Source organism: Lissotriton vulgaris, chromosome 10 (assembly GCF_964263255.1).
Source record: "Lissotriton vulgaris chromosome 10, aLisVul1.2, whole genome shotgun sequence".
NCBI lineage: Eukaryota > Metazoa > Chordata > Amphibia > Caudata > Salamandridae > Lissotriton > Lissotriton vulgaris.
In genome coordinates this window covers 290,113,745-290,185,833 of record NC_141698.1, presented here as the reverse complement: position 1 = coordinate 290,185,833, position 72,089 = coordinate 290,113,745, and the positions used below count along the sequence as shown (strand labels likewise).

Genomic DNA, 72,089 nt, shown 5'->3' with positions numbered 1-72,089 from the left:
CATGTAATAATAACTATGACAATATGACATTTTTGAACAAGGAGGTATAGTTTTCCTACTTAACTAGCACATAATATCAGCCGATTGGTGGGCCTTATATGTGCTGATCGCTCATGCCCACTGGAGGGCTTAACTTTTGTTTAAAATTGTTTTAAATTGGTTAAAATCCTTGAATTAATTCGTACAAATGTATAGAATTGCGTGATAACAATTGGTATGGACACACTGGAATTTAGAAATGCCCACTGGAGGGCTTAACTTTTGTTTACAATTGTTTCAATTTGGTTAAAATCATTGAATTAATTCGTACAAATGTATAGAATTGCGTGAAAACAATTTGGCCATTGTAATTTAGAAATTATTACTAAAAACTACATGTCCCACAAAGCCTGTGTGAGAAACAGGAAGTGATGTAACTTCAGGAACAAAAAAATATTTTTTCACTTTATTTAAATGCAAAAACATGTCGACTCAGTTAACCTGTGAGCAAGGTCTCCGTAGAGACCGAAACGCGTAAGGTGTTGCTGGTTGCTGGATATAAAACTTACAATCGACTAAAAACCAGTGTGGTTTAATTTGAATGACACACGGGAGTGCACGAGGAACAAACGTGTCTGCAAGGAGAAAAGCTGAATTTATATATATATATATATATATATATATGAACAAGAAAAATCCTGCTTCACCAGAAACTTCCAACGAGGAAGGCACAGACACATCGCTGTTGGAATGAGGCATCTTTTAATGTTTCAGGTCACCCTCCATCCTGAACAACAAGAGACGCGTTTCAGCTTCACAGAAGCCTTTGTCAATCTGAAAGGCGCCAAAATGAGGTGAGTATAAATAGTCACTCCCCCTTAAGGCTTAGGTGAAGATAGAAAAAATACTACTATGCTCTTAAACACACTACTGCAAAGGACACATTCTGCAACATGTTCAAAATGCTTTCAACGGTACAGCATCTAACATTGTGTAATTGGCATAAAGCTTTTAAAATGCTTACATGCTATTTCGCAAAATCGAAAATGCATAAATGAGTAAACGTGCCCAGAAACGTGTGCATAACACCCATACAGCCTTAATGGGAACATACTATATATGAGCATATTGGAGTTCTGGACTTTTTTGGTTCCGTCCAGAGGTGTCAGGGTACAACACCCAAAGACCCCGGAGTCCCACCTGCCTTGGTGCACAAATGAACAGAAACACGGGCTTCTCGATGGTGGCGTCAAAGACCAAAGGTTTATTACTGCAGGGACACAGAAGTCATAGATACTACACACGGGCAGTAACCAGGAGCCTGTTCGATTTGTACAAAGTGGGTTGCTCCTTATATACCAAAAATTGTGCTCTAGGCAAATATTTCACATGTCGGTACATTCCCAAACCTTTTGTGTCTCTAAACAATAAATATTTGGCGTTACACAGGAACTGTCGATAATATCTGATACCAAACATCACGAAGAGGGGTTCCCACCAGTCCATCACAATCCCTTGTCAATATTGTATTCAAGAGCCGGACCGCCTCATCGTAAAGTTCGTTACCTCCCCCTAATAAAGGCCCAGAAGGAAAGGAGTAGAGCCAGGTGCAGGAGATAGAAAAGCGGGATAAGAGATGTTTGTGGGTTGTAAATGGGCAAGGCTACCGGCTTCGGCCGCCTAATCATGATCAGGTACAATGGACACGAAGACCAGTTTGGCAGGACTGGCCTCGGGCAGAGGAGGCAGCCTTTGTCGAGTCATGCAGCTACAGCATGATCTGGTTTAAGGTGCACGTGTCACGTAAGAGGTGAATCTCCGGCTAAGGCTACGTGTCCTTAATCAAAGTGGAGTGAATGAAGTGATCAGAGGCTATTGCATATGTGAGGGCAAGGAAACACAAAATGGCGGCCACGATCTAAGATGGATGCCGTGTGTATATCAGAAATGTGTCAGTGGAAGGAGTGCTCTTGCTCGTAGCGTAGCGAAAACACTAGGATATACTAAATGGATCATTTGCGGTTCACTGATACCATTTTTATGTATTTCCGACAAACTTGAAAACACGGGTTCAAGTCGTCACGGAACCTCAGACCCTCCTTTTGCCCTTACATAGGCAATTGCTCAATCTATGTCTGAATCTAGTTCTATGTTCATCAGGTCAGTGACATGTTGTTGTATCATCATCCTTTCTCGTGTCTTTTCTCCAAACGCAGGTGGTTTCCTAAAACAAGTTGCAGCAAAAAGACTACACAGAGCAGGACCACACTGGATAATCAGACAACATGAGAATAGGAATACTAAGATGACACCAATGACCATTAGAACCTTCCATCCCCACGCTGAGATCAGAGTCCAAACCCACTCCATGAAGGACCAGTTTCCCTTGTCTACATGTATGGAGTCCGAAATCTTGTGCAACTTAGAGATCGCCTCGTAAACTGTTGGAGCATTATTAGGAATAAAGACACAGCAGCTCGATTGGATCATTCTGCATACCCCACCTCGATCTGCAAGTATAACATCTAGAACCATACGGTTCTGCAATGTCATGAGCCTATCCGCCTGAAGCTCAGCTGTCAGATTGCTAAGGGCACCAGCAGTTTCGGTAATAGTAGATTCAACTACCCGTGTTAGCTGACGTATGTTTCTACTATTGGCCATAGGCCCCCAGAACGGAAGGAAGCCTTTGAAGAAGTCTCCAGCTTCCTGACCAGCGGTATCTTCCTTGCTGAAAACACCTCTTGCTACTCTTGTTCTGTGGTAATCCGGTGAAGCAGTGTATGTCGGAGGCAACAATCGAGCAATGTAACATGATCCTGAGAAGTCGGCAGGCAACCATGTATAAGCTCTGTCTCGACAAATGAAGTAGGTACCCCTAGCAGTGAGGAAGGCAGGGGAGGAGTTAGCCGGAAACACATAAGTCTCTACGCACTCACTTCTCCCTAGCTGAGCTCTCGGATTTCTCCCATTACCTTGCAGACAGACCTGACCTCGGTGAGGTACGACCCAGATTGGAGTTGAGCTTTTACGCTTGCTTTCTCCTAAACTAAGGCGATACTCTGAAGTATTCCAACTTAAATATACTCGCAATTCGTCTCTAGGGTAAGATGGAGTATTATTGACGTCCTTGACCATATCAATAATTCCCTGGACTAAAGCTTTGTTAGCAGAGTTATATTTAGTGGAACGTGGTGGACGTGGAGGATAGGTTTCAAGGGCATAAGCAAAGATGGTTTGGAAGGCCTGAAATGATCCATTATAGCTGTAAGGCAAAACCAAAATAGGGAATACCTTTATCCATAGTGTGAGGTATCAAGCCACACACCCAGCAGTCTGTAGTGTTAACTACCAGTTGGTGTTGATGCAAGAGCTGCACAAAAGTATTATTAATGAATTCTGAGCGTCGAGCTTGCTCATGTTCTGGAAATGAGTGAAAAGAGTGTATAGAAGAAACAGTAGAAATAGCTGGATCAAGGGGAGGCACTGTAGAAACTGGCACAAAAATCAAATTTATGCTAAAGACAATTCCACCCACCAATGTTGCTAAAACAATCAAAAATGTAATGGCACATTGCATCAAGAAACATTTGCTGTGAAGAATTCTATTAAGTCTGTTTCTGCGAACGTAGATCACATTTTCTCGTTGCAGCGCAGGAAGTTCCATCTTCTACAATCCGCTCGCGACCACTGATGATGTGTACGTAGATGAAAATGCCTCTGTCAGCCCTGGGGGTTCCCAAAACTAACAGAAAGATCGACCTTGTGTCAGACCCCTGCAAATTCAAACTAGGCACACAGCCACGACCCTACGGCTACCCAGACGGCAAGGCAATTAAAAAAACAAACAATAGCAAACTTCCTGGCTGAAGGCAAATGTTCAATATCAAATGTTCAATATATCAAAAATCACAGTATGCAGTTGCCTGCTTTATTTGTCCGTTTTACGTTTTCTCAAATTGTATTTCTGTTTCGCAGGTATCGTCTGATCGGAAAATAGTGTATCATTAGCAGCTGTTGTAGTGTTTAAGTTCGCAGATGGCAAAGTTTCTTTTGATGCTGGAGACAAATGTTTAGTGTTCAAAAGAGTCTTTTCAGGAGGAGAGTCAAGTTTCAAAGTGTCAGTAATCAAACCGGCATCGCTGAAAGGGACAAATTTCGGAGTTATTTCAGATTCGGAGGCACCAATTCCCTTCTTCACCCAGTCGTCGTAGGGCAGCGGCAGTGGAACACGCTTTACGTGAGAAGCGTGGATCCAGTGCTTGCGACCAGCAACACGTACAGCTGTCCTCGTCGCCAGCAGGACCTGGAAGGGGCCGATGTAGCGAGGCTGAAGATTCTTTGTCCTCGCGAAGTTCCGGACCACAATGAAGTCACCCGGTTTCAGTTGATGCCCTGGACTCTCCGGAGGCTTTGGCAAAGCATCAAAGACCTGTTGATGAATAAGACTTAATTTAGCAGTCAAGTCGTAAAGGTAGTCTATCAACATAGGATATTCAATGGAGCAAAATCTTTTAGGCCTTGGCACACCCCAGATATTTGCTGGGCGGCCAAACACAATCTCATATGGAGAAAGCCCTATTCTAGAATGCACTGTTGCTCTCGTTGATAACAAAGCCAAAGGAAGTGCGTCTGGCCAAGCCAAACCTGTGGATGCTTGTATTTTGGCTATTTTAAGCTTGAGGGTGCCATTGTAACCCTCCACTAGACCAGCTGACTGGGGATGGTTCGCACTATGAAATTTTTGTTTCAATCCTAGACCAGCACACACACTCTGCATAACTTTCCCTATAAACTCACTTCCGTTATCTGACCATACAATCCGTGGCATTCCGTACCTAGGGAAAAATTCTTTTAGAAGAATTTTGGCAGTAGATAGAGCAGTGTTGTCCTTTAGTGGGTATGCTTCTATCCACCTGGAAAAAGCACAAACTACCACCAGGACGTATTTTAAATTGTTGCAGCGTTCCATGTGAATGAAGTCTAATTGAATTACTTCAAAGGGACAGGAAGGAGGAGCAAAATGACCAGCTGGAGTTGGAGTTCCCTTGCCAGGATTATGCATCAAGCACACCATACAATTTTTCACCACTCTCTCTGCACACTTACTGATTCCCTCATTCTTCCAGACCGGAGCCAACATCTTACAGATTCCTTTAGAACTTATGTGCGCCACTCCATGCGCCATTGTCACTACTGCAAGCACATACGCATCAGGCAACATCCAACGCTGCTGTTCTGTCAAATCGATCCAACATCCATTCGAGTCCAATTTGCCCGTACTTTCTCTCCATACACGTTTCTCTTCCTCAGTCGCTTCTTTCTGAATCTCTTTCACACTTTCCATAGTGTCCTCACACATTCCAGACTCAGCAATCCATCTTGCAGACGTAGCAACATACATTCTACTCATCATGTCTCTAGCTGTTTGTTTAGCGGTTTCATCAGCAAAGGCACTTCCCCGACCAACATCATCCGTGATTGCTTTATGAGCACTGCACTTCACAATCGCAACTTCAGTCGGTAAGGTTAGAGATTCCAACAAGTCGTTAACTAGCTGACCATGTTGAATCTTAGTCCCATGGGACGTAATGAAACCCCTTTCTCTCCACAACCGGCCAAAACTATGGGCCACGCCAAATGCGTACTGGCTATCTGTAAACACATTCACTCTCTTTCCCTCAGCTAAAACACACGCTCTCGTAAGAGCTATTAATTCTGCTGCTTGGGCAGAATTCTGACTCACTCTTGCAGTCTCCACAATCGTCTTCAAAGTCGTTACCGCGTAGGCAGCAGTCACATCACCATTCTCTAATTTAAAACATGACCCGTCCACATACAGCGTACCATCCGGGTCGGATAGGGGAGTATCCCTCAAGTCGATGCGACCTTTTGTCTCTTCCTCCGTTTTGAAATAACAGTCATGTGGCTCAGAATCACTCGACTCTTGATCAGTCGGCAACAATGTTGCTGGATTCAATACATTGCATCTTTTGATCTGAATATGATTTGCTAATAACGTCAGCTCGTAACCAGATAATCTCGCACTAGTAAGGTGTTGTGTCTTCGTTCGGTTCATGAGTGTATCCACTGCATGAGGAACCATGACCACTAGCATATTGTTCATCACCAAACCAGCAGATTGTCGAATGGAAGCTGCAGCTGCCGCTGTAGCCCTCAAACAACTCGGCAATGCTCTAGCTACCGGATCTAATGTTGATGAGAAATACGCACAAGGGCGTTGTTTATCACCAAACTTCTGTGTCAGAACACTCAACGCGCAACCTTCTCTTTCGTGAACGTAGAGCGTGAATGGCTTGCTATAATCAGGTGTACCCAATACAGGAGCTGAACACAGTGCTTTTCGTAACTCAATAAAACTCTCTTGACATTCATCAGACCATGGCACCGGACTCGGAACATTTTTCCCAGTCAAAGCTACCAATGGCTTCGCTAAAAGTGAAAAATTTGGAATCCACTGCCTACAGTAGGAGGTAATACCTAGAAAGGCACGTACTTCCCTCTGTGTGCGTGGAACACTCATCTGCATAATTGCTTTTATTCTTTCTGGGGTCAACTTCCTTCCCTCCTTTGATAAGAGGTGACCTAGGTAGGTTACTTCTTGGCAGCAATATTGCATTTTGGAAGGTGACACCTTGTGATTCAAATTAGACAAATGATGCAATAGTGAAATTGTAGCTGCTTTGCAAGTTTCCTTGTCATCGGCAGCCACTAAAAGATCGTCGACGTACTGTACTAGGGCAGAGCCTGGAGGAAGGACAAAAGAATCTAGCTGACTTTTTAAAGCTTGACTGTAAATGGATGGACTTTCACAATAGCCTTGTGGAGCGCGTTTAAATCTGAAACTGCGACCTCCTAAACAGAAGCCGAAAATATCCCTACTTTCTTCAGCTATCGGAATGCTGAAAAAGGCATTCTTGAGATCTATAACTGAGAACCACGTAGCTGTAGCAGGAATCAATGTTAATAAGGCAGTAATGTCTGGCACTACAGGAAACTGCGGAATTACAATCTTATTAACTTCTCTAAGGTCTATGACAAACCTATAAACTGGAGGCTTTGTAGGATCAGTTCGCTTCAAGATCGGCAATACAGGACTGTTACAGACATTTCCTCGCGTTTCTTCAACCACATCTTTCTTAATCAAATCTTGCACAATCAATAAGAGTGCACGTTCACCTTCACTCGATATTTTATATTGAGGAATTCTTGGAAATTTTACATTCGCTTTCAAAGTTACTACATATGGTGGAATTTCTAGTAGACCTACATCGTTGGGACCAGTCGCCCAAAGAGAATCAGGGAGTGAACGTAGCTCCGGCGGGAGTGCGTCCATTGACAAGTACATCGGAGAGGTGAGTCTTTTACCCAAAGTAAGCTGTACTCCTTCCGGAGAACAGTACAATGTCGCATATAGTCGTTTTAACAAATCTAAACCAAGCAGATTTTCATTACAACCTGTAGTCAAAATCAGGGGTGCTTTCAAGTGACACGGTCCAACAGAAATAGACAAAGGACCAGATATCGGGTTGTACACAGGGGCGCCTGAAAAACCTACGGAAACATTTGTTGAGCCAGACAAAGGTGCGCCAGGGAGTTTCGCATGCATGATAGAACTTTTCGCGGCACCAGTATCCAACAGAAACGGTTCGACTACACCTGATGTTGCTACTGCGACATAAGGCCCACTCTGATCCACTGGAACTGATACTACTCCCTTTCTCTGTCCATGGCTGTCCTAGTACCCATTTTGTTGAGAATCTTCATCTACTTCACAATAGTCTTCAACAAGATATTGTTGAGATCTATTTTGCTGAGCAGATTGTCCATTTCGTTGATCAAAGTGATTGGAGGGACGATCATTCGTTTGTGGAGGCATAGCACCTCGTCCTCGTCCTCTAGAATTCTGCACAAAACCACCACGACCTCTCTGAGCTGCTGCTGCATTATTTTGCGCTAAGATCGGACATTCATTTTTATAGTGACCCTCTTTCTTACAGTACGCGCACTGATTCCACTGATATTGAGGCCTTGATGTACTATAATCTGTCCTTTGATATGAGTTTTGCTGTGTATTAGTCTGATTCGTACGAGGCGGATACGCCTGCTGCAAAAGAACTTTAGTTTTTAAATCTTTCGTTTTCTTCTCTGATTTCTCCTTTTCCTCTTTATCCCTATTTTCGTAGTACTGTGCAGTCGCAAGTATTTGCGCTGTCGTAGATACAGCCCACGCACTTTCTGAGTCTTTCAATTTATTGCATAATTCAGTTAACAAATTATGCACAAATTTATCGACAAAGAGTCTTTGTCCCCCTTCTGTGCTCATATCCTGACCACTATGATCCACAAAAGTCTCTTCGAACCTCGTGAAGAAGTCCGAGACACTTTCGTCTTTCTTCTGTTTACACGCTGACAACTTGTCCCAATTAACACGCAATGCTGGCATCAGAGTCTTCATTAAATCAATTATTCTACCTGGCAGATTAGCAATCAAAGGTTCGGGTTTCGCACCACCTATTTGTTGAGCATCTGCTGCAGTGATAGCTGCCCAATCACCACCTAAAGCAGCCTGATGATCCTCTCTACGAATTTTAGCCCACACTGGTTGCGGAACTACATTACCAAACAACATATCAATGTCGGCTAAGTTCATTATACAAGCCTCAACTGTCTGTGTCAATTCCTTGTAATATCCAGCTGGATTCTTACGTGGATCTGGCAAGGCCTGTTTCACGGCTAACACTTCTGCTCGCTTCCATGGAATATGTATCCATACTCTTTGGAACTGTGCTGGAGCAGCTGCAATACCTGCATTATCATCACGTTGTACTGCTTCGCGCCAAATTGGAGGAACCTCCCTCATAGGATATTGGCGACTTGGCTTCACTTTACCTTTCTCTAAATCTCTCGGTGAACGAAGAGATGGATCACTCCTAAAACTTAAAATGAGTTCCATCGCTTGCTTTATATTCTCACCCACTATCATTCCAGCAGCAAACTCCTTTTGAACTTTAATTAAATCTTCCAAATCTGATTCGACATCGTCTTCTTCTATCTCTTCACGTAACAACGAGCACATCTCATCAAAGACGTACCGTTGCGTTGGCTCTCCCCATTGCATAAATGTCTCTAACACATCTCTCGTACTATATCTTCTACCCTTCGAAATCCATCTGAGAGCCGTGGAGTCTAAAACTCCCCGTTCCTCAGTACTTGGAAGCTGACTCCGTCTCTGAACAGAGTCAGGAGTAGGAGTCTTAATCAAGGTTTTATATATAGGAGACAGCATATTAGTAACGGAATCAGTGATTCTTCGACGAACAGAAAGTGGAGTTAGTACACTCGCAGACATAGAGAATGCAGTAGAGGTAGGAATAGATGACGAAACAGTAGGAGTATTGAGGAAAATAGTTTGAGGACCAGTAGGTACAGTGGTAGGTATAGGAGCTGGCAGTGCGGGAAGAGGAGGAGCTGTAGGAACATTTACATTCACCACAGGAAGTATAGGAACTTGATTCTGAGGAACAGGAGCAGGAACACCAGGTTGTCCAGCAACCGGCAATTGAACATTCGGGATGAGTGGAGCCGTAGCACCTTGTGCATACGGTGGAGGTGACCGTAACAGATAAGATAGCAGAGGATCGTTTTCGGAATCCTCCAGTATCTTAGCCATTTTCGATGGCAAGGCAGGATAGCACTTGTCAATCGCTAAGTTATGCTCTCTAATGGCTACATCTATGGCCTTCTCACACTCGTTAGCCTGCAACTGTTTAGTCGCTTGCTCTAGAGTTAACTCTTCTTGTTCTTTTTGCTCTTTCTTCAACCTTTTCATTTCTCTCTGTTTGGATTCTTTCCGCCAATAACGAAAAGAGTCAAACATTGCCGGCCGGGCTTTCTTCCTAAACAATTTCGCTTCTAAGTTGTCGAGAATCTCTTGTTCAAAACTACCATGCAGTGGCCAACTAAGGACACCATCCTTCTTACAATAACGGACCCATATCTCATTATAAGTTATAGGACCCACACCATACTTACAATATAAATCATATAGGGGAGTCCCAATCGGAGGAACCAGACAAGAGTCCTCTAATTGTGAGTCACTGTTGCAACTAAAACAAGACAACATTTTCCGACTTACCATTTTCAGTCCGGAACACAAAACAAACAAACACGAAACAAATTTGTGCACTTGAACCAAGAACTTAGGCCTACCAAAAACGAACTGATGTATCGATACCCAAAACTAAACCAAATAGATTATCGTAATTAGATCAACCAATGATAATCTGGCAAAACCAAACCAAACCAAGAACCGATCAAGGATTTTTAACAATCCTCACAAAAGTAACCAGCTGGCTATCACTAAATACTTAACTGAGTCACTGAAGACGTCACCAAGGAGAAACCCGTCACGTTTCGCCGTACTAAGGACTGCACCACTTCGGGTCCAAGACAGGGCGACGGTCAAGGCAACGGCCCACTGCAGCCGTCCTGAACGGGAACCCTCGTGGAAGAGAACTTCAGGGCCACTTTTGCGATATGCCGGGATCGATGAAGTGGGGCGCCTCCCTCAGGAATCTTCACACGAAGCTTCTCGAACTCTTCAGGCTTTTGGACCGGTACCGAATGACGTCGCCCCACGTTGGGCGCCAATTGGAGTTCTGGACTTTTTTGGTTCCGTCCAGAGGTGTCAGGGTACAACACCCAAAGACCCCGGAGTCCCACCTGCCTTGGTGCACAAATGAACAGAAACACGGGCTTCTCGATGGTGGCGTCAAAGACCAAAGGTTTATTACTGCAGGGACACAGAAGTCATAGATACTACACACGGGCAGTAACCAGGAGCCTGTTCGATTTGTACAAAGTGGGTTGCTCCTTATATACCAAAAATTGTGCTCTAGGCAAATATTTCACATGTCGGTACATTCCCAAACCTTTTGTGTCTCTAAACAATAAATATTTGGCGTTACACAGGAACTGTCGATAATATCTGATACCAAACATCACGAAGAGGGGTTCCCACCAGTCCATCACAATCCCTTGTCAATATTGTATTCAAGAGCCGGACCGCCTCATCGTAAAGTTCGTTACCTCCCCCTAATAAAGGCCCAGAAGGAAAGGAGTAGAGCCAGGTGCAGGAGATAGAAAAGCGGGATAAGAGATGTTTGTGGGTTGTAAATGGGCAAGGCTACCGGCTTCGGCCGCCTAATCATGATCAGGTACAATGGACACGAAGACCAGTTTGGCAGGACTGGCCTCGGGCAGAGGAGGCAGCCTTTGTCGAGTCATGCAGCTACAGCATGATCTGGTTTAAGGTGCACGTGTCACGTAAGAGGTGAATCTCCGGCTAAGGCTACGTGTCCTTAATCAAAGTGGAGTGAATGAAGTGATCAGAGGCTATTGCATATGTGAGGGCAAGGAAACACAAAATGGCGGCCACGATCTAAGATGGATGCCGTGTGTATATCAGAAATGTGTCAGTGGAAGGAGTGCTCTTGCTCGTAGCGTAGCGAAAACACTAGGATATACTAAATGGATCATTTGCGGTTCACTGATACCATTTTTATGTATTTCCGACAAACTTGAAAACACGGGTTCAAGTCGTCACGGAACCTCAATATGACGTCCATCACTCGTTTGTTGTCGCTAATGAATAAAAACATATAATATGAACACTATTTAAAACACTCGACTTTGCTACATATCATGCAAATATTTGCTATTATGCAGCCTTCTGGATTGTAAAATATATATATATAATATATATATAAGCAAACTCCTCACAAGAAAGAGAAGAGAACAAGCAGGGAAGACAGTGGATGCCTCATTATTAGAAATCACCAACCACTCGGCGAATGCATTTCGGCATCTTCTTTCGCCTTCCTCAGCGCCAGTGGTATTTAACAGAATGAAGGCGCCATAATGGATTTAAATATCCTGCCCATCCTGATAGGTGTTCAGTAACTCCGCCCCCTGACGAAAGTTCGTACTACTGCATGTTCAAAAATGTAGGACGCCTGGTGCGTCATGACTACATGTCGCAGAGTACTTTGTGGTAAATTGCGGGGTAGTTCTAAATAATATGCGGGAAATATGTCACCTTATTTCTCCAACGCCGATGCCTCCTCAGTTCCCCAAACCGCATCAACCCCACGAGTCCTGGAAATTACATCAGCAGGGGCAAGTCTGGAAGTCCATCTCGCCCGGTGTGGAGCCGAATGATTCCAACACTGCCTTATCTCCTCCAGGCCCGGAGGTGGGCCCTGGTCCTCCCAGTCACCTGGAAACCACACAAACTGCAGCAAAGCAGAAACCAGCGTGACCCAGGCCAACTTGTAATGCGGGGGCCTCTTAAAGCGCGACTCTGGCATTCGCGCTGGAAATGTACAAGCAAATTCCTCACAAGAAAGAGAAGAGGCCCAGCAGGGGAGACAGTGGAGGCCTCTTCATTAGAAATCACCAACTACTCGGCAAATGCATTTCAGCATCTTCTTTAGCCGTCCTCAGCGCCAGTGGTGTTTAACAGGATGAAGGCGCCATAATGGATTTAAATATCCTGCCCATCCTGATAGGTATCCAGTAACTCCGCCCCCCTGAGGAAAGTTCGTACTACTGCATGTTCAAAAATGTAGGACGTCTGGTGCGTCATGACTACATGTCCCAGAGTACTTGGTGGTAAATTGCGGGGTAGTTCGAAATAATATGCGGGAAATGTGACATCTTATTTCTCCAACGCCGATGCCTCCTCAGCTCCTCAAACCGCATCAACCCACGAGTCCTGGAAATTACATCCGCAGGGGCAAGTCTGGAAGTCCATCTCGCCCGGCGTGGAGTCGAATGATTCCAACACTGCCTTATCTCCACCAGTCTGGAGGTGGACCCTGTCTTCCCAGTCACCTGGAAACCACACAAACTGCAGCAAAGCAGAAGCCAGCGTGACCCGGGCCAACTTGTAATGCGGGGGCGTCTTAAAGCGCAACTCTGGCACTCGCGCTGGAAATGTACAAGCAAACTCCTCACAAGAAAGAGAAGAGGCCCAGCTCTTTATTAGAAATCACCAACTACTCGGCGAATGCATTTCGGCATTTATATATATATATATATATATATTCACTGAAAAAAACATAGGTTTCAGGCCTTATATAGTTAGGAATTAGCATTTAAAAAACCATTGAAATTGCTCCTATATAGTTAGTTGTACTAACTATATTTCGCGCACCCGCAATCCACTGCTGATGATGTCACATATTACATCATTCATGACATGGTCAGTGACATCACTGATGACATCTCAAATGACATCAATGATGACATCACTGGGGGCGTGGCTAGCCGGGCAGCGAAATGGCCGCTCTGTGAGTGAGCTCCGCCGGCTGCATCATCTAATCCTGAATTAATCCTGCTCCGAGACCCTGAGGGCCCCTAATCTACCCGGGAGTCGACGATACACACTCTCGAGATCCTGCCACCGAAGTTTGAGACGCACAGCTTGCTGCGTTGCGGAGATATCGCTGTGAGACGATAGCCCAGAGCGCGCGCCTTTTGGGCCCCGCGGCTGCGGAGCCGGGAGCGGGGTGCTGCGACCTACTACAGACCGCGGCTTGCAGGGCCGCTGCACACTAGACGAGCAGAGATGCGGCCGCCTGCCTTAGAGAGGGCTGATGCTCTGGGTCTCATCGGTGAGTCCCCGATACCTTGAGGACTCGGCCTGTGCCGTGGTGAAGCCGGCGAGCAGAGGAGACCTGGGATCCTCTTTTACACGGTGTCTCTGCTAAACCTCCGGACGAGGTCGGCCATCTTGGTGACATTGGCGCTCTGCTGCCGGGCCGATAATCCATTGCTCTATAGCCACGCGGCTGCTCTGGCTTCAACACCCGACCCAAACGGACATTTATGCTCCTTTCGCCTGAGGTGCACGGCTGCCCAGACAGATCAGGTTGGATGGGGCCCACTCGATGCTGTGACGGCGGAGTGCAGAATTGGTGGCCCCGCCATCTTGTGTACTGCGAGCTCTCCGGTGGTGTGCCCGTCGGAACTTGACGGCTAAGTGGACTTCTCCTCACTGAACACTACGCACAGAATACTCTGAGAGGAGCGACTTAAAGATTAAAGGTGTGCCCTACATCTGCTGCCGCTATGGGGAAGAACGAAGCTAAACAACCCAAGATAAGCTTCGGGAACAAGCGTCCGCCCAAGCAAATGGCGACTGAAACGGATGGAGGGGAACCGTCGTCGCAGTCTGCCCCAGCGGACATCGACTTTGGGGCGCTCATAATGGAGGTACGCTCTAGCCTAAAAAGCATCGACTCCAAACTGGATGCAATGTCCTCCCAACTAGAGTCGGTGAAGACCAAGGTGGACGCCCATGAAACTAGACTGGACTGCTTGGAGAATAGGCAGACCGAATGCTGCGAATTTCAACAGCAGGCCAAGCAACATATAACAAATCTGGAGAGGGAGCTGGACAGCCTACGAGCTAAAACGGATGATTTGGAAGCGCGTTCCCGTAGATCTAACATCCGAATTACTGGAATTCCGGAGACGACGAACATTGGCAAGATGGAGGTATTTGTGACGGACCTGCTGCACGAACTTTTCGACCCGGACCTCTCGTCGGTCTTCACGGTCGAGAGAGCACATAGGTCGCTTGGCAAGAAACCTCCGTTGGGTGCACCGCCACGTCCGATCCTTGCAAAACTGCTAAATTTCCAAGATAGAGATCTCATCCTGCGTCTGGCTAGAGAAAAGGGTAAAATTACGCACAAAGGGAACACCATCTCCTTTTTTCCGGACTTTACGCCCCTGGTTCAGGCGGCCCGTAAAGAATTCATCCCAGCAAAGAGACTATTGGTGCAAGCTGGGGTGCAATACTCCCTGTTATACCGGGCGAAATTGAAAGTGCTTCATGACAACACTACGCACTTCTTTACGGATGCGAAATCCGCCCTCAAATTTACTAAACATATAAATGGTCCGGGGGCGAGAAGGAAATCGCCGAGATTGAAAGAAGACTCTACTCAACTCAGTGACAATGATTAATTATGCCATGACTGTAAGTACTGTATGATGATTGCGTTTTGCTCACGCCCTACTTCGGGGCTTAGATATCCCCAGCACCCACTACTGTATGGCGCACACTGTCTATGGCGGGAGAGTGGACTTGGAAGGATCTCTCCCCATGCCCTTGCTGCTCCTGCAGCGTGTATAGACATTGCTGGGGGACTGCTGATAGACCCTGGGAGGTGGGTGCCCTCCGGGTGCAGGAGCTGCAAACCTACATGCAGCCACCCTGGTCACACAGGGGTGTTAGCCGGGAGCGCCATGCCCTCATGGGGTGTCTCCCACCTTTTTTGCAGTTAGTTTTTCACCTTATTTCACAGGTCTTCATTTGGGATATGTCACAACCTGATTGGGGGGTTGGTGAGGGTGGGGGGTGGTGGGGGGTGTTTGGGAAGTTGCTGTTTCTAGTTGCAACATGGTGCGCTGTGAACTGTTCAATACTTTCTGTTCTGTACGGTGGGTCGATGTGTGTACTGTGTGTGGGACTCAAAAGGAAGAGAGAGCGCAGCCTACGGTTAACCATGCAGCTTTCACGACACGATTGTCATGGGGGGGGGTTAAATTGTGGACCTGGAACATTCGAGGCCTTGGGGATTACAAAAAAGCCCAATTGCTGCATAGCACGCTGGCTAGACATAATGTAGATATCTGTTTTTTGCAAGAAACTCATATTAACACAACCCCTTCGCCCAGGTTGAAACATTCGAGATGGTCAAATGTCTATTCTGCTATATACTCGAACTATGCGAGAGGGGTGGCTATACTTGTACGTAGAGGGGTGGATTGGCGGGAATACACTTGTGTGCTAGACAAGGAGGGACGTTATGTTATTGTGCATGGTTCTCTGCAGGGGAGACCGATTGTTCTGGCTGCTATCTATGGTCCGAATGTGGATGACCCGGACTTTTTCCGGAGCGTCTGGGCACAAATAGAACTACTAGACTGTCGCTCAATTGTTCTGGGGGGGGATTTTAATGTTGTGTTGAACGATGACATGGACCGGAGAGGAGGGGGCGTGGCTTGGACGCCGATCAGGATGGCGGCGTGAGCTCGCGGCTCCGCTCGGAATCCCGCTAATTCTCCTGTTTTTGGGACCCTAGGCGACCCGAAGACGACGTTCCTGCCCTCTGAAGTGTAAGGGGACAGCTGGGCGCAATCGGAGAGTCGCTGGGGGACTGCTGGCCCCGAGAAGATCGAGAGCGGAGGAGGCCGAGGTGTTGCCGAGGGTGAGAACAAAATGGCGGCGAGGAGGTCGGACGGTCCCGAACTTCAGCCCTGAGCCAAGTTGTCGCCGAGTGGCAAGAGATCCTGTACTCGGCTGCCCGAGGCACTAGGATTGGCGGTGCTGTGTCCTGAGACCAGGGGACGCTGGCCTGATTCGCCCAGGAGTTCGGGGACCCTCGCTGGCCACCGCCCTGAGACTCATCCTTCCCCCCTCAGGCCGGAGGGGGGTGACCGAACGGAGGTCGTCCACCTGGCCATTGTTTCTGAGATCGGCGGCGGGGACATTGCAATGCCCGGTGCCCGGAGACCGGCACGGAACCACGGGCGAATCGCTACACGGGCGACTGGACTTGTGACGCAGCACCCTGGCATGGCGGCGATCGGAGGGCCGATGCCCGGGAGTCGCGAGGGGGACTCAGCGACATCAACTCGGCTGAGTGAGAGTCCCTCCCTGGAGCCTGATCAGGAACAGCGGCTGAACCGGCGTTTGGATGCCATCCTTGATGCGATCACCTCCACTAAAGAAGCATTGCACAATGACATTGCCCAAGTGGCCACGGGCCTGGGGCTGCTACGCGCGGATCACGCGAAGCTGGCAGACAGGGTCAAGGACCATGACCAGCTGTTGCTGGACCTGAAGCCATCGGTGGTGACCGCGGAGCACAGGATCTCGGACATTTTGGCCCGACTGGACTCACTGGAGCGGAGGGCGGAGGATGCCGAAGGCCGCAATAGAAGGAACAACGTGCGGGTCGTAGGCCTGCCGGAACGGATTGAGGGGGAGGATGCGGTGGCCTACATGGAGAACTGGTTCCGCACTGTGGTGGCGCCGGAGGGGCTTACTCCTTTTTTCACTCTGGAGCGAGCTCACCGGGTGCCCGCTCGCCCGCCGGGGCTTGGCCGCCCCCCCCGACCGATGGTGGTGCGGCTCCTCCACTACAAGGACCGGGATCTTCTCATCCAGCGGGCCAGGATGTCGGGCCCGTATGAGGTGGAGAACAGTAAGGTGACGATCTTTCCGGACTATACTCAAGCGGTCCAGAAGAACAGGGCATCGTTCCTCGCTGTGAAGAAGGAGCTCAGGGAGGAAGGCATCCAGTACTCCTTGCTCTACCCAGCCAAGCTGCGGATCATTATGGACGGCACTACGCATTTTTTCCAGACTCCGGACGAAGTTTGGCAGTGGCTCGAGTCATATAGAGCGGGGACGGACAGATCACACCAAAGTAGGCGAGACCAACCCAAGCAGCCCCGGGTGCGGCAGTCACAACGCATCAGATCCCGCAACAGGCGTCAGAGGGAAAAACGGGAGGCACAAATGGCGGCGGAGAAGAGGGATGCGCTCGCAGCGACGGCGGCCATTACAGGGTCGCAACAGGACAGCGAACGAGCAGGAACGGACTCGGGAGGGGAAGGCAGCAGAACAGGAGAGGAACTTTCAGAGGCGGAAAGCTCGAAGGGGCCGATAGTCACCCCACAGACATCGGATGGTATTTTCTGCGGCTGAGATAGAACTGGGACTAGATCGGGACTTCATGGTAGGGTGATATCCTGTTGATGGAGGGCGGGTTGCCGGGAGGGGGGGCTGTATGCTTTGGAGGGGATGTAGGTGCGGGGTGCGGGCTCCGCTAGCTGGGGTCGGCGGCGACTCACCCCCCTTGGGCCCTTAAGGTCGACTGTGGTGGAGACCACAGGGTAAGAGTGTGCGAAGTTGGTTCGAGGTTTGGATGGGGGCGGCCATTGGGTTCGTGTGCTCTGTCCTGGGGAGTGGGGTTGGGGAAGTGTTTCAGTTTTGGGAATGTTCGGGGGGGGCAACTGCAATGGGGGGGCCATGGACCTTTGTTTGATTCGGACTGTACGAAGTTGGAATGGGGACATTACCTAACTTGAAATGCCTAACGTGGAATGTCCGGGGGCTGCGGACCATGGTGAAACGTCACAAAGTCCATGCATATCTGGTACGCAGGGGGGTTCAGATTGCTATGCTCCAGGAGACTCATCTCACCAAAAAAGAGTGCGCTGCCTTGCAGAAAAGATGGCGGGGCCAGGTGTTTGGCACCACTTACTCAGCGTATGCCAGGGGGGTGTTGATCTGGATGAGGGCGGGGATACCCTTTCAAGTGCTGAACCAGGTAGTAGATCCGGATGGCAGGTTTGTGGCGGTGGAGGGGAGGTTATATGGACGGGATGTGGTTTTCTGCTGTGTCTATGCACCGAACACTGACCAAGGCCGATACTTTGATGGTCTCTCGGGGTCCTTGGCCTCTTTCCTGGCGGGTCCGATAGTGTTAGGGGGGGACTTCAACTCGATTACGGATGTTACTCTGGATAGGTCCCATCCCCCCCTAGTAGACTCTCCGGTGCGCAGGCTGGCCGCGCACAGGAAGGACTGGCAGGAACGATGGGGGTTGCTGGATGTCTGGAGGGAGCGGCACGGGGAGCCAGGGATTATTCCTTTTATTCCGCTCTCCATGATCTACATGTCAGGATCGATTCGGTGCTTTGCGGGGGATCCCTAGCCCCGTTGATTACCCATTCGGAGTACCTGGCTAGGACTATATCCGATCATAACCCCCTATTGGTGCACATTCAGTGGCAGAGGGAACGCTCAGTGATACCAACATGGCGGCTTCGGCCGGAGACGCTAGAGGATTCTGTGTTCAGCGATGCGGTTCGGCAAGGCATTGATAGTTATTTCGGAGTGAATGAGGGCACGGCTGTGAGTAGGTCTACTGAGTGGGACGCAATGAAAGTGGTTGTGAGAGGGGTGTGTTTGGGTAGGTTCTCAAATGCTCGTACGACTGTGCTGAATGACCTAATGAAAGCGGAAGAAACTTTGAGGGACTTGGAGCGCCGCAGGCCGGCTAGGCCAGGTTTACAGGCCCAGTTGTTGGAGGCGAAGGAAGTGGTTGCCACTGAGACGGAACGTTTGAGGTGCTATGACTATAGGCAGTACATCATCAGGGCACACGCAGAAAGGGACAAGGTGGGTACCCTCTTGGCCAGACTAGCTAACCCGGAACTAAGGGGCTGCCCGATTCTCAGCATTAATAACGCGCAGGGTGAGATGGTGTACTCCCAGGCAGCGGTATTGGAACGATTTAGGGGGTATTACGAGGAACTATACCGGAGTCAGCTGGGAGTAGGGGTTCAGGACATTGCGGAATACCTGGGGGAGAGGCAGCTCCCGGTCCTGGACGAGGACGACGCGAGGGAGCTGGGTAGCCCGGTCACGCTCACAGAAATACGGGTGGCCATCAAACATATGGCCCGCAACAAGACGCCTGGGGTGGACGGACTGCCAATTGAATTCTATCAACAATATATGGACAGCCTGGCGCCCAGGCTGCTGGTGGTGTACACGGAAGCCTTCGAGACGGGGGTATTGCCTGGGTCCATGCGGGAGGCCTTGATTGTACCGCTCCTCAAGCCTGGCCGGGATGCCGCGGATGTGAGGTCTTATCGCCCGCTGTCCATGTTGACAGTGGATTATAAGATCCTGAGCCGAATCCTGGCCACCAGGCTGGCCCCGCATATGACGGGCCTGGTACACAGGGACCAGGCCGGGTTTATACCCACGAGGAGCACGGCGCTGAATATCCGCCGCCTGGTGGGAATAATGGACGCCATCTTGGACAGGGAGGGAGCACCGGCGGTTCTGTCTGTGGACATCGAGAAGGCCTTCGATAGCTTGGAATGGCCTTTCTTGGAGGGAGTGCTAGAGAGGTTTGGCATGGGCGAGGGGTTTCGGAGGTGGACGAGGGTCTTATATACCTCGGCGACGGCGAGAGTACGAATGGGCGGCCTGGTGTCTGCGGCGTACCCGGTGGGCAGGGGAACACGACAGGGGTGTTCTCTCTCCCCCCTATTGTTTGCCCTGGCGATGGAACCCTTGGCGGTCCATGCGAGGTCAGGTGACCGATACGCGGGGATAGTTAGTGGCGGGCAGTGGCATTATATATCGCTATACGCGGATGACTTGCTCCTGTACCTAGCTGACACCTCGGGGGCATTGGTTGGAGTGATGGATCTGTTGTCTGAGTTCGGCCGGCTGTCGAGCCTTAAGGTCAATTGGGCGAAGACTTGCGTGTTCCCGCTGCGAGCGGGATCGCCAGCCCCTAGCAGCGATTTGGGTGTGGTATGGGAACCCTCTTGCATCACCTATTTGGGTGTCCGCATTTACCACGCGGCTGCGGACCTATTGGAGGGCAACATTGGCCGCTGTGTCCGGGCGCTGCGGGGCAGCTTGTCTTTCTGGTCAACCCTCCCGCTGACGGTCCTGGGCAGGATAGCACTGTTGAAAATGGTGGCGCTCCCCCGCTTCCTCTATTATTTCCGAACGCTGCCTGTCTGGATTCCCCAGGGGGTGTTTAGAGAACTGCGGTCAATGATAATTGGCTTTCTGTGGGGGCACGGCCGCCGTAGAGTAGCCCTGAGCACGCTACTTCGCCCCAAGCAGGAAGGGGGCATGGCTGTGCCCGATCTCGAGCTGTATTATCTTGCAGCGCAGTTACAGGTCCTTACCCAGAACGTGGCCAGGGTGTTCCGGGGCCCGGAGGAGGACCGGGATCGGGGAATACAACGCCACGTGCTGTCCTACATTATTATGCAGCAGCGGCTCGAGTTACGGGCCCTCACCATGGAAGAGCGGACGCTCCGGCTGTGCTGGCAAAGGAGCCTTCGGAGGGCGAGGGCATCGCGGCCTTATGCCCCGGAGATCCCGGTCGGAATGTTGACGGCATTGCCGCACGGAGGAGATTGGTCCCCGTTGCTGGATTGGGAAGAGGCGGGCCTGCAGGTGGTGGGCGACTTGTACATAGATGGGGCTTTGGCGCCGTTCGAAGTGCTCCAGGACCAGTTCGGGCTACCTACTGGGGGCTTCCTCCTACACGCGGCAGTAGTGGCTGCCATACAAAAGCATTGGAAAGAGGGGCTCCTGGAACCCACGACGACTATGGCGTGCCAATATGTGGTGATGGCGGCTGGTACGTTCAAAGCTGTGACGTGCCTCCATAATAGGATGCTGAACGAGGGGCTGGAACCACTCCAAGGGCTCAAGGCTAAATGGGAGGTGAGCGTCGGCCGGCCCATACCGGATACGGCATGGGGCCACATTCTGCGACGCACGTGGAAGGGCACTAGAAACGCGCGTTTTCAGCAGGTGCATTTCTATGTGCTCCATAGGGCCTATTTAACTCCTGAGAAATTACAGCGGTACTTTCGGGTGCCGGATGCCTGTTGCCCGCGATGTTCGTCCCCGGGAGCGGACATGGACCACTTGTTTTGGGGGTGCCCACAACTGGGGACCTATTGGGTGGAGGTAGGGGAGCTCCTGAATGAAGTGACTGACAGGGAGGTGGAATTCGACATGGCGGCGTGCCTATTGCTCTGGTTCCCGCATACTAAGCACACAAGGGTGACAAGCAAATTCATAGATCTGGGCCTGATATTGGCACAGAGGGAAATATCATGGCATTGGAAGTCCAGGGGGGGACCCTCACTGCGTAGATGGAAGAATGAGCTGTTGCGGTGGTCTGACTGCGAGAGTGTGCTCCGGATGAAGCAAGCTGTGAAGTTGGGGAATGAGAAGGCATTGGATGCGGCGCGTGCATGGGAGTTAGTGGTACAGGCTTTGCGTGATTCTTTGATAGAGGATGAGGATGGCGAGAACTAAGCCGCTGGACACCGCGGGGCGAACACAGAAATATGGTACCACGCACTGTAGTGGACCCATCCAATTCGACAGAACGAGGCACGCACCTTAGCAGTTGCCAGGGGAGGGAGGGCTTTGGGGGGGTTGGTTCTAGGGTGTTTGGGGAGGGCCGGAAGCCATTAGTTGGTCGCTTACTAGGGCCTTGGATCTACTGGGTGGATTATGTGGAGGGTAGAATGGCTGGGTAGAGCGGCCAGGTGTGACGGCCCATAGCGCCTAGGGCAGGTCCCGATAAGGGCGACGTCACTGACTATTACGGGAATGGCTGACGGGAATGTTATTGTGGGTGGGGGGGTAAAAGCAGATACATAAAACGATCTTTCAACCAGGGTCCCTATGGGACGTGCACTGTGATGTGTTTCTCTTGAGCGATATAATATGCCGCCCGGCCTCCGGGATGCGGGCTAAATGGCTGTGTATGACTGGGAATTCTTATTGGACGGGGGGACCCCACAAGTGTACTGGCTGAACAATTGTATCCTGTGGTTTATAACTCTGCAATAAAAATATATTTTAAAAAAAATGGACCGGAGAGGAGCGAGCAGGCCCACGCATGCTAAAGCGCGTCAGGCTGTTCTGGATGTCATGGAGGAGGGATTGCTATTGGATGTGTGGAGGGTTAGACATCCCGGGGACAGGGTGGGGACTTGCTATACATGCCATCAATCTTCCTGGTCCCGCTTGGATTTCTGGCTGGTATCGCCTGAAGTGGCGACATGGGTGGTGACTGTAGACATCCAGGCTAGATCGCTTTCGGATCACGCCCCCTGCATGTTGGAGTTACGCATTCCTGACACTATCCCCAGAGCATTCATATGGCGCCTGCCCCCTCATGCACTAACTGATCTGGTGTTCGTTGAGGAGATCCGCACTGATATTGTTAAATACTTTGCTGAAAACTAAGGCTCTGCTTCTTCGGAGGCCATTGTGTGGGACGCCTTCAAGGCGGTAATCAGGGGCCAATGCATGGCGAGGCAGGCGGGGGTGTTGCGCACTATCCGTCAGACGCTGGCCCAGTTAGAGCGGGAGTTGGTGGACTTGGAACTGGCCTTTTGCAGGGAGCCGACCTTGGAACCGGCGGGCAGCTTAAAATCCAAGATACTGACATTTAATGAGGAGGCGCAGCGCGAGGTTAAGTTCCTGGGGAGACAAGCTGAAGCCCGCAGATATGGGGAAGGGGATAGGCCCAGTAGGACCCTGGCTAGATTGATAGCTCCTCGCACGCAGTCACACTACATTCACACCATACACAATAGCGAGGGTTCCCTGGTCGTGGGGCAAGAAGCCGTTTTGCACGCCTTCACCGAATTCTACACGTCCCTATACACCTCCAGACAGCCCGCAGTCTCTGCATCCCTGGAAAGCTTCCTGGACTCCATTGCCCTAGTCTGGTTTAATGATCACCATAGGCAGTACATGGACCTCCCGGTGACTGTGCAGGACATAGTTCAAGTAATCAAAAGCATGCCAGCCAACAAAGCCCCGGGCCCTGATGGCTTGACAACGACCTTCTACAAAACATATGCGGAGGAATTGGCGCCGAGGCTGCACTCGGTGTTTGTGGAAGCCCTTGAGCTGAATTCCCTCCCAGATTCCATGCGCAAGGCCTTAATAATTACGCTGCTGAAGCCTGACAAGGATGAGTTGTTCCTAGACTCCTATCGTCCCCTCTCTCTAATTAATGTAGATGCAAATATTTATGCAAAGGTTATCGCAGACAAACTGCAGCCAATGTTACCCATTATAGCGCTCCCTGACCAGTCTGGGTTTATCCCTGGCCGAGCCACTTCACACAACCTCAGGACCATCTTCTCTATCCTACATTATCTACACCCCTCGGTTCAAGCAGCTGTGGTGTTCTTAGACGCCACTAAGGCGTTCGACTCCCTGGAATGGCCCTACTTGTTCAGAATCCTGAGTAGGATGGGGTTCAGTCGTAACTTCATCACCCTCATAAGACTACTGTATGACTCACCCAGAGCCAGGGTAAGTGTAAATGGCCTTGTATCGATGCCTTTTACCATTACTAGAGGAACCAGACAGGGGTGTCCACTGTCTCCTCTTCTTTTTGCCATAGCAATGGAGCCGCTGGCGGCCATGATTCAACAACACCACACGGCGAGGGGAATTGGATTTAGTTCCCGTAGCCTGTTGATCTCCCTATACGCAGATGATGTCACCCTTTATGTCACTAACCCCGTGGACAATATGAACCCACTCCTTCGTGAATTCGTACGCTTTGAGGGCCTAGCAGGAGTCTCCATAAACTGGTCGAAATCTGTGGCGTTCCCTCTGACTGACGGGACTGGTCGGCCACCACCCGACTATCCCCTGCGTTGGGAAACTGATGCTGTTAAGTATCTGGGAATCTGGGTCAGTAGAGATGTACAGGAATTATGGTCTCTTAACTTTGGCAGGGCGGTGGACTGGCTGGAGCGAAAGGTAGAAGTTTGGAACAGGCTCCCCCTCTCCCTGGTGGCGCGGATAGCTCTGGCCAAAATGGTGGTTCTCCCAAAATTTTTGTACCTGTTTGTCAACATCCCGCTGCCAATGACGGCACACTTTCATGTGCGTGTCAGGTCCCTGCTCCTGAATTTGGTATGGGCAGGGGGTCAGGCAAGAACTTCCTGGAACCTGCTCACGCTTCCACTGCGGCAGGGTGGCCTTGGCGCACCAGATTTGAAGTTATACTCCCTATGCGCTCAGGCACAATTCTTGCACTTTTGAGTCTTCCCAACCCTCTACCAACCGCATGTGGCAGTGGAGCTGGCAGCTGTGGCCCCTTCGCCGCTACGTGTGGCGCTTTATGGAAAGGTCTCGCGCCCCTCGAAAGACGTGGACACCGTAGAAATGATCCGTTGGTCCTGGCGTGAACTGCGTGACAGAGCGGGGCTTCCCTTACTCTACGTGCCAGCTATCCCCCTACAGGGCAACCTGATGTTACCCTGCTTATGTGCCAGGGGTGACTCCCTCACACTTCGTGGGAAGCGGTTGCACACCTTCGCGGATATATACCCTGACGGTACATTCGGTGAACTGGGCGCTTGTGAAGATGGCCAGCATAACTCCTTTACTGATGCGCTCCTATACCACTCTCTTAGGGAATCCTGTAAGAAAATGTGGTCACACTTCCCGGAGGCTCCACCGACACTTGATGCCCTCCAGAATCTACTCTCGAGACCATCACCCAAAAAACTGGTGTCGAGGCTCTATAACTGTATGCAGGAGCAGGCCCCGGCAACGGTCCCGACGGCCAGGCAGGCTTGGACTGCTGAGCTGATGGACCCTCTGACAGATGAGGTGTGGGAGTACTGCTGTAAGCAATTGACGGCGTTGTCTCCAAATTACCGTCTCCGGCTTATTCATTTTAAGTTTCTCCATCGCTATTATCGTACGCCAATACTGCTGCACCGTATGGGCATTCGCGCTGATACCTCCTGTTGGAAATGCGGCAGAGAGGATGCATCCTTCCTTCATGTGGCGTGGAGCTGCCCCAGATTAGGAGAGTACTGGTCGGACATATTCACTGCCATTAACCAAATATTGCACAGGACTGATGCAACTTCTCCGCTGCTGGGCTTGCTGGGCTACGTCAAAGACACGGAACCCTGCGACAGGAAATTACACGGCTGCTGCTCCTTTATGCTAAGCGACAGGTATCCTTGCACTGGGGTCGGAAGGCTCTGCCAACATTTACAGCGTGGATTAAAGATGTGACGTATGGTCATGCGCAGCTCTCACAATATTGGGAAACGATGCCTACTGCCTCTAGACCTAATGACATCTGGGAGCCTTTCCTACAATGGACTAGAGAACGCGCTGGCTCGGATGCATCTGGAATGTCACCTGCTGTGGTAGTCTCGGATGACATGGGGTAGGACCTTGTGAATGTGTGAATGTTGATGCTGGTCTGCTGGGTTCGGGCTGAGTATGCTTGCTTTGGAGCGTTACTGCACCCCCTGACTCCCGCCTCCAGAGCGTTCTGATACTGCCCTGTATGAACCTTTCCGTCCCATCTTCGACAGCGGGCGTTGATGTTTCGCCTAGTTCCTTCATCCCCCCCTCTCTCCCCCCCCCCCTCTGGGCGGTTGACTCCTGGCTCTACCACTGATTGATGCTGCCATATGGTTGCCTGGCACGGGCGCACACGACCCTCTGTATGCGTGCGATGATGTGTGCTAGACGTTACAGACATGCACCAATGTTCGTTGCTCTTTCTGTTTTGTTTCTGGTTGGGGTGGGATGGGCGAAAACAGTGGCCGTAGACGTGTTTTTCCATACTGCCGGTGCAGCAGGCCGAGGCCTGTTGCTCTTTACAGGGTTACGAGGCAGCAATACCACCTACAGATCCGCCTGGTTGTCTACGGCGCTGACCAAAATGTAAGGCCAATTACCGTGCTAATGTCTCACTGCTGCTGTGTGATTTATTCGATTACAATGTGCCTTTTTTATTATCATGCCACCTGACTGTTTGTGTCACTCCTGAAAGTTCAATAATCTCTGTGAGATGTTCAATTTTGATAGCGGCCTGCCTCCGGGTTGTTGGCGTGACGCAGTGTAACTTTTATCTCTTTCGTGCTAATAAATGCCTTACACCTTACACATCCCTTCTCATATCTCTGACCCAAGCCCCTTCTAAGGAAGCTGATAACTTCAATGCCTGCATGTCCAAACTGGCTATGTGGATGAATGAACACTGTTTGAAACTTAATGGGACAAAAACAGAGGTCCTCATTATTGGAGGCAATGAGGTCAAATGGACGACAGAGTGGTGGCCCAGCTGCCTGGGTCCTCTGCCCTCGCCTGCACGAGAGGCGAAGAATCTAGGTGTATGGGTGGACAATAAACTGTCCTTTGACAGCCACGTAAAGAAGACTGTTGGCAAATGTTTTGGGGTGATGAAAACCCTCAACCGCACCCTCGACCTGTTACCCATTAACTCCAGGCGTACCATGACGCAGGCACTGATAACGTCCCGTATTGATTACGGAAACGTGCTGCTCATGGGGACATCAGAGAAAAACATAAAAAAGCTACAGGTTCTACAAAATTCGGCAGCTCGCCTGGTGCTAAGGCTTCCCCGCCGAGCTCCTTCACGCCCCTCTCTAGCAGCCCTCCACTGGCTACCGATCAGTAAGAGGATTGTCTTTAAAGCTATGCTCTGGTGCCATAAAATAATTCATCACAGAGCACCGGCATATATGTCTGATTTGGCGTCTGTGTATGAACCTAATAGATCTCTTAGATCCAAAGGAATGGGTCTGCTCAGAACTACCTGCCCCAAAAAAGCTAGAATGGGAGGCAGATCATTCCGCACCTTAGCTGCCAAGCAATGGAACCTCCTGCCTCTAGATATCAGGTTGGAGAGTAATGAAATCATGTTTAGGAAGAAGTTGAAAACCTGCCTCTTTACTGTGTGATTGGATTTTTCTCTGCTGTTGCATTCTCACTCCACAGCGCTGGGACACGCCGGGAGGTGTTACCAAGCGCTCTACAAACTCCTTTAAACTAAACACCAAAAAAATAAATTTAAAAAAATGATGACATCACTGATGACATCATCCACGTGACAATCACATACACCTTTTCATACACTACTAAAATCTTTCATCACTCTTTGTAAAATACAGAGTATCATATTTGAATCCATTGACACAGCAATACAAGTATCTAAAAACCCACTCATTGATTCCTAGATGTATACACACATCTAATCACTTACCTGTAGATTCACTCATACATGCTGTCAATGATCAATAGAACACTATCAAAAATACTTATACACCTATATCGACATTACACACCAAAACACAACCTATTCACATATGAAGTTATCCTACTCACTTATGCAAACAATGGATCATACTTACATACTTACTTAGCTACACACTTATACAAACACCACTTCATCTATGTATTAAGATAGTAAGTCAAATTTAGTGTAGAATAAAATCATTATTACAAGTATACAGTTATCCATACAGTCACACACACAATCATTGAGTCTTATGTATACTTATTTATATACAACAATTGACGCATGCACTGCCTTTTATTTTTCTAGTTTATCTACTGAATCAACTATTCACACATCTTTGGGCAGTCACACACCCTCCACCGAACCACACACACATTCACTCTCCCGTACAAATACTCAGTTAACTAATCAATAACTAATATAGACTTTCACATAGCTAGTAACCAACTGGAGAACCAGTTTACATAACAACTGACAAAGTGATACAGATATTCACATAGTTTAGTCACTATCCACTATATTTAGTGAGACACTATATTTTGCGGGTCCTGCAACTGCATCACGCACCCGTCTGTGAGTGCTCCCGAAAACAGCAGGAGAAAGGAGCACGGATATATATATATATATATATATATATATATATATATATATATATATATATATATATATATATATATATATATATATATATATATATTACCTACTGGCGGTCGCCAGTAGGTATATATAGTTAGGATTTTTTCTCTATGGGATTTTTGAAAATTCTATGTCTAATAACTTTGGCGTTTGTGGACGGAATTGGCTGAAATTTTCAGGAAAATGGAACATTTTGTTTCTGAGCAGCCCCTGACAATTTGGGGGGGTTTCATCAAGGGGGGGCCGAGAAAAAAGGGGGGTCCCAAAACGCATTTTTCCCATGTTAATTTCCATAGGGCGGTTGGCCTCACTTTTAGCTCGAACGGCTGAATGGATTTGCACGAAACTTGGCAAAATTGTAGGGACTGTTAGCCTGATGTGCCTTTGCTAGGTCTCAATATATGTGCTCCAGTGGATTTTGAGTAATTTAGGTTCAAACAAATATATATATTTGGGCGGAGCCTAACCACACATCTGATCTGATTGGCTGTCAGCACTTCATCGAAGTGTTGGCAGCCATCTTGGGACCAATATACATGATAGCACCTCATTAAAAAGCATTGTAGTTAATAGAGGGTTTTAGGACTTTAGTTACATTATAAATCATTTGTTGATGGTACCATACTCGTTTTAGGAATTGTGGTTGGTTCTAAAGTGATTTTACCATGTGAAAAAACCTTCTGCTGTGATATCATGAATATTGTTTGAAAGAAAACTAATATCTCATGATTTTCCCACAGTGGTTTGGAAGGGGATCTATAAGCTAAACTGAAAGCATATTTTCTGTAAATTCACATTATCTTTCTCAGTCATGTGAAAATGAAGTCTGACATTCTCAGTAAAACATGTACATCCAACAAGGACAGAGACTGTCAGTTGATTCCTTTGTGTTCTACTGCAGCCTCCTAGAGTGTTCTAAAGAACAACTAGAGCGCTAACAGTCCTACTTATTACAAAGGTATGGCACACCTGAAGCCATCTTGATTGGAATAAAGTGGTAACTCTTAAAACATTTAATTTAAAAAGAAACAACATGAAGGGGTATATTTTGCCATAGAAAGTATGATTAGTGCTGCAGAATGAAAAATTAGGGCACATTTTGAGTGACTTCTCAAATCCTTTTCTATTTCATTAAAACATTCTGACATGCAGTCTCCCAAAATGGCCACCAGAGACAAAAGAGCCCAAATGTAGCCCAAATATCACCCAGATGTAGCCCAAGTATAGCCCAATGACAGAATGTCCCAGAGTGTTCTAAAGAACAACTAGAGCACTAACAGTCCTACTTATTACAAAGGTATGGCACACCTGAAGCCATCTTGATTGGAATAAAGTGGTAACTCTTAAAACATTTAATTTAAAAAGAAACAACATGAGGGGGTATATTTTGCCATAGAAAGTATGATTAGTGCTGCAGAATGAAAAATTAGGGCACATTTTGAGTGACTTCTCAAATCCTTTTCTATTTCATTAAAACATTCTGACATGCAGTCTCCCAAAATGGCCACCAGAGACAAAAGAGCCCAAATGTAGCCCAAATATCACCCAGATGTAGCCCAAGTATAGCCCAATGACAGAATGTCCCAGAGTGTTCTAAAGAACAACTAGAGCGCTAACAGTCCTACTTATTACAAAGGTATAGCACACCTGGAGCCATCGTGATGGGAATAAAGTGGTAACTCTTAAGACATTTAATTTAAAAAGGAACAAAATGAGGGGGTATATTATGCAATAGAAGGTATTATTAGTGCTGCAGAAAGAAAAATTAGGGCACATTTTGAGTGACTTTTCAAATCCTCTTCTATTTCATTAAAAAATTCTGACATGCAGTCTCCCAAAATGGCCACCAGAGACAAAAGAGCCCAAATGTAGCCCAAATATCACCCAGATGTAGCCCAAGTATAGCCCAATGACAGAATGTCCCAGAGTGTTCTAAAGAACAACTAGAGCGCTAACAGTCCTACTTATTACAAAGGTATGGCACACCTGAAGCCATCTTGATTGGAATAAAGTGGTAACTCTTAAAACATTTAATTTAAAAAGGAACAAAATGAGGGGGTATATTTTGCCATATGAATTATGATTAGTGCTGCAGAAAGAAAAATTAGGGCACATTTTGAGTGACTTCTCAAACCCTCTTCAATTTCATTAAAAAATTCTGACATAGTCTCGCAAGATGGCCACCAGAGACAAAAGAGCCTAAATGTAGCCCAAATATCACCCAGATGTACCCCAAGTATAGCCCAATGACAGAATGTCCCAGAGTGTTCTAAAGAACAACTAGAGCGCTAACAGTCTTACTTATGACAAAAGTATGGCACACCAGAAGCCATCTTGATTGGAATGAAGTGGTAAGTCTGAAAACACTCAATTTAAAAAGGAACAACATGAGGGGGTTAATTTTGCCATAGAAAGTATGATTAGTGCTTCAGAAAGAAAAATTAGGGATCATTTTGAGTGACTTCTCAAATCCTCTTCTATTTCATTAAAAAAATTCTGACATGCAGACTGAAACATGCACTTTGAATACCAGCAGCAGACGTCCCTGGTGAGCAGTAGCTTTACTACAGTGATCTAATGTGCAACTAGAGTGCTAACATTCAGAATTTATGGCAAATGTGTGACACATCTGAATGCCTTCTTGATGGAACCAAAGTAAACAAGCATTGAAAATGCAATAGATCTCGCCCTCATTTAAGTTAAAGCCATTCTGTTTGTAATGAGGTGGCTTTTTAGCTTTGCTTTTATTAGTGTTTTTTCGACTTTCATGTAAATAGCGCACCGTTTTCACCAAATCGACTTTGCCCAAGCACACCCTTCCCTTCGGCCAACAAATCCCAAAAATTCGGCACACCTGCCGATCCACTCTCCCTACAGCTCACCCAAGCCCCGTCCCTCTAGCGCAACTGGAACATCCCAAATTCACCTTCTCCATGCGCACCAAAAACTCCCATTGAATAACATGACAATTCGCTACTCCGCACAAAAATTGCTCTTTAAAGCACTTCCACTGCTCCGATCCGCTTCAAACTTGGCTGGACACTAGTTCCAGCGATTCCCTAACATCTCACCAAAAATCAGCTCAATCCATCCACTGGAACGGGGACGAATTTCAACCCGAATACGCGCCCCCCGCAAACACAAAAAAAAGCCATAAAACGGCCAAATCTCGACCAAAAACCGCCAAAATCCCTCAAAACCTTGCCAACACCAATACGCACGAAACTGAACTGGCCCCTCAGCCCTAGGCTCCGGGAACCCTACTTAATTGACCCAAAAGCCCTAAAAAAGCAACATAATACACACGAAAACGCCCTAACAACCCTAAAATGCATATAAGTATATGTATGCATGCATTTATGTTTGTATTTATATGTAGATATACAAATGATATATGTTTATATATGTATGTATATATATATATTCACTGAAAAAACCATAGGCTATAGACCATATATAGTTAGGAATTAGCATTTACAAAACCTTGAAAATTCACTGAAAAAACCGTAGGTTATAGACCATATATAGTTAGGAATTAGCATTTACAAAACCTTGAAAATTCACTGAAAAAACCATAGGTTATAGACCATATATAGTTAGGAATTCGCATTTACAAAACCTTATTTTACTCACACAAAACCATTGAAATTCCATATATAGTTAGTTGCACTAACTATATATCGCGCACCCGCAATCCACTGCTGATGATGTCACATATTACATCATTCATGACATGGTCAGTGACATCACTGATGACATCACTGATGACATCTCAAATGACATCACTGATGACATCACTGATGACAACATCCAGTGACTGTATGTTTCTGTAAAGTTAAAATATGTCTTACATATTGAAGAATGAGTGGATGTATAAGTGTCTGGATGAAGGATTTAGTAGGTGCATGACTGACTGTATGAGTGAGTGATTAAATGTGTCTCACTGAGTGCATGGGTTAGTGACTAAACTGTCTTAATTTGTGCATCATTATGTCTGTTGTTCTGTAAACTGTTGCATGTGTTGATAAGTAGCTATATGAGTAACTATATGGGTTATTGATTGGTTGCCCAAGTATTTGTATGGGCAGAACGCCGCGGCGAGAGCCATTGTTGGACTTCCTAAGTTCTGCCCGGTGTCTCATGTCATCCGCTCCCTGCACTGGCTCCCGGTTAGAAAGCGTATTCTTTTCAGGGTCTTGTGTCTGACCTTCAAAATCCTTAGAGGCATAGGCCCCGAGATCCTGGCCAACTCCATTTCCTTCTATGTCCCTACCCGCAATCTTCGATCTCAAGGGCAGGCCCGTGCTGTTGTCCCCACATTTAGGCTCAGCAGGATGGGGGGCCGTTCCTTCAGGGTGAGAGCCGCGTCAATCTGGAACACCCTCCCAGTTGAAATTCGGCTGATAGAGGACTTGCTGTCGTTTCGTAGAGCCATAAAAACCTTCCTATTTTAGCTTCCCTGTTTTAGTACTTTTCTGTAGCATTGTCTCCATGCTGTGTTATGACTGCTTAGTGTCTCTGCGCCGGGATGCTCCTTCGCTGGAGTCGCTGTGCGCATAATAAATTGTTATAACATAACATAACATAACATAACATACTGAGTGTGTGTGTGGGTGGCTGGGAGGTGTATGACTCTGTGCATAGATGTGTGAGCAGTTGATTCACTAGATGTATGGTTTCAAAAGTGCATGTGGAAACAGCTGTATGGGCGGTTGACTGTGTGCATGAGTGTATTGGTGAGTGAATGGATATCTCAGTGCTACATGTCAAAGTAAGTACATATGTAAAACACAGTACATGTGAGAGTTGACATATATAAATAACTGTGCATAAGAGCCAGTGAATGTGTGAGTGGCTGTATGGATCATTGTGAACTTGTATCAGGGATTGTATAAGAGAGTTAATATGTGTTAGTATATGTTTGAATAAGTAAAGTTTGTATAACTGTATAGTTGAGGAAATGGAGGTGTGATTGATTCTTTGATTGACTGACTAGGTGTGTGAGTAACTCCATGGATGAGTGACAGTCTGTGAGTGTCTGTTTACACTAATTGTATCTAAGGTTATATTAGAGTCTGAAGAGGTTCATCGTATTATCACATGAATGATATCATCAGTGATGTGATCAGTAATGTCAAATGAGATGTCATCAGTGATGTCATCAGTGATGTCATTTGAGATGTCATCAGTGATGTCATTTGAGATGTCATCAGTGATGTCATCAGTGATGTCACTGACCATGTCATGAATGATGTAATATGTGACATCATCAGCAGTGGATTGCGGGTGCGCGATATATAGTTAGTGCAACTAACTATATATGGAATTTCAATGGTTTTGTGTGAGTAAAATAAGGTTTTGTAAATGCGAATTCCTAACTATATATGGTCTATAACCTATGGTTTTTTCAGTGAATTTATATATATATATATATATATATATATATATATTACCTACTGGCTATCGCCAGTAGGTATATATAGTTAGGATTTTTTCCCTATGGGATTTTTGAAAATTCTATGTCTAATAACTTTGGCGTTTGTGGACGGAATCGGCTGAAATTGTCAGGAAAATGGCACATTTTGTTTCTGAGCAGCCCCTGAAAATTTGGTGGGGTTTCGTCAAGGGGGGGCCGAGAAAAAAGGGGGGTCCCAAAACGCGTTTTTCCCATTCATTTTTCCATAGGGCGGTTGGACTCACTTTTAGCTCGAACGGCTGAATGGATTTGCACGAAACTTGGCAAAATTGTAGGGACTGTTAGCCCGATGTGCCTTTGCTAGGTCTCAATATATGTGCTCCAGTAGTTTTTGAGAAATTAACGTTCAAAACAAGATATATATCTGTAACAGCGCTCCGGGCAGCGATCCGGTCCGCTTACTTTTCGCGAAACGGAACTTTGCGCGCAGAAAGCTGATTGGCTCTCCGGTGTCTGTCAACATTCTAAACAGTCCGGAGCGGCCGCCATCTTATCTCTCGGTAGGATCGAGAGAGAAGAAGAGGTGAAAAACGAAGGGGGAATTTAATGAAAGGGGGCAAGGTATACCCCTCTTGACCCCCTAGGATTGTTGTTGGGGTTATTAAAGGGTCCCGTGGGGAAAATAAAAAAAAAATGATTTTTCACGGTAGAAGCGCTTCACGGGCCGCGAACTGGGCCGCAAACTGGTAGCGAAACGGGAATTCGCCATTTTGTGCTTCGTTTTAATTGTTTAGAGACAAAAATTATCGCCGCACATCGGCCACAATGCATGAATATCGCTGAAAAGTCAGCGATATTCATGCATTATCCAGCAAATGCTCTTAGCCATGTTATCCACCTTCCATTGGATAACATGGCTAAAAACTGCTCTGTGCGTGAGCTTTTTTTTTTTTTTTTTGCTGCGTGACGTTTGTTAACGTTCGATTCGATGGAAATCAGGAAGTGTTGACCACCATTTTGTCACTGCGAGTAAATATTTTGTTATAAATGAATCCTTATTGATAAACATTGTCTGCACCATCTTGCGTTTTTGTCCAATGCCACAATTTTGTCATGCACTGCAGCCATTTTAGATGCCTTGACCAGGGCCACTCTCTGCACGCCGCCGATCCTCAGCATGGCTCCCCACCCTCGCAAGCATCTCCCCCACGCACTGGTCACCCCCGCTGTTTCTCTCATGCTTGGGCCATATACTTCCCCCCATCTGCGCTGCTCTTCTCTGAGAATCACACCCTGTGCCCGCCCGACACCTCCCTTTCACCCTATTCACTACCGCACCCTCTGACACTCCTCTTCCTCTGTGTCCGATTGTCCAGGCCGGACCTAGGCTATCACCTAGCCCTGCGGATGTAGTTTATGGCCCCAGCTGTAGAGTATCCAGACATGCCAACCCTCCCGATTCAGGCGTGAGACTACTGATTTCAGTGCTAGTCTCCCGCCTCCCGATTCCTGCAAGCAAAAACCCGGGGGCATATTACCAACAACTAGCGATAATTTTTGTCTCTAACTTGTTTAGAGACAAAAATTATCGCCGCACATCGGCGAATTTTATCGCACATAAACCTTGCTATTAGCAAGGTTTATCGCAAATGCGATAAAAAACGGCCGCAATGCATGAATATCGTTGAAAAGTCAGCGATATTCATGCATTATCCAGCAAATGCTCTTAGCCATGTTATCCACTTCCTATTGGATAACATGGCTAAAACTGCTCAGGGTAGGTGTTAGGTTTTGGAGATATTCGCGCTTAGCGCGAATATCTCCAAAAGTTGGTAATAGGAGATAGCGATGGTTAGGGACTGTTTCCAGTCGCTAAAATCTTGGCACGCCCACTTTGCATGTCATTAGTGATAAATATCACTGATATGCAAAGCGGGGCCCAAGATGGTCGCTATCACCTTTTAGCTGTCACTAACTGGTGTTAGCGACAGCTTGGTAATAGGGAGATAATTTTATCTCTTTTTTTTTTGGCTTTTAAAGCCCAAAAAGCGGAAATAAACCCCCTTGATAATATGCCCCATGATTTCTCGGGGGTTTCAGCTGACAGGGCTTGGTATTGTGTTACGTGCTAATTCTTCCAGGAAACGTCAGAGGGTCGATGCAGGGGTTCTAGAAGGGGTGATAAACCATTTAAGCCTCATGAACAAGCGCATGGTCTTTTAAAGATTTGTGAAGTACTCGGGGCGGCGGTGTGTGTGTGCCCTCTTTCAGGAGCGGGCGGGGGGGGCACTGCCAGCAACTTGCCAGGCCAGGCAGTGTTCAACACGTGCATCACCCTTTCTCTGCCTGCTATTGCGCTCCATGCTTCGGAAAGGTAAGAAAAAGAACGTGCATTTGAGTTTGAAATGTCCGATCTTGTAGCAGTACACTTGCAAAGCCCACACATGACAATAACCCGATTCAAGGCCCCATTCACCCGATTTTTTAAACATATATAGCACTCCAACAAAGTTAGATTTTAAAACTTTATTAACATTTAACTATAATGAACGGAACAAAAACTGTAAAAACATTTAAACATTTTTCACCCAAAAAAGCAACAATGGTCAGAAGCTGTCTTTTGTGCGAATAGTCCCAAGGCAGCACAACGTGCAGAGTTCTGGACGGCACCCAGGTGATGTCGCCTGGGTGCCGCACTGGTTTTGGGATCCTACAATGCTGCTCCGAAAATTGGCGTGGGGCGTCCCGGGTGGGGCGGGGGGAGGCCTCGTCAGTAGCGGTCTGTTGTGCGAATAGTCCCAAGGCAGCAGAACGCGCTGAGATGTTGATGGCACCCAGGTGATGTCCAGTAAACTGCCGCACTGGTTTTGGTATCCTACAATGCTGCTCTGAAAATTTGCGTGCGGCGGCCCGGGGGGGGGGGGGGGGGCGTGGGGGAGGCGGCGTGAACGGGCCTCCCCAGGTGGCGGCCATCCAGCTGAGTTGCGCCCGCTCTTGCGGCTACAGCGTCTCGCTCACCATGTTGTTGAGTTGCTCCCACTCTTGCAGTGCAGCGATAGGCGCCTGCCACATGACTCTTAAAATGGCGGACGGCTCTTCGGTTTTGGGCCTGGTGCACTGAAATGGCCCTGGGACACCTTGGAACTCGGACGCTTGCCTGCTAGGGCTTGGGCTCCATTCTCGAAAAGCGTCCCCTCAGCCGTGAAGATTCTACAAAAGTCTAGGGGGCCCCCGACTCCCGCAGGCTTCCGGTGGGGAGCGGCTGCCATGATTGCTCGCGGAATGACCACGACGGAGCCACGAGATGGTGGTGCTCTCATGCTGACGCCAGCTTCAGTCTGAATGATCCAGAAACAAGGTGGGGCTTTTATCGTTTGGGAAAAAAAAATGTTCTAAACCAATGAAAAGTGTTATTTTTAGGTCATATGACCAAGCCTTCCATCTTTAGGAAACCAAAAGTAAAATGATCCAATGAAAAGTTTTATAAACAAGTCACATGACCTGTTATGCGGCATAGGGCTACAAAAAGTGTAGAAAATCCGTTGGCACGTGAGGCGGCGTCAGTAGCGGACCGATGTGCGAATAGGCCGAAGGCAGCACAACGCGTCGAGATCCGGATGGCACCGAGGTGGTGTCCAGCAAATTGCCGCACTGGTGTGGCCATCCTACAATGCTGCGCCGAAAGACGGCGTGTCCAGCTGAGTTGCGGTCACTCTTGCGGTACAGTGACTCGAACCCGCCGAGATCCGGATGGCACCGAGGTGGTGTCCAGCAAATTGCCGCACTGGTGTGGCCATCCTACAATGCTGCGCCGAAAGACGGCGTGTCCAGCTGAGTTCCGGTCACTCTTGCGGTACAGTGAGTCGAACGCGCCGAGATCCGGATGGCACCGAGGTTGTGTCCAGCAAGTTGCCGCACTGGTGTGGCCATCCTACAATGCTGTGCCGAAAGTCGGCGTGGGGTGCCCCGTTGGCTTATGAGGTGATGTCAGTAGTGGACCGATGTGTGAATAGGTCGGAACCAGCACAAGGCGCCAAGATCCGATTGGCAAGTCCTGGATGTTGAGTGCCATAGTTGAGAGTTCTGAGCAGTGCTTGTAAGACTATCTGAAGCTTATTTGCACCTGCTGCAGCTTCACTGTTGCCCAAGGTGGTGTCCAGCAAATTGCTGCACTGGTGTGGCCATCCTACAATGCTGCGCCGAAAGACGGCGTGTCCAGCTGAGTTCCGGTCACTCTTGCGGTACAGTGACTCGAACGCTCCGAGATCCGGATGGCACCGAGGTGGTGTCCAGCAAGTTGCCGCACTGGTGTGGCCATCCTACAATGCTGCGCCGAAAGTCAGTGTGGGGTGCCCCGTTGGCTTATGAGGTGATGTCAGTAGTGGACCGATGTGTGAATAGGTCGGAACCAGCACAAGGCGCCCTGCACTGTTGAGCTTTTTTCAATGCCTGTTTTTTGTTGTTTCCCCTCCATCAAAAACAAAAAAAAAATATAAAACTGTGCAAAAATACAAAAAAATGTTTAGATAAGCAGTGCTTGTAAGACTGTCTGAAGCTCTTTTGCACCTGCTGCAGCTTCACTATTGCCCTGGTGTGGACAAAGATCGCCCATGACTTAGGCTGATTGAGAGTTTGTAGAAAAATGGCTTCAGATTTTCCACATATTACTCTTCAACATTCTTCCTAAATGTAACAATGTGAGACTCACTAGGAGAACGGCTGTTTATCTTTCCTTTCAAAATGCTGCCAACAATATTTTCTGAATGGAAGACACCATCTTGTAGCATAAAGGGCCGAAAGGGGTTCTGGTCTGGCCGATTGTTGGTGGAGACATTTTGACTATATCTTGGACCTGCCCGGCCTCGCCCAAAATGGCGCCGGTATAAATGGGACTCGTAACTCCTTGCCCGCAAATGTATATCTAGAAAATTTTATTGTAAGTGGCCCTGTCTTATTTTAATTACAAAATGTACGTCCACCGATTCCGCAACTGTTAGCCACCTTAGTTCTTGCAACCTAGGCCCGCTCGTTACGTTCCTCTACAGTGTAAATGTCTCCTCATCATATACGATTTCAGTTTGCTCAGTGGCCGGCCCAGGTGGTTATAGGCCCGTATTTGTATACTGACATTTTCACAATAAAGGTTTTTAAAACAAAACACGGTAGTAGTATTTACATTGGTAAAGTTTTTACTTTTAGACACTGTTTTCGAATCAGTAAAAGGCAAGTGAAATAAAGCAGTCCAATTACATGACGGATAAAAGGTATAATATGTAGGAACGTAGTAAAGATAAATGGTCAAGGGCAGTTGTGTTTTCCACTCCTGCAACATAAAGTGATCGATAAGAATCTGATAATCAGGCGTATCGGCGACTAAGACAGCAGGCCGAGTCTCTTTTACTCAACGGCTCCGTCATGGAACGAAGAAACGCCCTTTTTCTCGAAAAAGGAATATATTTTACTTGCAGGACAGTTGTAAATTTTCTGGGAAAGTACATTAGCCTGGAATATTATAACATATATGTTTTTAAAAAAATAATGTTCGAAAACAATAAAAAGCGTAATTTTTAGGTCATATGACCAAGCTTTTCATCATTAAAATAACAAAAGTAAAATGAACCAATGAAAAGTTTTATTAACAAGTCACATGACCTGTTATGCTTACGTTACGCGCTGCGCGCCGCGCCCCGGATCACTTCCGGGTGCGCTAACGCGGCGTGTCATATAACGTATTACGCGACAACGTAGGTCAAGAATATAGTCAAAATGTCTCCACCAACCAGCGTTCGGAACACAACCCCTTTCAGCAGTCCAAAAAGTTCTGTTAAATGACAACAGAGAGGACAGGCAACAAGAACCATCAGTCAAAGAGGGGAGGGCAAGTTCTTCTCTTCCGGGTCATGTTGGGGCGCTACCGGAACTGATCGAATTGGTAGTCTACAGTGTTTCTGGATGTTTCAGACTAAAGCTGGCGTCAGCATGAGAGCACTACCATCTCGTAGCTCCGTCGTGGCCATTCCACGAGCAGACATGGCAGCCGCTCCCCACCAGAAGCCTGCAGGAGTCGGGGGCCCCCAAGACTTTTGTAGAATCTTCACGGCTTAGGGGACGCTTTCGAGAATGGGACCCAAGCCCTATCAGGGAAGCGTCCGAGTTCCAAGGTGTCCCAGGGCCATTTTAGTGGACCAGGCCCAAAACCGAAGAGCCGGCCGCCATTTTGAGAGTCCTGTGGCAGCCGCCTATCGCTGCACCGCAAGAGCGGGAACAACTTAACTACATGGTGAGCGAGACGCTGTAGTCGCAAGAGCGGGCGGTAAACAGCTGAATGGCGGAAGAGGCACAGTGTAGCAAAAGCGGGCGGAATGGCAACTAAAACGGTAAAGGGGCGCCCCACTACAGCGTGTCTTCAGGTCAAACGGATTGTGGGACAAAGTCCAGAATAGAAGAGTCATCAAAAGGCAAAAAGTTCCGCCGGACCCCGGGAGCCGGCCGCCTATGTCGGGGGCGATCTCAGGCTACACCAGTGCTATAAGACTTGGGGAGGGGGTCGGAGCCAAGCGTCTTCTCCAAGTCCGTGCCATCACACCGCCCCTCGGGGGCCTCGGTCAAGCGGTTTAGGGAGGTACCATATAACATTGTTTTCAAATGCAGTCAGGTCCACAAACGACCCTCACTTACTTTGAGAATAGTGAAGCTGCAGTAGGTGGAAATAAGCTTCAGACAGTCTTACAAGCACTGCTTTTGTAAACATTTTTTGATTTTTTTGTATTTTTGCACAGTTTTATATTTTTTTTTTGTTTTTGATGGAGGGGAAACAACAAAGCACAGGCATTGAAAAAGGCTCAAACTCAGAACTCTGAACTATGGCACCCAACATCCAGGACTTTCCATCCGGATCTTGGCGCCTTGTGCTGCTTCCGACCTATTCACACATCGGTCCACTACTGACATCATCTTATAAACCAACGTTATGTAATTAGGTATTTAATAAAATGTTTTACCCTGTTTCTTTGCTGGTGTGTTGTCTATATTTTTAATATTTGCATAGGGTTTGTCGTTATTTTGGGCGGGGTGGGTGACGGAGCCGAGCTGTCTTGCAGCCCTCATGGTGTGGAGCTCAGTTCATCTCACTATTTTCGTATTTCTCATGAAGGGTTGTTTATAATATTTCTATTTTAGCGAGGTCAAAAAGAGATCCAATTAGTGGCCTACTGATTTTGCTCGATTACTTTTATTTTGTTACATGATTTTTCACGATCTGCAAAGACTAAACAGAGTATTGCGACTTTGTGCTTGTTTGTAAATAGAGAATGAACCAAAGAGAATCAATTGTAAAACAGTAAATGCTTGGATAATAATCAATCAAATGGAGAGACAAGCAGGCAGGATGGATTACAACGGGGGTAAAGGCCTGCGTTAACTACTCTTCACTATCTGCAAAGAGAGAGTACTACTAAGAGAAAAGAGGGGAGGGGGGCAGCGTTCAAAGCACATCAGCGTGCATAAATACGAAAATGTTTTTATCTATCACGTACTTGACATTTTAAAGCTTTTCATATTTGCTATTAAAAAACCAATGAAATTCACAGAAAAAACCATAGGTTATAGTGGATATATAGTTAGGAATTTGCATTTACAAAACCTTGAAAATTCAATGAAAAAACCATTGGTTTTAGGCCATATATAGTTAGGGATTTGCATTTACAAAACCTTATTTTACTCGCATAAAACCATTGAAATTCCATATATAGTTATAAGCGCTAACTATATATCGCGCACCCGCAATCCACTGCTGATGATGTCACATATTACATCATTCATGACATGGTTAGTGACATCACTGATGACATCACTGATGACATCTCAAATGACATCACTGATGACATCACTGAAAACATCTCATTTGACATGACTGATAACATCACTGATGATATCATTCATGTGATAATACCATGAACCTCTTCAGACTCTAATATAACCTTAGATACAATCAGTGTAAACAAACAGTCACAGACTGTCACTCATCCATGGAGTTACTCACACACCTAGTCAGTTATGCCAAAAATCAATCACACCTCCATTTTCTCAACTATACAGTTATACACACCTTACTTATTCAAACATATACTAACACATATTTACTTTACTCTCTTATACAATCTCTGATACATGTTCACAATGATCCATACAGCCACTCACACATTCACTGGCTCTTATGCACAGTTATTTATAGATGTCAACTCTCACATGTACTGTGTTTTACATATGTACTTACTTTGACATGTAGCACTGAGATATCCATTCACTCACTAATACACTCATGCACAGTCAACCGCCCATACAGCTGTTTCCACATGCACTTTTGAACCCATACATATAGTGAATCAACTACTCACACATCTATGTACAGAGTCACACACCTCCCAGCCACCCATACACACACACTCAGTTTCCCATACAAATACTTGGGCAACCAATCAACCCATACAGTTACTCATATAGCTAATGATCAACATATGCAGCAGTTTGTAGAACAACAGATATAATGATGCACAAATTAAAACAGTTTAGTCACTAACCCATGCACTCAGTGAGACACATTTAATCACTCACTCAATCAGTCAGTCATGCACCTAGTAAATCCTTCATCCAGACACTTATATATCCACTCATTCTTCAATATGTAAAACATATTTTAACTTTACAGAAACATACAGTCACTGGATGTTGTCATCAGTGATGTCACTAACCATGTCATGAATGATGTAATATGTGACATCATCAGCAGTGGATTGCGGGTGCGCGATATATAGTTAGCGCTTATAACTATATATGGAATTTCAATGGTTTTATGCGAGTAAAATAAGGTTTTGTAAATGCAAATCCCTAACTATATATGGCCTAAAACCAATGGTTTTTTCATTGAATATATATATATATATATATATATATATATATATATATATATATATATATATATATATATATATATATATATATATATATATATATATAAAACCTACTGGCAGTTGCCAGTAGGTAGTTATAGTTAGGACCTATTATCCATAGGAAATCCGCAACATTCTATTTGGAATAACTTTGGCGCCGATTGACGAATCTGCGCAAACTTTTCCAAACCTTTGGCCAACTCCGGTCCGCTCCTATCCTGAAAGTTTCACAATGATTCATCAAGCAGGTGCCTAGAAAAAAGGGGGTCACAAAACGCATTTTCCCCATGCAATTTCCCTTAGGACCTTTAGCCGCAGCTACAGCCCGAACTGCTGAACGGAATTACACCAAATTTGGCAAAGAGGTAGTCCTTTGTTTAGACTTGTGCCTCTTTCTTATTTGGTGTAAATCCGTTCAGTAGTTAGTGAGAAAATGACAGTTAAAGTCATTTAAATATCTATGGGCTCGGAGGGTCCGCGTACCCTAAGCACAGCCTGCACGCACCCCGCGGTGCACAAGCTGTATTTTAATTGGCTGTCAAAACTCCAAATCAGGAAGTGTTGGCAGCCATCTTGTGCCTCAGTAGAACCGAGGCACAAGAAACTCAAAAGAAACGCCGCAAAATGCGAAAAGGGGCAGGGTAGACACACCCTGACCCCCTTGGCCTGCTCAGGAAATCCTACAAGGACCCACAGGGCCCAAAAAATATATATATATTTTTTTTAAATCGCGGGATGCGCGTAGGGTCCGCACATCCTACCGATATAAAAAAAAGAAACACAGTCTCCTGTGCTAAATATTGTAATTTGCCCCGTGTGGGCCAAATTCCGGGGGCATTATTAAAAAAATAGTGTGGCGAGGGTCCCAATCCCCCCAACACTACCCTCGGGGACCCCCCTGGGGCTCCTAGTTAATATATGCGGGGGGCTCATGGGGCCCCCCGCAGTACCAGAACCCCCTGGGGCTTTAAAACATTAGCTGAGGGGGTCTGAGGCCCCCCCAGCCCTGGGGACCGCCACCCTTGGGCTCTAATTTGATATATGCGGGGGGCTCACGCGGCCTCCATGCAGCCCCGTGGGAAGTACCATGCGGTCCCCCTCCTGGAGCCTTGTCTAGGCCCTGGGGACCGCTTCCCCCAGGGCCAGCTCCTGCAGTGTCCCGGGATGCCCAACCCGGGGACACTGCTGTTTGCAATGACAGGGCGGGATCCCCGCGGCTCCCACCCTGCCATTGCAAACTGCTTTGCTTCATTGAAGTGAGAGCAGGGAAACCTGCTCTCGCTTCAATGAAGCAAAGCAAATTGCTTTTCCATATGGGGCGCAGCATGTTAGCTGCTCCCAATGTGGAAAAGCAATGCTGGCCCCCCTCCCCATTAAGAAATTAAAAAATATATTTTAAAGAAGGCCGGCCCCGGGGGATGGGGTCCCCGGGGCCTTGAAGTGGCCTGAGGAGGGGGGCTATGCAGCCCACCTTCATAAAAAAATAAAATGAATTGACCACGTCCCATGGGATGGGGTCCCGGGGCCCGGAATTGGCCACAAGAGGGTTGCCGCGCGGCCCCCTTCCCGTAAAAAAAAATGTAAAAATATATATTTGGGGGTCAGGCCCTGGGGGATGGAGTCCCCAGGGCCCAAAAAAAGTCAAAGGAAGGGGGCCACACAGCCCCCCTTTCAGTTCTTTTTTTCTTTTTTTAAAAGACGCGATCGTCCATAGGCCCCGCCCCCTCACAAAAACACAGTCTGCAAATGCGCCCTGTGGCGGGTTTTATATTGGGGAATTAATTCCCCGCCAATACTGGGGGTCCCTGGGGGCCAACTAGCTCACCAGGTACCTCCAGTAAGCGCCACAGGGCTGCGTTGCAGGGAGGTGCTCAAGGCCACGCCCCTTTTTACACCTCTCTTCAACGCAGCCTTGTGGCGCTTACTGGAGGTACCTGGTGCGCTAGTTGGACCCCAGGGACCCTCAGGATTCAAGGGGACTTAATTACCCAACTTAAAACGCGCCAGAGAGCGCGTTTGCACAGTGGTGAAAGGAGGGGGCGGGGCCTCAGTTCACATGTGTGCAAACACGCCCTGTGGTGCGGTTTAAGTTGTGGAATTAATTCCTTGTCAATACTGAGGGTCCCTGGGGGCCAGCTAGCCCACCGGGTACCTCTAGTAAGCACCACAGAGCTGCGTTGCAGAGTGTTGGAAAAAGGGGCATGGTCTCTGAACACCTCTCTGCAACGCATCCTCCTGGCACATACTGAAGGGACCTGGTGGGCTAGTTGGCCCCCAGGGACCCACAGGATTGAGGAGGAATCAATTCTCTAACTTAAAACGCGCCACAGGGTGTGCCTGCAGGCATATCACCTTTGGCCACGCCTCCTTCCTTCACCACTGTGCAAACGTGCCCTGTGGCACGTTTTAAGTTGGGGAATTAATTCTCTTTCAATACTGAGGGTCCCTGAGGGCCAAATATGCCAACAGGTATCTCCAGTATGCGCCAGGGAGCTGCGCTGCAGACAGGTGTTCAGAGGCCACTCCCCTTTTTACACCTCGTTGCAAGGCAGCTCTGTGGCGCTTACTGGAGGTACCTAGTGGGCTAGTTTGACCCTAGGGACCCTTAAGATTGAAGGGGACTTAATATCTCAACTTAGAACGATGACAGGGCGCATTTATACTGTGGTGAAGGGAGGCGAGGGCCTGACGTGATGTGTGCAAACACGCCCTGTGGCGCGTTTTAAGTTGGGGAAAAAATTCCACTTCAAACCTGAGCGACCATGGGGGACAAGTAGCCCACCAGGTGCTTCCACGAAGCGCCACTGCACTGCGTTGCAGAGAGGTGGTGCAGGCCGTGCCCCTTTTTACATCTTTCTGCTACGCAGCTCTGTGGCGCTTACTGGATGTACTACGAATTCCAATTTACTCTCCTGTTATCAGGAGAGACCTCAGTGCAGCATCTTTGAGCCCAGTACTGATCCTGAAAAGTACTTCTAACCATACTTATCACTAACAGGCTTTAGTCACCTCTAGACTGGACTACGGGAACATTCTTCTCCTGGGGGCCTGCAAAGAGGTAACTAGTAAATTACAGACAGTCCAGAATATGGCGGTGCGACTGCTCTGTAAACTCCCAAATACATCCTCTACCTCCCATTCCCTACGCACTTTGCACTGGCTCCGCATTGAAAGCCGCACAAAATGTAAGGCTCTCTGCTTCATGCACAGAATAAATGCTGGTCTTGCCCCACCCTATCTTAACTCTTTGGTTCAGCACTATTGTCCCCCTCCGTACTCTCCGATCATCTATTCGGTATTTGTTCTCGGTTCCTAGAATCAAAAGATCCAGAATGGGTGGCCGCTCTTTCTCCTGGCTGGCCCCCTCACTTTAGAATTCCCTTCCCCTTTTGTTGCACACCGAACCTTGCTACCTTAAGTTTCGCAGACAGGTAAAAAACCTGGTTATTTAACCTGTAATTGCCTTCCTTTTGGCTCACCCTCTCTCATTTGGTTTTAGCGCCGGGAAACCTATGGGTAGCTGCGCGCTTTATAAACTTAAATATAATAATAATATAATAATAACTTGAATTTCCTTCCGTAGGCACACATTGACTGGTTTTATTTGGAAATTCTTTTAAGTGTGGAGTTTTGGAACTTTAAAATATTCACCTAAAATCAGCCGAACAACAAATTCCAGTTTACTCACCTGTTATCAGGAGAGACCTCAGTGCTGCATCTTTGAGCTCAGTACTGATCCTGAAAAGTAATTCTAAGCATACTTACCAGTAACTTGAATTTCCTTCTATAGGCTAACATTGACTGGTTTCACTTGGAAATTCTTCTGAGTGTGGAGTTTTGGAACTTTAAAATATTCACCTAAAATCAGCCAAACAACGAATTCTGATTTACTCACCTGTTATCAGGAGAGAACTCAGTGCTGCATCTTTCAGCCCAGCACTGACCCAGAAAAGTAATTCTAACCATACTTACAAGTAACTTATATTTCCTTCCATAGGAATCCAGTATCTGGTTTTCACCAGAAAAGTTTCTATTTTCACAAACTACAAATATTCCTTAAAAATCACCTGTATGACTTAAACGCATTCTTTCAACAATTTACAGGAGATGCACCAGTGCTGGATCCAGGATCTACCACTGAGTAAGAAAAATTAACAATAACACTACTTACTTGCTAAGTGTATTTCCTCCTATAGGATAACATTGGTGATTCTATGCAAAAAAGTTTCTAAATGTCAACTTTTAAAATACAATAATATTCCTTAAAAATCACTACTGTAACCAAAACACTTGTACTCAACTGTTTACAGGAGATGTCCAAGGACTGAATCTAGGATCCAGTCCTTTGGCTAGAAAAGTAATCCATAAAGTAACTACTTGCATTTAACTAGAAATTCCCATTCAGCTCAATGTTGCATTGTGTTTGAAATTGTGTTGTCCATTGCAACAACTGTAACTACTGTACTTAAAACTCTATTGCCCATTTGCAAAGTATTTAAACTAAAGTAATTCATTCTGAGAAAGAATATTTTGTAATGTAATTATAAAGTAATTTAAAAAATAAAATATCTAAATATAAATAGTTTAAAAAATTTAAGTAAATCAGTATCAAACAAATAAATATAAGAATTTATATATTTATAAATTGTCATTTACAAAACCTTTGAAATTCACTTAAAAAACCATAGGTTTCAGACATGTTATAGTTAGGAATTAGCATTTAAAAAACCTTTGAAATTCACTGAAAAAACCATAGGTTTCAGACATGTTATAGTTCGGAAATAGCATTTAAAAAACCTTAGAAATTCACTGAAAAAACCTTATGTTTTAGGGGTGTTATAGTTAGTTGGACATTTCATTCGTACTTAACCATTGAAATTCCTTCGTTATAGTTAGTTGTACTAACTATAACTGGCGAGCCCGCAATCCACTGCTGATGGTGTCACATATTACATCATTCATGACATGTCAGTGACATCACTGATGACATCACTGATGACATCTCAAATGACATCACTGATGACATCATCCATGTGACAATCTAATACATCTTATCATACACTAGTATAACCTTTCAACACTCATTATAAAATATGGAGTACCGTATTTGAAACCATTGACACACCAATACAAGTTTCTAAAAACCAACTCAGTGGTTCCTACATCTACACACACATCTAAACACTTACCTATAGATTCACTCAAACATGCTAACAAGGATCAAAAGAACACTATTAAATATACTTATACACCTACATCAACATTACACACCAGCACACATCCTATTCACTTAGGCAGACATCCTACTCACTTATGCAAACAATTGATCATACTTATATTTACTAAGCTACACACTTACAGAAACACCACTTTATTTATTCATATAGATAGTAACGTATACTTAGTGTGTTATAAAATCACTATTACAAGTATACAGTTATCCATACGTCACTCATACAATCACTGAGTCTTATGTATACTTATTTATATACACCAACTGTCACATACACTGCCTTTTATATTTCTAGTTTGTTGGACATGTATTATTGAGAAATATATATATACTCATCACCTCACCCTTAAAGGAATGTATGACACTGCAACGCATGCTTTTACAACGCATGCCATTACAATGCATTTTTTACAACGCAAGTACTATTACAACGCAAGTTTTAACAACGCATACCGTTACAACGCAAAGTAATTTAGATGATAGAAAAGTACCATTACAACGAAAAACAATATAACGCATACCATTTCAACGCAGAAAAAATCATTTAAAAATAAAAATTAATTTTGAAAAATACCTACTGACACGAGATGCAGGGAAAATAAGGGTTTTGGGTGGGGAAATGTATTAAAATGCGGAAAGAAACTGAACGATAATTTTTTTAAACATGTGTATTTTTATAAAATTAATACTCGGGTATTAAATTAAGTACTCGAATATTATTCAAGTGAAAAAAAGCATGAATAAATAAAAAGTATTGAAAATTACCACCTGGGATGGGATGCGAGGGAATAATATATTTATTTATTTATTCAAGAGTTTTATATAGCACTGGCTAGACCCGGAGGTATCAGAGCACTTTACATGAGGTTCAACAAAAATTACATTACAAGATTAAATTAGTTCCAATTTCCATCAGTTGCTAGACAAAACAATTGCAAGAGCATAGAAGACGAGATAATTGAAGTGTAGAGGGGAAGGGGGGAAGGGTAAAGGGCTAGGAGGGAGATACGCAGAGAGACGAAAGGAAAGTCTGTCCAAAGTCCGGCTGGGTAGGTGACGGTCGAGCGGAAGTCCCAAAACCCATCTTCTCTATATATATCAGGTAGCTCCACCGGGCATTGGCCAAAAAGCTCGGTCTCAATAGGAAAAACAATTAAAGAAACATGGAGGGAAAAATAAATGGAGCGTAGAGGGGAGGGGGCATGGAAGGAGAGAAGGGGGGATAGGGGAAGAGACAACAGGGAGAGACTAAATAAGTCTGTCTAAAGGCCGACTGGGTATGTGAAGACCAAGGAGGGAGTCCACGGCCCATCTCCCCTGTAGCTAAACCAGGTAGCTCCATCGGGCATTCAACAAAATAGTTCAGTCTCAATATTTTGAGAGAGGAGAGAAGGAGAGACAAAAATAGAGGGAGGATGCGGGAAGCGACGACAGGAGAGACGAAAGGAAGTCTGGCTGAAGACCGACTGGGTAGGTGACGTCCAAGGAGGAAATCCCCGACCTGTCTCCCCTATAGCTAAACCAGGTAGCTCCATCGGGCATCAGACAAAATAGCTAGATCTCAAAGGACGAGGGAAAGTTCGCAGATAGACAGGGTGGGGACTAGGGGCCAGGACCGGTGAGGGCAGAGGTCAGCAGCAGGAAAGTGTAGAGGAGAGAGCGAGGAGATAAACCGGTTGCAGACTAGGGCCAGGACAGGTGAAGGCAGAGGTCAATAGCAGGAAAGTGGAGAGGAGTAACGCGAGGAGGGGTAGGGGGAAGGTAGTTCGGCAAGAAGTTCCCATGGATCTGGTGGGCTATAGTTGCCAGCTTAGCCAATGTACGGGTTCTCGGCTGAATCTCCGGTGCAATCTCTGGTACAGTCAGGTTCTGCGTGATTTTTGGTTACCCCATTTTGCAGGCTGGAGTGGATCTTTGTGTGCAGCCTAGATGAGTTTGCAGCATTGGATCTCCCAGCAGGGGTGGTGTACACGCAGGGACACATTAAAGTTGAGATGCGCACCTGCTAGACCTCCAGGCGTCGTTCTCAGGAATGTTATTTGTTGTCCCATCTAGGCAGGCCTAGTGTGACATGTATGGCGGTCAGCCGCCACCATTAAAGCCCGGTAGGTGGGCGCGCAGTGCTGAAAGACCAGCGGAGGGTAATATAGTCTGTGGCTCTTCTAATTGTGTCGGAGTGCAATGGCCACACGGTCAAAAGCGGGCACCGGGACCCGCTGTCAGTGGTCTTTGACATGAGCAGGCCTGGGGCCCCTCTAGTACACACACTGTTGCGGTTATAGTACGGGAACCGTCATGGCAGGTCCGAAGCGGGTCCACAGTGTCCTCCATAGGGCCCCTCAGCAGATTTGCAAAGGAAAAGGCCCCCATTGACTGGCAGCGCTTGCAGCTGATCAGAGGTGCAGGAGTGGTTCAAAGCTTGAGCATGGAGCCGGTGCAGGGGTTCCAAGAGCCAGGAAAGGTCTCGATCTGCGGCCGCGGTGCGCCTGCGGGTGCCATCTTGGGGTCAGGCAGGCTCCGGACAGAATGACCCGAAGGAGAGCCGCCACCAGGGTGAAGTTGCTCAATACGCCCCCGAGTATTAAAATAAATAAACGAGTATTACAATTTTAAAAACAATATTAATAATTATTATAAAACCATTTTCAATACACAATAATAATCAATGAACATAAAGAAAACACAAAGGTAAATAATCCAAAAAGAAATTACTAAGACATAAACATAGCCGCCATTTTATAAACGAAGCAAAAACACAGTCCTACAACACTTTTCATGACCCAAACACCAAAACATTGAAAACAAAATGGAGGACTCAACGCAATTCAAAGGATAAAACACTCATTTTTAAATATAACATTTAAATTATAATTTCTCACAGAAAAAAAAACACAATCTAACAAGGCTTTTCTCAAAATTTATGACAAGACCCACAAAAAGCTATAAATACGACTAAGACCCCTTTTTGAAACCAGTAGTTAATTAACTACCAGAGAGAGCAGACTGATATTCCTGACACTCCAACCTTTTTCAAGCAGCAACAAGTTGACAAAAAGAATACATTACCACTCATATAATCAAGTGAGTATAAGACATAGGATATAAAGAAATAGCATATTTGTGAATAAATCAGCAGAATTATCAAAAATAAAATATTAACTTATTTCAGATTTCTTCATCTTTGAAAATCGATTCAAGAAATTTGAAAACACACACAAATATAAAGTGAAAATAGATGTAAGTACTTTTTTAAAAATAGAATATAAACTTTAGCAATCAACAATTTTTAAAGCAATTTTGTGAAGTGAAAAAATGTAACAGGTTACTATTTTTTAAATGTAATGATTTAATGTCTAAAACACATAAAAATATTAAGTAAGCTAAACGGTATTACATTTCCAATTTTCCAGCTTTCTTAATAATTTTTAGTGAAGAAATCATTTCATCAAAAAAAGTTGGAAGACAGAACGCAGACAACTTATAACAACTTTTTTAACAAAGGTATTGAAATTAAAATATAAATGAGTAAATCAGGGGGGTGTAACAGTAGGGTAAGTGATGGATAGTGTAGGGGTTAAAGTTACTATTCTGACTCCATGCGGTGTAGCAGTAGGGTAAGTGCTGGATAGTGTAAGGGTTAAAGTTACTATTCTAACTCCAGGGGGTGTAGCAGATGGGTAAGTGCTGGATAGTGTAGGGGTTAAAGTTACTATTCTAACTCCAAGGAGGGGTTGCAGTAGGGTAATTGATGGATAGTGTAGGGGTTAAAGTTACTATTCTAACTCCAGGGGGGTGTAGCAGTTGGGTAAGTGATGGATAGTGTAGGGGTTAAAGTTACTATTCTAACTCAAGGGGGGTCAGCAGTAGGGTAACTGCTGGATAGTATAGGGGTTAAAGTTACTATTCTAACTCAAGGGTGTAGCAGTAGGGAAGGTATTGGATAATGTAGGGGTTAGACATACTATTCTAACTCCTTGGAGGTGTAAAATTAGGGAAAGTGATATGTAGTGTTGGGGTTAAACTTACTATTCTAACTCCAGGGAGGTGTAGCAGTAGGGAAAATGATGGATAGTGTAGGGGTTAAACTTACTATTCTAACTCCAGGGAGGTTTTGCAGTAGGGTAAGTGGTGGATAGTGTAGGGGTTAAAGTTACTATTCTAACTCCAGAGGGGTGTAGCAGTAGAGTAGGTGACGGATAGTGTAGGGGTTAAAGTTACTATTCTAATTCCAGGGGGGTGTAGCAGTAGGGTAAGTGATGGATAGTGTAGGGGTTAAAGTTACTATTCTAACTCCAGGGAGGTGTAGCAGTAGGGAAAGTGATGGATAGTGTAGGGGTAAACTTACTATTTTAACTCCAGGCAGGTGTAGCAGTAGGGTAAGTGATGGATAGTGCAGGGTTAAAATTACTATTCTAACTCCAAGGAGGTGTAGCAGTAGAGTAAGTGATGGATAGTGTAGGGGTTAAAGTTACTATTCTAACTCCAGGGGGGTGTAGCAGTAGGGTAAGTGATGGATAGTGTAGGGGTTAAAGTCACTATTCTAACTCCAGGGAGGTGTGGCAGTAGGGTAAGTGATGGATAGTGTACGGGGTAAAATTACTATTCTAACTCCAGGGGGGGGGGGGGTGTAGCAGTAGGGTAAGTGATGGATAGTGTATGGGGTAAAATTAATATTTTAACTCCAGGGGGGTGTAGCATTAGGGTAAGTGATGGATAGTGTATGGGTTAAAATTACTATTCTAACTCCAGGGGGGTGTAGCAGTAGGGTAAGTGATGGATAGTGTATGGGTTAAAGTTATTATTCTAACTCCAGGGGGTGTAGCAGATGGGTAAGTGCTGGATAGTGTAGCGGTTAAAGTTACTATTCTAACTCCAAGGAGGGGTTGCAGTAGGGTAATTGATGGATAGTGTAGGGGTTAAAGTTACTATTCTAACTCCAGGGGGGTGTAGCAGTTGGGTAAGTGATGGATAGTGTAGGGGTTAAAGTTACTATTCTAACTCAAGGGGGTCAGCAGTAGGGTAAGTGCTGGATAGTATAGGGGTTAAAGTTACTATTCTAACTCAAGGGAGGTGTAGCAGTAGGGAAGGTATTGGATAATGTAGGGGTTAGACATACTATTCTAACTCCTTGGAGGTGTAAAATTAGGGAAAGTGATATGTAGTGTTGGGGTTCAACTTACTATTCTAACTCCAGGGAAGTGTAGCAGTAGGGAAAGTGATTGATAGTGTAGGGGTTACAATTACTATTCTAACTCCAGGGAGGTGTAGCAGTAGGGAAAATGATGGATAGTGTAGGGGTTAAACTTACTATTCTAACTCCAGGGAGGTTTTGCAGTAGGGTAAGTGATGGATAGTGTAGGGGTTAAAGTTACTATTCTAACTCCAGAGGGGTGTAGCAGTAGAGTAGGTGACGGATAGTGTAGGGGTTAAAGTTACTATTCTAATTCCAGGGGGGTGTAGCAGTAGGGTAAGTGATGGATAGTGTAGGGGTTAAAGTTACTATTCTAACTCCAGGGAGGTGTAGCAGTAGGGAAAGTGATGGATAGTGTAGGGGTTAAACTTACTATTTTAACTCCAGGCAGGTGTAGCAGTAGGGTAAGTGATGGATAGTGTAGGGGTTAAAATTACTATTCTAACTCCAAGGAGGTGTAGCAGTAGAGTAAGTGATGGATAGTGTAGGGGTTAAAGTTACTATTCTAACTCCAGGGGGGTGTAGCAGTAGGGTAAGTGATGGATAGTGTGGGGCAGAGGTCTTCAAACTTTTGGGTGCCGAGACCCCCCTGTCAACATTTTTAGTCGTAAGGACCCCCTCCTGACAAACATTTCTAAACCTGTAGGCAGGGCTTCTGGAATTACGAGGCAGGTGAGGACCAAGTTACACGAAAGGCTTGACTAAATAGTGTGAGAGCAAAATGTAAATAATGTTATGTGATGCCACGTTATTTTGGGATAAAATTGCTTCATTATTTTGACATTTTTTGCACACAATAACACAGAGGTAAGATTTCACCCTATCAGTACCAGTTTATAACCAAAATACAGCAATTAACATCAGAAAGATGTCTAGTCAACCTTTGTGATGGGCCTTCCACTCCGTAGGAATACATGCTGCCACATTAGAAGCTCACCTGGCCCTAGCCGGGAGCAGCAGGGGTCCCTAAAACCCTGGCGGTCTTGTGCAGAGTTAAGCAATTTACCCATGCCGCTTTACTCTCAACCCCGTATCCCTCTCTCATATTGCCGGCATTTTATTTCACCCCTTTTTACAACTTCTGAACTCTCCCCATTCAACTTCTCACGTCAGCCTTAATCACCTCTTGCCATTCTGTATTTTCACTGCCCTCATCTCTAACAGTTTCTCGCATTTATCTCATGGCCTCTCTGGCCCGCCACCTTCCGTGCCCATCTGCACTTCTCATTAAGTCTCTCCATTCAAATTGTTGTCAATTTGTATCTTACACCTCTCCAGTCCCCCTATTCATCTTTCACAACTCTACTTTGTCTTTCACACCTTCTTGAACAAATGTCCCTCTCCCCTGATACCTCAGCACCAGTGCTTAATTAGAGCAGGTGGTTGCCGGTGCTCCGCACCTAATTTTGCACACAGGCAATATGACCGTCTGCCACATGGTGGCTCTGTCTGTGTAATTTAGAGATGAGCAGAACAGCTGTTTATTAATTCAATATACATTAAAAACAAATAAACTCCTGACATCCATGTCATTCTTATAGCTTTGGGGGCTTGAAACAGTCACACTTGTACAGTGTTATGGTTGGTAGTTGCATAGGTATTGTCTTTGGCCGCACAGGCAAGGCAATGGGTGGGTGGTTAAAGTTGCAGTGGCACCAACAATGCACCTCATCTCTTCGTAGCACCTTTCTGACAAACATTTTTTTTATAGTGCTACGCATAGTTTACTCACACTCAGTTCTGTCATCTGCATAGTACATATTCTTTTTAGCAGGCACATTAACCCTCTGCACTCTGTGGATGAGAAGAGTGCCCATGTGAGTGCGCGGTGAGCGATGCAACAGTGTGAGAGTAGGGCAAGAGGAGTGACTGCAGGGTGAGTGAGGTGGCCATATGAAGTTGGGTGTAGATATAAATGCTGAGTGCGATGAATGAATGCATGGTTAATTATGGGCTTGTTTGAGCGAGTTGCACATTGAGCAGTGAGGGGGCAGGTGAATGAGGTGTCACATGAGTGCAGGGTGAGTGCAGATCAGTAGCATGACTGCAGGCTGAGGTACAGGGTGAACAACGCAAGTGCATTGTGATTGCAGAGTGATCACTGTGAGTGCAGAGTGAGAGGGTGAATGATGTGAGTGCATGGTGATCAGTGTGAGTGCAGGGTGAGCGGGTGAATGGTGTGAGTGCATTGTGATCGCTGTGAGTGCAGGGTGAGCATGAAAGTGAAGTTCGAGAATGAGAAGTGAGTTCTCTGAATGCAGGGTGCATTTCCAGACACCTGAAGTAACTCAACATATTAATGACGGCGGCGTAGGGTTTAAGATACAAGTTAAACTATTGCTATTATGACATTAATTAGGGATCGAGAAATAAATAATATGATGATCTTGCAACATACTTCCAGTCCTATGGTTAGGGTTGCCTGCTCATTATTTTGATGTCCCAGACGGTACAACAATAAGCAGTCAACTAAAGCTGTATATTTCAGCACTCATCTGTGCATACTTGGAACAGCAAATCTAAATAGAAAGCACTTTTAAATGTGTTCTAGCGCTGCCTCGATGATCCATGACTTATAATTAAAGGGAACAAAGACAGAAAAGTCACATTACGAATGTATTTATTTATGCGTTTTTATATAGCGCGGACTTTACCCGAAGGTGTCAGAGCGCTTCACAATAAGAACAGTAATGTTACATGAGGAGATTTAAGTCACATGAGGCAATAGTGACAATAGTGAGCAACCAAAATACAAGAGGTAGCAAACTGTACATTACAGGAGGAATAAGTGATATGTGTGCAGGTTACAAAAGCGTACAAAGTACAAATAGAGGTATAATACTGCAATAAATGGCAGACACTCAAACACCAGAACAAACGTTACGTAGGCAATGGTGGCACTTGTGCAAGTATATAAAGCAAACAAAATGTGAGAGGTAGAAAACAGTGTGTTACAAAATAAATGGCTGGTATTTTTTTCTTCTGGCAACCCTACTTTTTTTTTATTTCTTTTCATTAAATGCATTCTCACACTATTGCAGTAAATGTAAAATACAAATTTAAGGAAAAGGCTGAGTTGGGGCCCAGGGGGTACTGGAACTATAAAAAAAAAACTAAGCCTCAGTAACCAGTTTTCGAAAGGTATGTAAATATGCAAATGGTCGTTAACGACCTGTGAAAAACTCAGGGGTGCGGGGCTGTGCTGGAGATAAGACTGCAGATACAGCCCAGCGGAGGTCACAGCAGCTCGAGCTGAGACACACTACGGGGGAGGAGGGGGGCTGAATCCCTGTAGTCAGATGGGCCCGGGGAAGAAGTGTGATCGGGAATGCGCGACCCCCTTTCCATCACTTCACGGCCCCCCTGGGGGTCGCGCCCCACACTTTGAAGACCCCTGGTGTAGGGGTTAAAGTCACTATTCTAACTCCAGGGAGGTGTGGCAGTAGGGTAAGTGAAGGATAGTGTACGGGGTAAAATTACTATTCTAACTCCAGGGGGGGGGTGTAGCAGTAGGGTAAGTGATGGATAGTGTATGGGGTAAAATTAATATTCTAACTCCAGGGGGGTGTAGCATTAGGGTAAGTGATGGATAGTGTATGGGTTAAAATTACTATTCTAACTCCAGGGGGGTGTAGCAGTAGGGTAAGTGATGGATAGTGTATGGGTTAAAGTTATTATTCTAACTCCAGGGGGTGTAGCAGATGGGTAAGTGCTGGATAGTGTAGGGGTTAAAGTTACTATTCTAACTCCAAGGAGGGGTTGCAGTAGGGTAATTGATGGATAGTGTAGGGGTTAAAGTTACTATTCTAACTCCAGGGGGGTGTAGCAGTTGGGTAAGTGATGGATAGTGTAGGGGTTAAAGTTACTATTCTAACTCAAGGGGGTCAGCAGTAGGGTAAGTGCTGGATAGTATAGGGGTTAAAGTTACTATTCTAACTCAAGGGAGGTGTAGCAGTAGGGAAGGTATTGGATAATGTAGGGGTTAGACATACTATTCTAACTCCTTGGAGGTGTAAAATTAGGGAAAGTGATATGTAGTGTTGGGGTTCAACTTACTATTCTAACTCCAGGGAAGTGTAGCAGTAGGGAAAGTGATTGATAGTGTAGGGGTTACAATTACTATTCTAACTCCAAGGAGGTGTAGCAGTAGGGTAAGTGATGGATAGTGTAGGGGTTATAGTAACTATTTTCACTCCAAGGGGGGTAGCAGTAGGTTAAGTGCTGGATAGTGTAGGGGATAAAGTTACTATTCTAACTCCAGAGGGGTGTAGCAGTAGGGTAAGTGTTGGATAGTGTAGGGGTTAAAATTACTATTCTAACTCCAAGGGGGTGTAGCAGTAGGGTAAGTGATGGATAGTGTAGGGGTTAAAGCTACTATTCTAACTCCAGTGGGGAGTAGCAGTAGGGTAAGTGTTGGATAGTGTAGGGGTTAAACTTACTATTCTAACTCCAAGGAGATTTAACAGTAGGGTAAATTATGAATATTGTAGGTATAGAATTTACTATTCTTTTTCCAGAGAGATGTAACAGTAGGGTTAGTGTTGGATAGTGTTGGGAATTAAACTGAAAAATGAATGAAAATACAAAGTAAACCAAAACATATTTTTACAAATTCTTTTTCATTTTCTTTTCCGAGAATGTCAGCAGATAATACTGCCAGATACATCCAATCAAACAAAGGAAACAGATTACTAAAACATGCTGGATATACACATTGTAAGGAGAGAATAACTGAACCACGAAGACATTGGAGGTGCGTGCAATATTAGTCAAGCCATTGCAATGGCAGAGCGGTTACACTAGGTGAGAGAGTCATTAAAACAACACACCACAACCACTCTGCCTCTGCAATGGACATTGAAGTAAGAGAAACGATCAACGAAATGAAGGATATTGCATGCACCTCCAATGACACTTCTGGTTCAATTTTAAGGGAGGTGGCTCAGCATGTCCCTAGTCATGTAGCTAGCAGTATGCCAACAATTCCTAATCTGAGAAGAATAATTCAAAGAAAAAAACAGGGAAGTAACCCACAGACAACTGGTCCACAAACCTATTCTGATATTCACATTCCTCCTGAACTCACTGTATCTTTTTCTAATGAACCTTTCCTCCTGCATGACAACGGAAACCCTCTTAAACGTATACTTATCTTCAGTACACCCCGCAACCTTGTCAAATTAGAGAATAGTGAAATATGGATGATGGATAGGGCATTTAAAAGCACGCCCCATCCATTCATTCAAATTTACACTATTCATGCTAAAATTAACAACAATGTAGTCCCCTTAGTGAACAGTTTGCTACCTGACAAACAATCCACAACATACACTCAACTTTTGACAGTGATTAAATCCAAAACTGCAAACAAAAGTCCTAGGAAAATAATAATCGATTTTGAATTTGCAATGAACAATGTTATCACCAAAACGTACACGGATACCCAAATTCAGGGGTGTTTTTTCCATTTTTCCCAGGCATTCTGGCGTAAATTACAAAAAACATCCCTAGTTGTGGATTATTCTTCGGATAGCAAACTCCAATTTGAATTTAAAAATTTAAAAACTAACAGCTCTTTGCTTTGTTCCTCCTGATAGTGTAGACGAGTACTACACTACAATTACAGCATCTGAATTTTTTACTGAAAACGAAGAGAAATTGGCACCCTTACTATTTTGAGGACATATGGATTGGGCTTCTAAGCAGGTCGGGTCGCAGGAGGAAACCACGTTTCCATGTGGAGTGGTGGAACTGCTACACGAGCTGCTTAGAAGGAGAAGCAAAGACAAACAATGCCATAGAGGGAAGGCAAAACTCCTTCATACAATTGGAAAAGCTCACCCTAACTTTTATCATTTTTTGGAAACTTTGAGGAAGGAGCAAAGTTTTCAAGAAATGGGAATTTCTCAAACATTAACAGGTAGTCTAAATCCACGCATCTCTAAAAGATCAAAAGAAATGTCTGAGAGACTATTGGGTGCCTTGCAACAATTTTCGTTGTGTGTGGCTTTAGACTACCTAATGTTGCTCACATATTGCATTATTAACTCTTACTACAACCTTACTTTCCTGTTTTGCCCTAAATTCATTAAACATTTCAATTTAATTGGCATTTTAAAACAAAACATTTTTCAAAATTTAAATGTCGGGTCACCTTACCTTAGATGTCTTCTATCTTCTTCTTTTTTTCTTTCAAAATCCCAATATAATCAATTTTTGGTGAAATCCAGAACAAAATCCACTCCAGTGTTGGAAAAAGTAATTTTTCTTCTTTTCAAAAAAGCATTCCCCAAAATGTCCAAGAGTAAAAAACCATTCTCCAAAGATGAAAGTCCAATCAAAATGTGTAAAAACTGGTCATAAGAATATCGAATCTCTTTTTTCAAAACGATATTCAAATTAAAATCCATTTTTCCAATCTATTACCAAAAACGAACTCCAAAACCAAAATCGATCCATCTCCAAATTTTCTTCATCGGATATCACAAACCATCTTCTTTTTTCAAAATACGATTCCATTTTTTAAAAAAATGCAATCCAAAAAATCTTCTTTAAAAACCACTACTCGATTCGTAGCTTTTTGGAAAAAAAAAATCTGTTATATAATGATGCTATGGAGACTATTGATATTTTAGAGAGTTGCAGGAAGAACAGCCGTATTGGTACGATTTATCAACTAATGGTTAATAGGTTGCATGATGATCTAGATCAGCAGGCCCAGAAATGGCAAAGAAAATTGAGCATAGAAGATATAGACTTGGCAAGGGCCTTTGAGATGAGTAATAAAGTACTAATAATAGTTCTCTTAAAAGTCAACACTATGGGGTCCATTAGGATAGCGGGCGGTGGCACTACCGAAACGATGGCGGGGCGGAAAAACAGCTTTTTCCGCCCGCTAGCAGTGGAAATCACGTCCGCCACATTAGGATATGTAAACACAGGTCATTTCCCGTCCGCCGCGGAGCGCCTCGCTCCGCCATCAAGGTGCGCCCGCCACCGCGGCGGCTGCAGCCAATCGAGACCCTCCGCCGCGGTCGATGACGTCCGCCCCGCTCGACATATTAGGATGGGCCAAACAAGCTGACGCACCGCACCGGAGACACCGCACAGCTCTAGCAGGCGGAAAGTCTACAGCGGAGCACGCACGCCGAGATCCGACATGAACCCCATGGACCCAGCCCTCCACATGCATCCGGTCATGTACCTGCTGCAACACTATCGCCAGATGGGCCGCCGCGGACGCCGCCGCAGGTACGTCACTACACATATACACCACACAACACACATGCCGACACAGGTCCCAAGCACAACACTGGCATCCTGCTGGGGGGCACAACACATCCACATGGGCACACACACATCACCCACCTCAGAACAAGGCACCCCACGGCATCCGGAACACACAACGTCGGCCAACCTGCAGCAACGTCACGGTCACGTCACCGCCGCGGTCAACACATGCGCACAATGCAGAAGGCAGGGCAACAGCAAGGCATGGACACATTCCAAACATCACAGCGACACACCACCCCGACCAACACTGCACACCACCCGAAGTAGTCACAGGCCAGGTGCCAATCCCGTGCACCCCCTTGCACATCAACAAGCACTGTAACAACAAGCACAATACACACACACTGCGACACACAACCAGGGACAAAGGCACAGCAGGATTGCCTGACAACGGACACACAACACCAGTGCACTCCCCACAGCCCACACAATTGAATACAAACATCCACACAGGGCAAGACAAAACATACAACAGGCATAATACTCCTGCCTGACACATGTGTGTCTCACACCATACAGGGGCACACATACATACACTACAAACTAACACCCTTCACACTGCACACCTCTCCACACACATGCCATGTAAGCCATGCCACCAGGACCAAGGGCCAACACAAGACGACCATACACATACACGCCAGGGCACACAGAATGGGAAACACACACCTCATCACATCATAAACATCTACTACACCACAGCACAGCTGCACACCCTGTGCTGCCAGTGTCCCCCAAGGTGACCTGTGAACAGAGAATGCAGCAATAGCAATTCACCCACACGAAAACTGCATGGCCTGCCAAATAACCATCACAGAGTACAACATCAGCAGGGCCACAATGGACTGAAGAACCTGTCCCCCTGTCTAAAAATCATATGGCCACATACAACCTTGCAATGGTGATGTACAAAATAGACCATGGAACTCAGTCAAACAAGAAAATGACTTTAATCAGTAAGGAGACAGAGAAAACACACCATAATGTACTGTATTTATTCACATATTGCACAGATGTAGCTACACAACATAAGTAGACAACAGCAACTCTCAAAATCATGTGCAAATGCCATAGACTATGCACTGGTGAATCACAATCGGGAAGTGCAAAGTCCTTGGCAGGGCAGGGTACAGCACATCAGAGCAACAGGCCCAGAGTCCTTGGCAGGGGAGAGCACATCAGAGCAACAGGCCCAGTCTCCTTGGCAGGGCAGGGTACAGCACATCAGAGCAACAGGCCCAGTGTCCTTGGCAGGGCAGGGTACAGCACATCAGAGCAACAGGCCCAGTGTCCTTGGCAGGGCAGGGTACAGCACATCAGAGCAACAGGCCCAGAGTCCTTGGCAGGGGAGAGCACATCAGAGCAACAGGCCCAGTGTCCTTGGCAGGGCAGGGTACAGCACATCAGAGCAACAGGCCCAGAGTCCTTGGCAGGGGAGAGCACATCAGAGCAACAGGCCCAGTGTCCTTGGCAGGGCAGGGTACAGCACATCAGAGCAACAGGCCCAGAGTCCTTGGCAGGGGAGAGCACATCAGAGCAACAGGCCCAGTCTCCTTGGCAGGGCAGGGTACAGCACATCAGAGCAACAGGCCCAGTGTCCTTGGCAGGGCAGGGTACAGCACATCAGAGCAACAGGCCCAGTGTCCTTGGCAGGGCAGGGTACAGCACATCAGAGCAACAGGCCCAGAGTCCTTGGCAGGGGAGAGCACATCAGAGCAACAGGCCCAGTGTCCTTGGCAGGGCAGGGTACAGCACATCAGAGCAACAGGCCCAGAGTCCTTGGCAGGGGAGAGCACATCAGAGCAACAGGCCCAGTCTCCTTGGCAGGGCAGGGTACAGCACATCAGAGCAACAGGCCCAGTGTCCTTGGCAGGGCAGGGTACAGCACATCAGAGCAACAGGCCCAGTCTCCTTGGCAGGGCAGGGTACAGCACATCAGAGCAACAGGCCCAGTGTCCTTGGCAGGGCAGGGTACAGCACATCAGAGCAACAGGCCCAGTGTCCTTGGCAGGGCAGGGTACAGCACATCAGAGCAACAGGCCCAGAGTCCTTGGCAGGGGAGAGCACATCAGAGCAACAGGCCCAGTGTCCTTGGCAGGGCAGGGTACAGCACATCAGAGCAACAGGCCCAGAGTCCTTGGCAGGGGAGAGCACATCAGAGCAACAGGCCCAGTGTCCTTGGCAGGGCAGGGTACAGCACATCAGAGCAACAGGCCCAGAGTCCTTGGCAGGGGAGAGCACATCAGAGCAACAGGCCCAGTCTCCTTGGCAGGGCAGGGTACAGCACATCAGAGCAACAGGCCCAGTGTCCTTGGCAGGGCAGGGTACAGCACATCAGAGCAACAGGCCCAGTGTCCTTGGCAGGGCAGGGTACAGCACATCAGAGCAACAGGCCCAGAGTCCTTGGCAGGGGAGAGCACATCAGAGCAACAGGCCCAGTGTCCTGGGCAGGGCAGGGTACAGCACATCAGAGCAACAGGCCCAGTGTCCTTGGCAGGGCAGGGTACAGCACATCAGAGCAACAGGCCCAGAGTCCTTGGCAGGGGAGAGCACATCAGAGCAACAGGCCCAGTGTCCTTGGCAGGGCAGGGGAGAGCACATCAGAGCAACAGGCCCAGTGTCCTTGGCAGGGCAGGGTACAGCACATCAGAGCAACAGGCCCAGTGTCCTGGGCAGGGCAGGGTACAGCACATCAGAGCAACAGGCCCAGTGTCCTTGGCAGGGGAGAGCACATCAGAGCAACAGGCCCAGAGTCCTTGGCAGGGGAGAGCACATCAGAGCAACAGGCCCAGTCTCCTTGGCAGGGCAGGGTACAGCACATCAGAGCAACAGGCCCAGTGTCCTTGGCAGGGCAGGGTACAGCACATCAGAGCAACAGGCCCAGTGTCCTTGGCAGGGCAGGGTACAGCACATCAGAGCAACAGGCCCAGAGTCCTTGGCAGGGGAGAGCACATCAGAGCAACAGGCCCAGTGTCCTTGGCAGGGCAGGGTACAGCACATCAGAGCAACAGGCCCAGAGTCCTTGGCAGGGGAGAGCACATCAGAGCAACAGGCCCAGTCTCCTTGGCAGGGCAGGGTACAGCACATCAGAGCAACAGGCCCAGTGTCCTTGGCAGGGCAGGGGAGAGCACATCAGAGCAACAGGCCCAGTCTCCTTGGCAGGGCAGGGTACAGCACATCAGAGCAACAGGCCCAGAGTCCTTGGCAGGGGAGAGCACATCAGAGCAACAGGCCCAGTCTCCTTGGCAGGGCAGGGTACAGCACATCAGAGCAACAGGCCCAGTGTCCTTGGCAGGGCAGGGTACAGCACATCAGAGCAACAGGCCCAGTGTCCTTGGCAGGGCAGGGTACAGCACATCAGAGCAACAGGCCCAGAGTCCTTGGCAGGGGAGAGCACATCAGAGCAACAGGCCCAGTGTCCTGGGCAGGGCAGGGTACAGCACATCAGAGCAACAGGCCCAGTGTCCTTGGCAGGGCAGGGTACAGCACATCAGAGCAACAGGCCCAGAGTCCTTGGCAGGGGAGAGCACATCAGAGCAACAGGCCCAGTGTCCTTGGCAGGGCAGGGGAGAGCACATCAGAGCAACAGGCCCAGTGTCCTTGGCAGGGCAGGGTACAGCACATCAGAGCAACAGGCCCAGTGTCCTGGGCAGGGCAGGGTACAGCACATCAGAGCAACAGGCCCAGTGTCCTTGGCAGGGGAGAGCACATCAGAGCAACAGGCCCAGAGTCCTTGGCAGGGGAGAGCACATCAGAGCAACAGGCCCTGGAACACACCCACATCGCTAACAATGGTGTACTGTAGCACACCTATGTGTGGCACAGGCGTCTGAGGGTGTTGACAACTCACTCCTGGCTGTCATGTGGAGTGGAACCTGGCTGTGTGTCAGGGACTGCAGGTCGACTTGACTGGTGTGACAGAGGGACATGTGGTGTGGCTATAACAGAGGGCCTGCAAGGTGGAGGGCTGTGCGGACCAGGTGGCACCGTGGCACGTGGAGGTGGAGTCATGCACGCCCTTGACACAGTGTGGGTGGGAGAGGTTGGAGGGGTGCCCTTCCACTTCTTAGGAATATGAATTTGCTTCCCTGTCATGGGGTTGATGGGAAGTGGCGTTGACACCACCTGCACACCCCCCAACTGTTCCACTTCAGGGGCAGACACTGCCACTCCCTCTGGAGAAGTGCTTGATCCTGCAGTACGCTTGTGCTGGCTACGCCTCCGGGCCACTTTAGCCTCTCTGGAAGGTGTACCCCCCACAGTGACCACCTTCCCACTTACCCCAGGGATGGCCATTACACTGCCCTCCTGCCCCTTCTTGCCAGGGATGGCCACTACCCTGCCCTCCTGTCCCTTCTTGCCAGGGATGGCCACTACACTGCCCTCCTGTCCCTTCTTGCCAGGGATGGCCACTACACTGCCCTTCTTTGCCACAATGACTGGGCTGGTCACAGCAGGGCTTCCCTCCACCTGCCTCGATGTACTTTGTTCTGGGGTTGATGTGGTAGGTGGGTGTGTCCCTGTGTTCACCCCAGGTGTAGTCATGACATCCCACACATCCTCTGTGGGCATAGCAGAGTCAATATCTGGTGATGGCTCAGCAGCATGTGAGCCTGATGTCTGACACAATGTTGTTCTGGCCTTGCTCTTCTGTGACTCCACCTGGTCTGTGCATATTGGGGGGTCCCTGCCCTTCTTTGGGGATGGAGTCTGTGGACGGGATTGTTTGCTTTGGGTCTGAGCTGTGCTCCTAGTGTTGTAACGTTTACTTGATGTATGTCCCAAGTGCTCACTGTCATCTGATGTGGCCACTGACTGGGTGGACGTCACAGGCACCTGAGTTGCAAAGGGGGCATGTTGGAGGGCTGACGTCACTGTACCTGACAATGACAGGAGTGTACGATGTAGGCCACCCACGTCAGAGTGTATGCCCTCCATGAATGCCAGAACCTGCCCTATTTTGTAATCGTGGGCACTGAAGGCATTCAGCAGGGCGGTCTGGCCCACGCAAAGTTGCCGCAGGAGCTCTACGCACTCTGCACTGAGGGCAGCAGGGGGGACAGGTGCAGGTGCTGCGGTGCCATGTGTGAATGTCACACGTCCCCTCTTAGTGACACGGATACGGCCAGCCCCAGAGGAAGTGGATGGGAGGGTGGGCAGTGGCCGTTGGTAGTCAGATGCAGCAGCAGAGTCCCCATCCCCTGTGGCTGCTAACAGGGACTCATCCCCCCTGCCATCAGATGAAGTGGTACTCTGTGTCTCAGCCACAGATTCCTCATGCATACTCCTGTCACCCTCAGTAGCGCTGGTGTGGTCAGTGTCACTTTGCTCCGTCTCACCCTGCTCTGCTGCCGCTGTCGTGCTGGTCTCCCCACCACTTTCAGGATCATGTTCCGCCGTGGTGTCTTCCGAATCTGCATTAGTGACAGAAACATGGTTGTATAAGTGTCATAGTCTGGTCACACGATATCAGAGCAATGCAGCACATGAGAGGCCTAGAGCTACATGGTAACCATCACACCCTCAAATCATTGTGCTGCTACACACCAGTTACACCACAACTGAGCCTGTCATGCGGACAAACAGGCAGGAGTGGACCAATGTCGATGACACACAGCACTACACCCTGCCCATGGATGGTGTTCCCCTAGCCCACATGGACCTGCCCCACGGACATGATGTAGCCACAACTAACATCACCACTTCCAGAGCCTAAAGGGATCCAGAGGGGAATACACACACCTGTTTTGTCTACACATGCCACATTGTCAAATAGGCCATTACAATCACCATGTGCCAATGTGGGTTCACATTGTTGTCAGATGTGTGGGCCACTACCATGCAGGTGCATGCAAAGTACACTGACATGGTGTAACACTCATTAAGTGGACACAGCTGTACAGCATAATAGGGACTACACCCACCATCACAAAGAAGAGTGACCATGTGGACAACAAAATATATGTCAAGGACTGAAAACTGCAGCCAGGAGATGCAGAGTAAGGCCATGGTGGGCCAATGCCTCATACAGACACACATCACAGTTGCCACTCACATCACATATCACAGCATGGCAGCACACGCACATCACATGTGTCACCGCAGACACAGGCACTCTACACATGCATCCACTCCCAGACAAACTCTCCCTCCCCGGATACTCACCATCGCTGTCTTGCTGCTGAAGCCCCTTCAGACGTGCATCCAGGTCTGGATAGGTCACTGCCAGTATGCGTGCCATCAGCGGAGTCATGGTGCGGCGTGCCACACGCCCTGTGCGTGGTACCATCCCCAACTTCATCTCTGCCACTTGCTTAGCCAGCCGGCTGATGTCGTCCCACCTCTTGTGACAGTGTGTGTGTCGTCTGTTTGATACCCCCAGGGCTCGCACCTTTGCTGCTATGGCCCTCCAGACAGCCTTACGTTGGTGTACTTTGAGCTGCAGGTATGAGAGTAAAGAAGGACTAATGAACATTTACACATTGTCATATGTCAGCATCTATCAGTACAGCAGCCAGACACTGAATCAGGACGCACAGTGACCCCCCTCCCTCCAGAACTGGGGGTACCCTCACAAGGCCACTCTGCATGGCATAAACATTAGTGAATGCATGCACACATTGAGCTTCGTAGTCTCCATGATTATCACACTGAAGAATGATGATTCAACACAAATGCATCGACAGCACTGTATAAATCATAAATTGTACAGGGCATTGATGTGGCATATCCACTAATCAGTGTGCAGCAACTGTAGCATGTAAGTTGGCTGATGGACAAACTTTGGAAGGGCAGCCACTGAACCTACTCTGTGGGGCACACTGACTATGACTACAGGGGCACCCTGAAATTACATCACAAGCGGACACTGTCCAACCAGCTACAAGGCAAACAACCGTTGGTCATGTCTGCCCCAAAAAGTAGCACATCCCACTCACACATACAAGTATTGGCCTAGGACAGAGTCATAATGCAAAACACACACTCCCACCACCTGCAAACATCTTGTCTGTCAGTGTTTGTCAGCACCACACATCCAAAATAACATACAGCTGCATCATGAATACACGTCTGACACCACCCTGCCCTACAGCTCCCTACATGGTGACTTACCACGACATTGGGGCCACCAAACAGCCGTGGGTACTGTGCCAGCACCTCGTTCACAAGGACATCCAGCTCCTCACTCGTGAATGGACTGGCACGGATCTTATCTGTTCTTGACATCCCTGTGGATATGGCAGACCTGTGGCAGAAGTGAGTTGTGAGGTGTCCCAGGCAGCAGGCTCTGTGAGCAGCAGGAGAGGGTCCCAGGCAGCAGCAGGAGAGGGTCCCAGGCAGCAGCAGGAGAGGGTCCCAGGCAGCAGCAGGAGAGGGTCTCAGGCAGCAGCAGGAGAGGGTCCCAGGCAGCAGCAGGAGAGGGTCTCAGGCAGCAGCAGGAGAGGGTCCCAGGCAGCAGCAGGAGAGGGTCCCAGGCAGCAGCAGGAGAGGGTCCCAGGCAGCAGCAGGAGAGGGTCCCAGGCAGCAGCAGGAGAGGGTCTCAGGCAGCAGCAGGAGAGGGTCCCAGGCAGCAGCAGGAGAGGGTCCCAGGCAGCAGGCTCTGTGAGCAGTGGGAATGTGTGGCTCACTCCCACAGATTTATAGGCCCATGGGGTCGTTAGGAAGCTGATAAGGTGCTACAATTGGTTGTCTGGGTCAGCCTTATTCATAAGCATCCAATGACCGGCTCCGCGGCGGCGGCGCGCCGCTTCCGCATTATTCAAATCTGCATCATGCCACATTGAACACCCATGCCATTGGCTGTATGCAATGCACCATGGCGGTGACGCACCGCGGGTGTCCGGGGTGCGCTACCGCGATGGTGCATCATTCAAAAGCATCCAATGACCGGCTCCGCGGCGGCGGCGCGCCGCTTCCGCATTATTCAAATCTGCATCATGCCACATTGAACGCCCATGCCATTGGCTGTATGCAATGCACCATGGCGGTGACGCTCCGCCGGGGACCGGCGGTAGGTACCGCGACTGATGCGGCGGAGCCTAGCCAGCGGCATGGACACCAGTCCATGTGCCAATGGCTACCTTGGCTGGGTAGATGGTGGTGCTGGGGTCACACCGCCAGGGACTGGCGCTAGGTTCTGGCATTTTCGTACACATTGCTGTGTATGTCAATCATGGACAATGTATAAGTGCCATGCAGCTACATGGTGTAGGGCACATCATTGTACACACGATGCCACAGAGCCATTGCATCCACAGGAGGACGCACGTTCAGTCTGAGCCACTTTAGCATGTGTTTGTGCCATTTTAGTAAGGCTTTTGATGGGTGCTGATAATTGACAGACGTCAGGTGCTCTACATAGATGTAGTGAGGTTTAATGTGTTGTTGGTCAGTGCAGACCTTGACCAGGCTGGTGGCACTGCATTGTATCGTACCTGACTTGTGCATAGGGTGACCAACCGTCCGTAAATTTCACGGACAGTCCGCAATTTTGGCTGTCTGTCCGTTGTCCGTGAAGGATTCTTTAACGGACGCCATTTGTCCGTAATTTTAACCGGGCACAGCTTTCCCCCACCTCCCTTCTTGACTCCGATGCTGCATGAAAGCTCAGACCCCCAGCAGCACTGTAGAGGCACAGCGGGATGGCAACCCTCACACCTCCAGCCCTTGATGAGCTGTTAAGAGGTGCTTGAAGGTGACAGAGGGAGGGGCGCAGGTTCAGGAGCAGGGGGCATCCATTCACATGCAAACAGCCCTGAATGCGTCTTGTATCTGCTATTTAGAGGGGGGCTCGCACATTCCATTTCTACCCAGGGCCCCAAACATCCGAGACTCGGCCAGTTTACACCCCTGATTACACCGAGGCAGCACCTGCTTCTCTTCACCGAGCTTACTTACTGCCACTAATTTGTAAGCAAACCTCGGTTCTTCAAACATGCATAACGTAATACAATGAAGAAATGGCACAATCGCACCCACACTGATTAACAAAGTATGGAGGACAATCAGTTCTCTTAGAGTATCTCCTGTGAGTACTGTATATCCCAGTGGGGGATGGCATTTTGGAGCTTGTGCAGGAGGGGGCAAGGAGCCCAAGATGATACTAGAATACTGCATGCCCACCCCTGTGCCCACCCTGGTGGATCACGTTCCCTCTCCTGTGATGACTCCTGCTCCTGTCCCCCATGTTGTGGCTCCAGTCCACCCCCTCCTGTGATGGCTCTTGTCCCCCCCTGTGGTGGATCCTGTCTCTGCCCTGGGTGGCTTCTGTACCAGTCCTGGAACGGCCCCTGCAGCGAGGGTGAAGTTCTTGATGGGCCTCTTCTCAAAAGGGCTCAGCTCAAAATTAATATTGAAAGGTGGGCGAGTAAGTAAGTGAAGGGATGTGTGAATGGCTGGATGAATTAGTGAAAGGGTGAATGGATGAATGAAAGATTGACTAAATGGATAATGAGAGAGGATAGATGGATGGATGATGAGGGGAAGGATGGATGGATGGATGATGAGGGGGTGGGTGAAAGGATGTATGGATGGATGATGAGAGAATGGATGGATGATGAGTGGGTGGGTGAAAGGATGGATGAGTGGGTGGGTGGATGATGGGGGGTAGGTGGATGAGTGAAATGATGGATGTATTGATGTATTGATAAGTGCAAGGGTGAATGAATGGACATATGAGTGAAAGGGTGGGTGTAAGGATGGATGAGTGAGTGAAAGGGAAGGTAGATGGACAAAAGGATGAATAGATGTGTGAAGGAGTGAAATGATAGATGGATGAGTGATAGGGGCAATGGATGGATTCATGAGTGGATGAGTAGATGGATGGATGGATGGGTAGTTGGATGGATGGATGGAAGGCTAAGTGAAAGGGTCGATGGAGAGAGAAAGGGAGGATGGATGGATGACTAAAAGAGTGGATGGGTGGAAGGATTAGTAAGTGAAAGGATGGCTGGATTGGTGAAAGGGTAAATGGCTGAATAGGTGAGTGAATGGATGGATGGGATGAAGAGTGGATGGATAAGTGTACAGATGGATAGGGTGAAAGGGTGGATGGATGGATAATGGAGGATGAGTGAAAGGATGGATGAGGGGATGGATGAGTGAAATGATAGATGGAAGGATACATGATGGGTAGGTTTGCAAATGGTTGAATATGTTTGGAAATGGCTGGGCTTACTTATATACTATTGCGCGACCTCTGATGTGTCTGTAAAACGTACCTATTGTCCTGAAGTTTAGTCCTGAATTTTGACCTCCTATCCTGAATTTGTGTCCTGAATTTTGACCCTTTGTCCTGAATTTTTACACTCACCGTCCTGAATTTGGACCAATGCCAGTTGGTCACCCTACTTGTGCATTCAGAACTGATCATGCACACAACCAGAAGTGTCCCTGCTATTGTGATCATTGTGTTGATGAATGCCTTCACAATGTACATGATGCATTGAGGTCTGGCAGGTACGGCAGATGGGTATGACAGACATGTTAAGTCACATTAGATTTGTGGCTCTTGTAGCTCCATGTCTGCGCATGTCACTCGTTTAATCATTGTATCCACATTATTGTCACTTGGGTATTGTCACTGGAGAGGCCTGCCCTCTGTGTGTAGCTATTGGGCAGCCATGTAACCAGATGTGCCATGCAGCTTTCTGGCCATTGTTTTTTACCCATTACATCAATGATGTTTTGTGCTATGGCCATCTCATGATGCTTGTCATTGACCTATTGTTTTTAATCCTGAACTAGGAGGAGGCCAGATCTCCTACGTCAGGTGATTGTGCTTGAGGACATGGAGAATGAGGCAATCATCAGGAAATTCCGGTTGGACAGACCGACATTGAAGATCTTGTGTGATCTATTGGAGCCCCACCTGCAGCCTCGCCGTCACTATCCTACGGCATTCACACCCGCCCACAAGGTAATGGCAGCACTACACTTCTTTGCGACTGGTTCCTTCCAGGAGACCGTGGCTAACGCTGGGGGAATGTCGCAGCCCATGTTCAGCATGGTGCTGAGGGATGTACTCGAGGCCATGATGATCTATCGGAATCGCTACATCCATTTCCCCCGGGGACGTGAATTGGCTGCCGTTAAGGGGGACTTCTATCCACTTGGGCACATCCCACATGTAGTCGGTGCGATAGATTGCACCCATGTGGCTCTGGTGGCACCGCAGGCGACGGAGCACATTTTTCGAAACCGGAAACACTACCACTCCATGAATGTGCAGGTGGTGTGCCTTGCAGACATGACAATTTCACATGTGTGTGCTAAGTATCCCGGTTCCGCACATGACTCTTTCATCATGAGGAACAGCATGGTGCCACGGATGATGGAGAATCTGCATCCCGAACGTGCCTGGATTGTGGGTGAGTTACACAACTGCTATCGCGTGCTGTGTGTCACTGCCTTTACTGTGGCCGTACAACATTGCAATGTGTATTTTTTTTCCACAGGGGACTCAGCTTATCCCAGTAGGCCATGGCTGTTGAGCCCACTCCGTAATCCCCAGACACCTGCAGAGATCCGCTACAATGAGGCCCATGGCAGGACACGACGGGTAATTGAACGTACTTTTGGGCTGCTGAAGGCAAGGTTCCGGTGCCTTGACAGGACT

General features: G+C 47.3%; 1 protein-coding gene across 1 annotated transcript; it reads right to left on the bottom strand.

The window, feature by feature from the left end:
* Nucleotides 1-45,756: 45,756 nt before the first annotated feature.
* LOC147685150 (uncharacterized) lies at nt 45,757-67,712 on the bottom strand. The gene is made up of 3 exons (XM_086939761.1): nt 66,638-67,712; nt 64,834-65,886; nt 45,757-45,803 (listed from the first exon to the last, which is right to left on the bottom strand). The coding sequence occupies exons 1-3, from the start codon at nt 66,945-66,947 to the stop codon at nt 45,757-45,759; spliced, it is 1,410 nt and encodes a 469-aa protein (XP_086795887.1). The 5' UTR covers nt 66,948-67,712.
* Nucleotides 67,713-72,089: the final 4,377 nt, after the last annotated feature.

Coding starts and splice junctions, on each gene's coding strand:
- LOC147685150 (XM_086939761.1), bottom strand. CDS start 66,947: ATGTTCATTAGTCCTTCTTTACTCTCATACCTGCAGCTCAAAGTACAC. Junction 65,887..66,637: donor TCAGCAGCAAGACAGCGATG/GTGAGTATCCGG, acceptor TCACTAATGCAG/ATTCGGAAGACACCACGGCG. Junction 45,804..64,833: donor CAGTGTAGTGGCCATCCCTG/GCAAGAAGGGAC, acceptor ACCTCTTTGCAG/GCCCCCAGGAGAAGAATGTT.